The following is a 72,089-nucleotide window of genomic DNA, read 5'->3' as shown; positions in this document are numbered from 1 at the left end:
TGTCTTAGCCTAATGTTTCTGGCATTGTGCTGTTCAGCGCAGAGATCTTTTTGGTGCTCTTCACTTCGCGTACTGTTTTCGTGGATTGCTTCACACGAAAGAAAACTGTCTGAAATGCTTCACAGCACGTTTGCGGGGATATTCTTTCTTGGCTGAAGAAATTCAGTCGCTGCTCGCGTTGTTAGGTTTTCTTTGTGCCACGAGTGAGATTTTGTGAAAAGTGCAGCTATTATCAGTAATATCTGGGCCGTTTGCAAATTGCTTGAAGCTCGAGCGAGCGCACTAACAGAAGTGGTGAATTTAGAAAAATGTTCACTGGCTAAAGCTAGGACGTAATCTTTGAGTAAACACTCCTGCCTTGTTGAGGGCTTGCATGCTACATAAAATTACCTTGCTTTTGCGGCGCCAACTGTTTGTGGCTGTTTTTGCATACCACTATACATAGCCTTCATAGATTACGAGAGAGGTTTGATTCAGTAGAAATATCAGCCGTCATGCAGACACTGAGGAATCAGGGCGTCGATGAAGTATATATAAACATCCTAAAAGAAATCTACAGGGAATCAACTGCTACCATAGTGCTTCATAAAGAAAGCAACAGAATACCAATCAAGAAGGGTGTGAGGCCGGGGGACACAATTTCCCCAATGCTATTTACCGCGTGCTTACAGGAGGTTTTCAGAAGCCTAGAATGGGAACAGTTAGGGATGAGAGTTAATGGAGAGTACCTTAGTAACCTGCGCTTCGCCGATGACATTGCATTACTGAGTAACTCAGGGGACGAATTGCAACACATGATTACGGAGTTAGACAAGGAGAGCAGAAAGGTGGGTCTTAAAATGAATCAGCAGATAACGAAAGTAATGTACAACAACCTCGCAAAAGAGCAGCGCTTCGAGATAGGTAATAGCGCACTTCAAATTGTAAAAGACTATGTCTACTTAGGGCAGGTAATAACCGCGAAGCCGAACCACGAGATTGAAGTAACTAGAAGAATAAGAATAGGAGGAGCACATTTGGCAAGCACTCTCAAATTATGACAGGTAGATTGCCACTATCCCTCAAGAGGAAGGTATATAACAGCTGTATCTTGCCGGTACTTAGCTACGGAGCCGAAACCTGGAGACTTACAAAGAGGGTTCAGCTTAAATTGAGGACGACGCAGCGAACAATGGAAAGAAAAATGGTAGGTGTAACCTTAAGAGACAAGAAGAGAGTAGAGTGGATTAGGGAACTAACGGGGGTTAAGGATATCATAGCTGAAATCAAGAAGAAGAAATGGACATGGGCCGGGCATGTAGCGCGTAGACAGGATAACCGCTGGTCGTTAAGGGTAACTAACTGGATTCCAAGAGTAGGCAAGCGGGTTTGCGGGAGACAGAAAGTTAGGTGGGCAGATGAGATTAAGAAGTTTGCAGGTATAAATTGGCAGCAGCAAGCACAGGACCGGGTTAACTGGCGGAACATGGGAGAGGCCTTTGTCCTGCAGTGTACGTACTCAGGCTGATGATGTTGATGATGATGATGATGATGATGAAGTAAAATAATTATGTAAGATAGAACAAAATATGTCATAAACTGAAATGAAAAGCGTGAAAGGAAAACGGTTGCAGGCTGTAGACGTGCGTATCTGGCTCCATTTAACCAATTTATTATTAACTACCACTTCTCATACAAAGTACGAAAAGAAGCTGCTTAACCTCGAAATGAATGTTCGCCTATTGTTCTGAAAACTACACGTATATGTGAAACTGAGACTCTGCTCCCTAACTGAAATTACAAATTTGAGATTGAAAGAACAATGAGATAAAATTGATTGTGTTTAAGTAACGGCTTGAACACCTTAAATCAATGTTAATCAGAGAAAATACACGTGTCAGTGAATTAAAGGTCCAGTCTGAATCCAGTGCTTCGCACATCACGTAGCCCCACGCAATGCTGCTTTCAAACAAAACTGGCATGTAACAGTTGCGTCTTGTATATTAAAGCTGCTCAAAGAAAACGAGCGTGCATATTTTTGTTTTGCAAGCGCATATACAATTGTAATTAAGCAATTTAAGCCGAAATGTGCTTAGCGTACAACTACCAATATTAAGCAGCATAAAACACGAGTCCTATGAAAGAGTGCGTGTATCCAAATGATGTAGTTTAGAAAAAAACATTGATGAAGCCTAAGTGTGGCAAAGTGATACAGAATTTTGAAGCATACCTAACAACTAGCTTTTCCGGGACAAAATAAAACCAGAAATAATTGAGAGTATGCGCAATTTGTTCTTGTGATAATATCACTGTCCTGGCTATAGTGCTGCCGTAATGGACAATGCGTGACTGATGTTTGGCTGTGAAAACGTCCCTGTACATTTTGATGTTGCCTGCTGAAAGGAGGTTTTCGTGAGTATCGGTTTCGTAAATATTTGTGTTGTTTGAACACCTTTCAGCCCATAAAAAGTAGAAGTAGTGCGTGAGTGTTGTTCTTTGTGCCATTGTATAGCTCTGTGCTTGTTCTGTATTTTGAAGAGGTAGGTATTACAAAAGACAAGAGTAGTAGCTGCACGACGCATTGGCGCCAATCTCTCCTTTTAAAATCTAAAACAATAGAGATGAAGACTGCATTCACATTACGCTAAATCTAAAAAAAACTCGTTAGAGCTCTTACGATTCAGACAACTTCACACTTAAAAACTAGAACGCTGTTAAGCCAAACTAAGGCCACTGAAAGACACCTCAGCGCATCAAATATATCGATAACATCATTGAATGAACATTATTAGCTGATATGTACTATAAAATTAAAAACATTTGGTGCTCCGTTTTCTAACGAAGTTTGTGTTCTTTTTTTACAATGATGATAACTAAGCACGTATACAGGCACTAAACCAAGGCTCCCCTACTCCTTTGGAAGTTTTCTCAGCTGTCAAACGAGAAACGCTTTGTGAAGGCGAGTTCCCAAGTGCAGTGTGGTATTTCCGATCATGGGGAGTTCGTGTCAAAAACAACTGCGCCATAGTTTTGTTTCAGAAAAACGATATTGTCCGACGGTTCAAACGCGGTTCGCAACAGACAGACAGACAGACAGACAGACAGACAGACAGGCATACATACATACATACATACATACATACATACATACATACATACATACATACATACATACATACATACATACATACATACATACATACATACAGACAGACAGACAGACAGACAGACAGACAGACGGACGGACGGACGGACGGACGGACGGACGGATGGATGGACGGACGGACGGACAGACAGACAGACAGACAGACAGACGGACAGACGGACGGACGGACGGACAGACAGACAGACAGATGGATGGACGGACGGACGGACGGACGGACAGACAGACAGACAGACAGACAGACAGACAGACAGACAGACAGACAGACAGACAGACAGACAGGTGAACTTTAGTCGCGTCCTGGGAATAAGGTTCCTGAAAACCTACCGAGGGCCGCACCCGTGACGGGGTCGGGGACCAGAGGTTCCTGATCGCTTCACAGACTCCCTGGATTTCCTTGAGTTGTTTCGCAAGGTGTGGACTTGTGATACATTCCAAGAAGTCTGTTTCGAAGACGTGATGCTGACTTGATGAAACGCGTAAGCAAGGGCACCGCCACTTGTAATGAGTGAAGATGGCGAGCTGGTCGCATGCCGAGCAGTTAAGGGAAATTTCTGTATACAGCGCCATCGTTGCCGGCGACGGGAAGTATCCAGATTGGAGGAGTCGGAATTCAGGCTACCTGTTGTCTCCTTGTTAGCTCTCTGTGTGGATCCGGAAACAATTTGCTAACCTGTAGTGCGAACATAATTCATGAACTGGGGTCCACGGGTCACCGTCGGCGCCATCACCACTTCCCTCCCCCGCAGTATGTGGCGGGCTCGTTAGCCCGGGGCGGAGAATATGTCCTCGTGTCCGAGCGTGAGCCATTTCGTTGGGGTTGGTGAGGCAGGCGATGGAGGCTCCCATGTGGTCTGGGAACAGCGTCAACTCATGAGGAAATACTGTGCCGTTAGTGAGAATTCTGTAAGCAGCCAAATAGATTTGGATGGCATCCAATGACCTGTTGGCCGTCAGGAATTCAAAAAGGACAGGAAACGGATCACCAGTCGTTAGCGCTAGAGCAGTGGCCGCCTTCTCGGCTACCCCGACGGACTTGGTCCTCACAGAGACGGCACTAACGGTGCGGCCGACCTAGATGCGTCTACAAAGAGCGCGTGTTCGCTTCTATCATTTAAAATAGGCTTTTTAAATAGGCTTTTACCATTTAAAATAGGCTTTTACCATTTAAAATAGACCATTTAAGGGCTTTAGCTCTCGCTCTTCTTCTACCATGATTATGTACCGGCTTCATGTTTTGGGGAAGTGGATGAACCCTTATTGTCCCTCTTACGGTGTCTGCAAAAGGAGCTGTGCTCTGTTTAGGCAAGTGAGAGTGGTGCCAGCTCTGAATAGAATCACCTTGCCGGCTGTAGTTCGTAAAAGCCTGAAAATCGGGGCAGCGCACTGCGCTTCGCTTTATTCCTCAAACCTGTTATGTACACCCAATGCTTCGAGTCTCATGGTACTCGTTCGAGAAGAGAGTCTTAAGTACCTCTTTGACAGTCTGTCGAATCAAGACTGCTAGTTTGGCCTTCTCGGCAGTAGTCCAAGCGTGCATCGAAGCGACGTAAATGATATGACTTTAAAGGAAGGCATGGAATAGCCGGAAAACGTTGTCCTCCTTAATGCCTCCTCGTCTACCTGAGATCCTTTGAATAAGCCAAACGGTGGCAGCAGCCTGCTCGTGCAGCTTCTGTATCGTAGCTGAATTCCTGCCGTTCTCAGAGATGAACATGCCTAGAACGCGTATAATTTCTCTGCGGGGGATTTCCGTGCCACTCTTTGTGAACAGGTGTATGTCGACCTCCTGGGTTGGTACCCATCTATTAGGGCGTTGTCGCATGCGAATATGTCGGTACACAAGAAGCTCGGACTTGTTGTCTAATAGCGCGAGGTTCATACGAGAAATGTGTTCCTCGACCGTGCGTACAGTTTCTTGGAGCGTACTGTTGGTATGGTACACCAAGCCACCCAGAGACCAAAGGGTGATGTTGCCGGCATAGAACGTGGAGCAGATGTCATTGTTGTTATAAAAAAACCCTAGCTAGAGCTGTCATACCTATGTTAAAAAGAAAGGCGAGATCACTGCCTTTGAGGAGTGTCCATGTTGCCTATAGATGAAACGTGCCTGATTCCATCTCCCCTAGCCTGGTGGTTGCAGTTCTATCTGACAGTAACTGCCTTACGAAATTAAAGAAACGCTTACCGGGAGCCATCTCGAAGATGGCTTCGAGAATTCGGTCGTGGAGTATGATATCAAACACTTTTTTGATATCCAGAGCCAAAATGACTCTGGAATATCTTGTAGAAGCGTCAATGACCTGTGATTTGATAAGAAGCATGGCGTCATGCGTTGAACGATGTGGGCGAAAGCTACTTATGTTCGTTGGGAAGAGGTCAGTGCACTCTATGTAGTTAGAGGCCCTGTCGTTTATGACATGTTTATGGCACGACACATGATGTAAGCGAGATCGGTCTAAGATTTTTGTTGTACATTTCTTACCAGGTCCGCGTATCACTATGATTGTGGCGTGCTTTCACTCGTGTGTATATGACTTTTTTTTCAATGTTTGTTGAATAAATTTGTCAAGAAGGTGACTGATTTGTCGTCAAAGTTCCTGAGCATGCGGTTCGTCACGTGGTCAGTGCCTGGCGCCGAGGTGCTGTTGAGTTTGTGAGGACGTAACTTCCCATTCCGGTATGTTGCCGTCCAGCTCGTCGGAATCACTTCCTGTGTAGCCGGTTGGTGGAGTGGATGAGGAAGATGAATTTCGCCGAGATATTTCATGGTCCAGTCTTCGCTACGATGAGCGAGTGCTTGGTGAGCAAGTATCTCCATGGCTGATCTCTGAGGAACTCGAGTGTCGGTGGGTTTCAGAAAGTGTTTAAGCAAGTTCTACTTGCCGCCTAACCTCATCTGCCCGTCGACCTTGTCGCATGTTTCCATCCAGTGTTTCTGTTCTAGCACTTCAGTGTACGACGCAATTGGGGCATTGATCTTGGCAATGCATTTTCTTGGTGATCTCTTCAGATTGTTTTTTAGCCAGGGTTTTTCTAGAGGCATTCTAGCTTCAAAAAGGTGCGCTAAGTGGCTGCCCATGGTTGCAAAATTTTATTCTGTTTCTGACTCGTTAGTGGAGGCAGAGAAATCAGAAAAGAGGGCATCTATTCACCCTGTGTGGTTGCTAGGAGGGGCTTCATCAATTCTGATGGGGCGGAAGAAGTCCCAATCAATGATGCACAGTATTCTGGTGGTTTTGCATTGAGCATGCAGTGTCATTTCGATAGTGAAATGGTCGGAACCAAGATCTTCTCTCATGTTTCGCCCTGTCGACTTGCCACCGTAGGTGACCAGAGAAAAATCTGGGGTCGGGGGTTTCGTTACCGAATTGCCTAAACGAGTGGGGAAGCCGGGGTTCATGAGTAGCGTGAGATTGAAGTGCCATATAGCCTTGCATACGAAGCCCCTCTGGGTGAGTCTCTGACGTAGCCCGACGTGGAGTGAGGTGCGTTAAAGTTGCCGGCTAGTATGAGGAATATGCTGACATCGTAGCCATTTTTGCTGCTTGGCCTATGAAGCCGTATAAGCGCTCGTCTTGTCGTCTTGGCGAACTGTATACGTTGGGGCTAAGCAATCACGTGCGCATGTGTTCACCCGGTAAGAGGTCTGTACAGATATATTCGGCATAAGAGCGCCTATCCATGTCTTTATGATCAATGACTGTGATGCCCTCTTTGACCAAAGTAACGACGCCTCTGTCATCATTCTTTGCGCGTTCAAAGGACCCATAACCACTAAACGTGTTGCTGGACGTGAGCGCTTCTTGTAAAAAAAATTCCTGTGGTTTTGATGCTCATGCTAGGAGGTATTGAGCTAGCACCGCTTCCTTCTTTTTTGAATCTGTAGCAGTTCTACTTCCAGACACGAAAGTCGGTGTTTGATACCGCAGTCGCGATTAGCATTTAGATTTAGCATAAGGCTGAGCCTTCGGATCACTTTGATGGTACGGCATCTGCTTTTGTACTATCTCCGCCACAACGGTGGGGTCTGATATTAACTGCAATAATACCGTAGGGAGCACCAGAGGCTCCGGGAAACCCGTCCTATGTTCTAGTTCTTATAAGCGAAAACCAATGAAATGGTTCTGTGCCTTGAGAATTGCTGTCTTTGGTGATTACTCTAAGCGTCGAAGAAATCTGCTTCAAATATTCTTTTATTTGGGTGGTACACACTAATGATGACACGGAAGTCTTTTACGGCATGATATACCTCCACCTCGCAACGTTGCGGTGATTTTGAAGTGACATATCAACCTTCCTCATTCTTGCTTCGCATTTAATTGATTCCCACTTTGCGTGGGATCTGCCAATTTTTTGTCAATTTGATACCACTGACACGAAGGCCAGTGATGTACCGACAAACTGAAGATGTTGCCATAACAGTTGTCACTGCGGCGCTGTGCTACAAGTCTCCTCCAAGATGAAAGCGTCTCTACGCACAAGGTGATTGAATTATCCATTTGGAGCTATTTAGGATCAATACGTTAAAAGATAAGTTTCTGAAGCCACATAAGCACATGTTCTCCCGCTATAAATAATAAAATGCCTTAGGCCGGACAAAACTATTACGTGCCCTACAAATGAAAAATGTTCGAAGCACCTTAAAAACAAAAAAAAAAAATGTGGGTCACCCTTTTTTTGCCGTTTCACGGCGAAGTGAAAATATGAAGTTAGAACCACAAGGAATTTCTCACACAACCAAAACAGTGAGATAACATCACCATTCTTACAAATTAGCCGGTGTACTGGACGTAATGTTGGTAGTGAATGAGCTCCGTAAAAACTTCCAAATGAGAAAAATCCACAACTTAAGCAGTGAAAATGAAAGCAAAAAATAGATGCGTACTAATTAGCGGCAGTTGCACACTCCCTTCCAATCCTAATGTCTTTTCTCGCATACGCTTCGCTGGTTCCAGGATTGAGAAATGAAAAACGATATCTTGCGAGATATAGCAAGTCGTCTGGTGGTGGCAGTGCGACGCTGAATAATGAGATTTACACTCTGCCTTCCTCGCTAGCATCCGCTAATCTGCTTTTTTTTCCTCGCTAAGGTTATTACAGAAGTTTCTCGCCTAAACAAAATGCCGAATGCTGCTTCAAGATAGTGTACCTATTTTTTATAGCAAAATGAAAACACACAAAAAAGCTGAACGTGTTGAAAAGCGCTAAAAATTTGGACAATGCATGGGAGGGGAGTGGTAAGATGAAGGCATTTCTTTTGAGCTTAGTGAGGTACATTTGCTGTTTTCAAATAAAAATGCGGATTTGCTTATACTAAAAGTAGCCATGTAGGCACAGTTTTTTTTTCTGGATTTGGTGATGAGCAAACATTTCCGTCTCGAACCTAACCCCCTCTCATCTTTTTAATGTCATTTTCTCTTTTTCTGCTTCCGAAGCGGATCTTCTAAATGCGACAAGTGCAATTAGGACACCTCTTTTGCACGCGAAAATGATGTTAAAAAATCACAGCATACCAACGGAATGAATGATGATGATTGGGGCGAAGCGTTCCTCAATCCATCCGTTTTTTCTTCTTTGCGATCGTCCGTCCGTACGTGTGCCCGTTCGTGCATCAGTTCCTCTGCACGTGCGTTCGTTCAAACGTCTGTTCGTGCATCTGTACATGCGTCTGCCTGTGCGTGCGACCATGCAGCCATCAGCCCGTCCGTGTGTTTGTTTGTCTGTCTGTGCTTCTACTCATGTGTCCGTTCGTCTATCTAGTGAACACTTCACGTAGCGCCATCTCGCTTCTCTTCATCGTTTATTCATCATATGCAAGTACCGCCATCCAGCGGACAATCCAAGGACTAAACGAAAGTATGTACCATATTTCTGCTGTCAGCGCTTTGTCAACACCGAGCGCGTAATAACGACGCCGTGCTACGTTTTTTGTAACATGTGGACATGCGGATATGCGCCCGAGGGCATAGACGTGCCACTGGTGTGCGGTTATATTCCACAGGCTACGCACTACGACAACGGGGGACTCACAACCCACGCCATAAGAAGCTTCGCCCCTAATAAGTGTCAGACGTTTGCTACGAATGCGTGGGTGCCAGTTCACTACTAGATAGATAGATAGATAGATAGATAGATAGATAGATAGATAGATAGATAGATAGATAGATAGATAGATAGATAGATATGCTCAAAGTCGCCGAAGTTCGCTAAGAAATGCTTCGAATTTCAAACTAGGCATATAGGGCAATCGCTCTTGAAGCAATTTTTGCCGCCTGCCAAGGCTCACCGCCTTGCCGCAGCCAATCAGAATGGCAGGCAGTGCAGGTGTGGTGTATGTCTGGGAGAGGCATCGCCACGTCATACGACACATGCACAAAAGAGCGAGATGCCCGCCATTTTCAACGCGCGGCCAGCCGAAGAAGGCTTGTGGTCTGAACAGGTTCGCGAAGTCGCCACCTCTCCACTTCAAAAATGCCTGCTTGACCGCTTTGCCGAGACTCCTTCGGTGTGAATGAGCCTTTAATAGTGTTGTAGCGTCATCATCAACGCCATTCATCATCATTGTCATTTTTCTAGCCACCGCGCTGCGCCTCTCGTGCAGCTCACACGACAGCTCGAGGCGCGAGCGGTAGAGAACAAGCTAGCGCACTTGGTGTGTCGGATGTGGAAAGCCACGCGGCTCCGCTTCAGGGTGGAATAAAGTGGCGAGAGAACGACACGACCACGTTGGCCACTGTCCCGTCTTCCTATCTCGCTATAGTGTCATACACCCGAATATTGGAGGCCCTTCTGGTAATACTTCCTTCCGCTTCATGCGGAGCAAGCCTATTTCAATAGAACATTGAGAATGCTTTTTGTATGTTCTATGGGCAGTTCTGGAGGAACGCCTTCGTCATATTTACTCAACAGAGTAACTTTCGTTACTCGGCGAAAATTGGTGGATTCGACCTGAAAAAGCAAGCGCCCCTTGCCTTGAAACGATCCCTACTTTGGGCGCAGGGAGTCCGCCAGGAGGCGCCACGCTGTTAATACATGCTCACACTGCGCTCCGCTTCTAAATGCGTACACTTTCTTAGCGAACTTCAGCAACTGTGAGCGTATCTATCTATCTATTTATCGATATAGCCGCCAACAACTTCTGGCTCTCTAGGACGTTTCGATAATGGTATCGATACTAAACTTAGTATGGCCTAACGTTACTGTATGAAAAACATACTTGACTAGTCATAACATGAAAATCATGACATGTATATCATGAGTGTCATGATTTCCATTTCATGGTCCTGCACCTCCTGCTGTGGTTTTTGTTCACATGACATGTTGAAAAACTGGTATGGATTGCATTTCAAACACAAGCGATAGACCCTAACATGAAAATCATGAAAAGCGTATCATGTAACAACAAGACTACATTCCACGCTCATGATGCGCTCACGGACGGTTTCGCAAGCGTCACATATACCGAATTTGGTAGTACGGTACGTGAATGGATGACAAAGGTACGTGGCGGGTGCAAACATACTAATCATGAGATGTGTGCATCTACCAACATGACTACACGCCGCGCTCATGATGCGCTGGCGGCTGTTTCGCTAGGTTCACTTATACCAAATTTGGTTTTACGGGATGTGAATGAATGAAGAAGGTATGATACAGATGCAAACATGATAAACAGGAAACGCGTGTCATATAATAAAATTGCTATATGCTACGCTCATGATGAGCTCGCGGCGGTTTCGCTAGCTTCGAATGTACCAAACTCGGTATTACTCGACGCGAACGGACGACACAGGTAAATGACACATTCAAACATGATAACTACGACATGCTTGTCATGTAATAACATGACTACATGCCACACTCATGATGCACTCACGGCCGTTTCGCTAGCTTCACATATGCCAAATTCGATTTTGTCATGGGGTCGTGACGTCGACGAAGAAGCAGGGAGTACGTTGAAGATTAAACTATTTATTTTGGCGAACCTATGCTTTAACGGAAGACAATAATGCAAGGAAGTGTAATGAATACATTTGGACACAGAAATAATACAAAAAACACTGTTTCAGTTTGTTAACGCACATGAAACGGCTTGAGGCGCGCGATATGAACGACTTCAGGTCGCGATCGGCGTCGTTGAGAGTTCGTCATGCCGTCGGGGACAACCTCGTAATCAAGTGGGCCGAGACGTCAAACCACACTGTACGGCCCGAAGTAACGTCGCAGGAGCTTTTCACCGAGTCCACGTCGGCGTATCGGCGTCCACACCCAAACACGTTCGCCATGCTGGTATTCCACGAAGCGTCGTCGAAGATTGTAACGGTGGCTGTCAGTCGCCTGTTGATTCTTGATACGGAGACGCACGAGTTGCCGGGCTTCGGCGCGTTGAAGCTACTCACTCACATCGTGGTTTTCTTTGTCGGTGACGTTGGGTAACATGACATCAAGCGTCGTTGCTGGGCTCCTTCCGTAGACCAATTTGTATGGAGATATCTGCGTCCTCTGCTGCACAGCTGTGTTGTATGCGAAGGTCACGTACGAAAGAATGGCGTCCCACGTCTTGTGTTCTAGATCGCTGTACTTTTCCAGCATGTCAGCGATCGTCTTGTTTAGTCACTCAGTGAGGCCGTTGGTCTGTGGGTGGTACGGTGTCGTCTGGCTGTATGCCAAAAATCGCTTGAGTTAGGTCAGCAGTAAATGCCGTTCTTCTGTCGGGGATGAGGACCTCCTGGGCACCGTGAGGTAGGACGATATTTTCGACGAAGAACTTAGCTACCTCGGAGGCACTGCCTTTGGGAAGGGCTTTTGTCTCAGCGTAGCGGGTGAGGTAGTCGGTAGCTACCACGATCCACTTGTTTCCGAAAGCCGGCATCAGGAACGGCCCCTGTAGGTGCATACCAATCTGCTGGAATGATCAGCGAGGTGGTTCAATTGGCTACAGAAGTCCCGCTGGCCTTGTCGGCGGTGTCTTGCGTCGCTGACAGTCCCGGAATGTCCTCACATAACGAGTGACGTCAGTGGTACGACGTGGCCAGTAGTACCTTTCTTAAATCCTCGCGAGCGTGCGGGAAACACCGAGGAGCCCTGCTATCGGATCGTCGTGCAGGGTCTGCATGAGTTCAGGTCGCAGAGCTGAAGACACCACAAAGAGGTACTTGGCTCGAAGCAGTACAATCTTTAACGAAATCTTTTGGAGAAGACCGTTTCGTAGGAAGAACGACGCAAGTGTGCGCATGAATACCTTCGGGACTTCGGCGGTTCTGCCTTCGAGGTATTCTATTAGCACCTTAAGTTCCGGGTTGGCCCGCTGTCGTTCAGCGAAGCCGTCGGTAGTTATCGTTTCCAAGAAGTCGTCGTCAGGATCTTCGGGCGGTGGTTGGTCGACAGGAACACGAGAAAGACAGCATCGGAGTGCTTTTTGCCGGCCTTGTCAATGACGGTAATGTCATATTCTTCAAGTCTCAGGCTCCATCGTGCGAGGCGATCTGAAGGGTCCTTCATGGTAGCTAACCATCACAAGGCGTGGTGGTCGCTCACAACTTTGAAGGGCCTGCTGTAGAAGTAGGGGTGAAATTTCGAAGTAGCCCAGATGATGGCGAGGCACTCCTTTTCTGTTGTGGAATAATTGGCTTCTGCTTTGGATAGAGATTGGCTGGCGTAACTAATAACCCTTTCAAGTCCGTCAGCCCTCTGCACGGCGCCGAGACCTACGCAAGAACGGCGCCGATACCTACGCTGCTTGCGTCAGTGTGTATTTCTGTCTCGGCGAATTCATCGAAATGGGCAAGTAATGGAGGCGTCTGGACGCAATATTTAAGCTCACGGAAAGCGTGTTCCTACGGTGTTTCCCACTTGGACTCCACGTCGGCCTTGATAAGGTTAGTGATTGGATCGCTGATGCGAACTAAGTTTTTCGCCAACCACCTATAATAGGCGCACAGGCCCAAAAATCGGCGTACCGCCTTCTTGTCAGTGGGTGGCGGGAAGTAGGCGATGGCGGCTGTTTTCCGGGGATTGGGACGAACTCAAGACTTGCTAATCACGGGCACCAGGAATAAGAGCTCCTCGTACACAAATCTGCACTTTTCTGGCTTCAGTGTGAGTCCGGACGTCTTGATGGCTTGAAGTACAGCTTCAAGGCGCCGAAGATGCTCATCGAAACTCGAGGAAAACACGAAGACATCGTCCAAGTACACAAGGCAAGTCTGCCACTTCAATCCTGCCAGTAGTGTATCCATAACGCGTTGAAAAGTTGCAGGCGCTGAGCAAAGACCAAAGGGCATCACTCGAAGAGGCCGTCCGGTGTTATAAACGCCGTCTTCTCTAGATCTCTTTCGTTGACTTCGATTTGCCAATAGCCAGTCTTGAGGTCTTATGACAAAAAGTACTTGGCGTTATAGAGCAGATCTAGTGAGTCGTATATTCGTGGGAGAGGATACACGTTCGTGTTTGTGATTTTGTTCAGGCGGCAATAATCGACGCAGAAACATAGGGTTCCATAATTTTTCTTCACTAACGCCACGGGGGATCCCCATGGACTCTTGGACGGCTGAATGATGTCGTCTCGTAGCATTTCATCAACTTAAGTCTTTACGGCCTCGCGTTCTTGCGTCGAAGCCCTGTACGGACCCTGACGAAGCGGTCTGGCATTTTCCTCGGTTATGATGTGGTGTTCCGTGATTGGCGTCTGCCAAATTTTCGACGATGACGAAAAGCAATCTTCATATTGCAGGAGCAGGGTCTTGAGCTGTTCTCGCTTATGGTTCGGAAGGCTGGGATTGACGTCGGAAGCTGAGGGAGGGGCTTGGTGTCTCTGAGCAGGTTCCACAGAATCAGCTAGGACGAACGCACTGGTGGCTTCTATGATTTCTTCGATGTATGCGACCGTCGTTCCTTTATTCACTTGCTTGTGTTTATTGCTGAAATTGGTGAGCATAACCGTTGCTTTGCATCTCCGCAGCTCTGCAATTCCTCTTGTGGCGCAAATATTGCGGGTGACCAACAGATGCTGACTACCTTACACGACGCCTCCCAAGTCAGATGACTTAGGAGCGCCGACGGAAGTAATGACGCTGCAGCGAGGCGGAATGGTGACTTGTCTTTCCAGCACCTTCAAGGCATGGTTTCCTGACGGCGTGCGTGGCGGTAGTGCTTCTTCTGTGGATAACGTTATTGGCTTTGTCCTAGGTTGATGACAGCACCATGGACGCATAAGAAGTCCATGCCAAGGATGACATCCCTCGAGCAACGCTGTAGGACTACGAAGTCTGCAGGATAAATACGGCCGTTAATGGTGACTCTCGTTGTGTAGATTCCTGCAGGCGTTATGAGATGACCTCCGGCTGGGTCGGATTTTAGGGCCTTCCCAAGCTGTCCTAACTTTATTCAACTTCGCGGCGAACGGCCCACTGAAGACGGAATAGTCGGCTCCAGTATCGACGACAGTGGTCACACTGTGGCTGTAGATAAGGACGTCGAGGTCGCTAGTTCGCCGTCTCGCGTTACAGTTAGGGCGTGGCGTCGGGTCACGGCTGCGTCGGCTTCTTCCGCTGCTTCCATGTTGCGTCGTCAGGTCACCTTCGGTAAATGAGGTTTCGCCGTCAAGACATTGCCTGGTTGGCGTCGTGTTCGGAAAGCTCCGTCACGGCGTCGTCATCGTCGGAAAATCATCAGTAGTTCGTCTTACAGCAACCGCACCTCTATTGGTTACTGCCCTTAGTTTCCCGGATACGGGCTGGGAGACCGGCCCCGCGTTGGGCCAGAGTACTGCCGGTGGGGCGGTGACAATAATATGTGACGGGTATTACGAACTCTTGCGGGTAGCACGATTCATCTCAGCTCTTACAGGAAGAAGGAAAGAGGGACGCCGAAAGGCAGAAAGAAAAGGTAAAAAAAGTGTGGTGGCAGGTTGTGGGTGCTTCAGTACGATCGAACAGCCGGAAAAACTCCACACATTCTATCGCGGGCACGTGCGTGCGTCACCTGCACGTCTTCCTACAGGCGTGTACGCCACCTACAGAGAGGAACCAATAGCGCGCGAGCAATCCTGACGCTGGCGCAGGCATCCCCCTCGCACTCTTTCTTTTCCCTCTTTCGTGCAATGCGGGACCAGCAATTCGAAAAACGCGGACCGGTGATGCCAAGTCGTCCGCAGAATTCCCTCCACTAGGGCTGGACATGCCTCGATGGTTCAGGTCGGACCGGCAGGAACAGCGCCAGTCAAGGTCAAGTTCACAATCCCGATCAAGATCCCAGTCAAGGCTGCGATCAACACCTCGTTCAAGGAGTGACAGGCAACACCACACCAACACGGCACCTCTGGCCTCTAAGAAATCCAGCTTAAAGGTCCAACGAATGCACCACATTCCGGCCGATATGGGTCCTGGCCAGGAATTACAAGATGCCCTAGCCGCCGGCCGGACAAACATAAATCAGGGGAGCTTTGCGAGGGCAGTGTCTTCCAACGCTCCTATAATAGAAAATCTACAATATAAGAAAATATTGGAATAAAATAAAAGATTGCCACAAGAAGTCAAACAGCTAAAAAAACAAATGGCCGAAGAGCAAAATAACTTACAGGCAACAATCTCTTCATTAGAGAGACGGCTAGAGGCTAAACTACGACCAGAAAACCCGACAAGAATAGCGGCAGGATGTAGTCAGAAAACAACATATCAACCGTGAATAACACTCACCCTTTCAGGGGGCAGCACGGCATCGGATGAAGTCGAGGAAGGGATGGTGCACGCAGGTACAACCACCCTTACTTCAAGCACAACAGTAAATAACCATGACCGAATAACGCAGCAAATACAGGCGAAGTTAGAAGAAAACAGGGAAAGTATAGTAAACGTTAATAAACTGCTAGTCGATTTCATGACTGAGAGAAAATCTTTTGTCAGAGAGGAATTAATTCTAAAAGGCAGTACGTGAATGATGCTGTGAGCAGCTTGCAAAGGACAATAAACAAGCGCTCTCGCTATACATCCGCTAGGAATAGCAAACAACCTAAGGGAAATCATGACGACGCGGAAGCACCCATACATCATGTCCAAAAATAACCAGAGAAGTGTGGAGCAGTCAGAGATACGGCAATGAAATCGCCTCACTTTTCACAAACGTGCCGCAGCTCTCCAGAGTTATATCAACGTGGCACCAATTAAACCCGACGTTATATGCTTGCAAGAAATTCGTGCCAGAATAGTCAAGCTTCAGGGTTATTACGTTTTTTCTTCAGAACCCAAATTATCCCCGCGTAGGAACGCTGGTTAGCAAGATGAATGCGGCAACGGTTGAGTAAATAGGAACGCTACAGATCAATCACCAACTTGCCAGTTTAGTTTCATAAAAAAGAGGCAAAGCGAAGACTATACGAGTCAATCTAGACAGTTCTCCAAAAGACACAGGTGAGGGCTTCAATGAGTTTCTTGCTGAGACTTTTAAAATCGCAGGCAACAAGGACGGCCTATTGGTGTTGGCTGATTTTAACGCACCCAGCACCACTTGGGGTTACCCAAAAGACTCACCGAAGAAAATGCGTCTCGAAAATGCTGCGTCTAGGCTGGACCTGAGTTTATTAACTCTACCGATCGCGTATTAACTCTCCGGATCGCGTATGTAGAGTGTATGTAGAGAAACGTTCCTGGACCTTACTTTCACCTTCAACTTAAAAGCCGCATCCTGGACAAACCTGCAAGAAAATTTAGGAAGTAACCAATACAGTATAAGCGTCCCCATATCGACTCCCAAAGTACACAGATTCATAGGTGACATAGGGGACGCGGTGATCACAGATTAGACTGAGTTCAGAAAACGAGATCGTCCAGCCGACTCCGTACCGTACAAAATAGGGGCATGGTATATAGGAGTACATAAAATCGGTACACGCAAGCACTACGAAGAAAATAGCCAGAACCATAAAGGCGCCAGCAGTAGACAGCCATCTGCTACACCCATGGGAGAGCAGGCGCAGGCTACTAAAGCGTTGAAGACGTCAACGCCTGAATAGGACACCACTGCGTAGGATCGCTGCTCTTGCAGAGGAAGCAAGGGCTGGTGCACACCGGCGACTGGCCGCGGTCGCGCGACCATTTGCGACTTGTCGCAAACACTCACGAACGGTCGCAAACGGTCGCAAAGCGACTGCTTTGGCTAGTCGCTTCCTGACCCAAAGGACTATGCAAGCATGTTAGCTACCGAGAGATGGGTCAGGTTCTGCAGTTCGCTTCAGAACTCACTGAGCACCACGAAAACTTGGTGTATCCTCTGGAGTATTTTTGATCCAGATAAGCTTTAAACCACAACAAGCAGAACACTGCAGAAAATTCCGGAAACCTTTCCGGAAACGGACGACGACCTAATGGAAGCCCTCAAGGAGAGATATATTAGCCATAGTCCACCAAGTAATTCGGCTAATCCAATGAGTTACAACGGAGCTTGAAGTGAGAAACTAGAAAAGCCCATAAGATAGGAGGTCTTTGCGGCAGCCCAGGCAGCCAAGAGAAAGACGACCACCGGCAAAATACAAATGGGATGATAAGAAACCTTAGCGACAAAGCCATCGACAGCCTGACAAACAATTCAATGAGCACTATTTGCTCAATGGGAAGGTCCCTGCAGAATAGTAAACCACCAAAATCATAACCATTTCAAAACTCGGGAAACAGCCTGTCCTGCAGGCGCTCAGACCTATATAATTTACGCCATGCATGGGGAAGCTTTTCGAACGAGTCATTCGCCCCAGACTTCAGAATTTTATAGAGGACCGGGAGTTGTTTCCGTCCACTATGCTGGGCTTCCGCAGTGGCCTCTCAACAAAGGACGCTTTCCTTCTGATACAAGAACAGGTCCTCAGAGGCGTTCCCAAAGGTGGAGAGCATTTGCTGGTTGCTCAAGATTTAAAGGGAGCTTTTGGCAATATCTCTTATGAAGTTATACTCTCAAAGCTAAATAATATTGGTTGCGGGGAAAAGATATATAACTATTAGAAAGATTTTTTCACCGAGCGGGAGGCTACAATTGGCATCTCAAGCGTTCGGTCTGAGACATTCCGAATGCCAAACAAGGGAGCGTCTCAAGGAGCTATAATATCTCCTCTGTTGATTAATATCGCCATGCGTCAACTTGCTCGGGCCTTGGACTGCGTACCACGGCATAGTTATACCCTCTACACGGACGACATTACTCTGTGGGCCACACGGGGGTCCCTGGCAAGCAAAGAGCAGACTCTGCAAGAGGCGGCACTGGCCGTAGAAAACTTTGCCGGAACCAGTGGTCCCAACTGCGCACCCGAAAAATCTGAGGGGATCGGAATACACAGCAAGCTCCACCAATGTAACGGAAGAATAGAAATCAAAATCAACAGCAGAAAAATAAAGAAGTCACCATCGCCTGGATCTGAGGTTTCTGGGTTTGAAGCAATGGTAAGGCAAATCACACTATCAGTCTTTTGAAATCGGCAACTAAACAAGTGGGTAGGATGTCGCAGAAGATCACCTTCCACAAAAAGGGCATTAGGGAAAGTGATACCGCGCGTTTAGTGCAGGCGCTCGTAATGAGCAAATTGACATACAGCTTCGCTTTCCACACGCTGAACAAGAACGAGGAAAAGCTAGTATAGTCTATCATCAGAGGGGCTTACAAGGCCGCATTAGGCTTACCGATAAGCACTCCGTCACACAGGCTTCTTGAGATCAGCGTGCATAACACGTACGCCGAACTGAAAGCATCATCATTCATCTCTCAGCGCAACTGCCTCAGCCAGACTAAATCAGGAAGAAAGATATTGATAAGGGTGGATGTACCACCGCTACCCCAAAACTTGGACGAGGAGCTGGTTGACGTATCTGGCCCAATCCGATGGCATGTTTCGATTGCCCCTACCCTAGGAACGTGATCAAGGAGTGGCATCACGAAAGGCGAGAAGAGCGCGTAAAATGGATCAGAAAATTAGTCAGAGGTAATGAGAACATGCTATACGTTGATGCTTCAGGTATACTTGGACGTGCTCCGTCGTCACAATGGTAAGCAGCGACACAAGAAACATGGTGTCTAGCGCATCATTTTACACTACATCAATCACCTGGCCGAGTGTTTCGCCATCGCATTGGCGAATAAAATTCATCCTCCTGCATACGGCACATCATACACATATCTAGTGCAGAGCTATGTGTGTTTGATAATTCCTATGACTTGGTACACATTAATATTATTTCTGATAATATACATCTTGAATTAGGCTACTACAAAGTGCATATCAGTCTACCGTGTGACATTTATACATTCCTCCAGTTATGCCGATACCTATTTATGACAAATTTGCTTGGTCACAGGAAAACATGTCAAAATATGTAATTTACTAACGACCTAAAATTCGTACTAATTTACTGAAGACTATTATGTGAGAAAAGTTCACGCCAACCCTATCAGTACAACACCTTTGTTGTCAACTGAGAATCTAATAAAATACTGCCTTTACCAGAATGGAACATAAAATTGGCTGTCATGGGTTCGACAAACAATTTAAGTGAATGTAATATTCCAGCTTTTTAATATAAAACAGATGTGTGAGGGAGAATGTGTGAGACACAAGCATTCTGTGTCGTTCATGAAATGGGTTATTTATCACTTTGCAGTTTATTCTACAGCGATTTAAGTTTGTAGCTTTAAAATCGCTCGTGGGTAGTCCTTGAAAACAGGGATGTTCTAGGGCTGTTACCTCTACAACGTCTTTTCTTATAGGATTGCTTGAGATTGTCGACAAGCTAGTATTTGAGGTCCAGATATTTCCTGTTTTTTTATCCACTGAAATATGCCTTATTGATATATAATTGCAGATCTCATCCTTGTGCTACTCAGAAAAGGGCATACAGCATGCAAAAACAACGCGATGTAGCTATCTTCTTTTTGCATGCAGAATAACCTCCTCTTTATATATTTTTTATATTGAATTGAATCTTTATTTTCATGTTTCATGCTAGATGAACGATAGCGGGAGTTAAAAGCTGCACTGAAACAGCTTGACTAGCTCCCGCTACCTAAAATAAAAGGGTCGGAAGCATTGACATACAAATAAGATAACAAACGCATACTATCCAGAAATATGATCATTTTAATCAATTACATAATCTAAATGTAAGCAGGATACAACAGTTCACATAACGAGAAAAACAAAACATCAGAACCTAAAAGGCTATGTATATATACTTGTGTTACAATATGCATAACAGGTGAAACATACAAAAGGGTAAACGACATCATGATACAATTTATAAGGATAACGATGCAACATTTTTTCTGGCTATAAGAAACTGATGCAACTTACAGGCTGCAGCCATGCACGGAATTGGGATGAGCCTCAAAAGAACCTATGTGAACGCGGAAAAGTGGGCTCTGTCATTTTGGAGACGCAATAATACTGTTTGAATACCACTGCCTTCTTGGGCTGCCCTGCAGTGCACAAGTGTTACGTGAAAAAGGTGGTCTTGATGCAATCGTTTTCTGGGTTAATTGTGCTTCTCGTTTCTTAGATGATACAACCGCCTCGGTAGTACTATTGCTTTTTTGTTGTGTTGCTGTCGAGGGTTGTTTTTCTGGTTCTCATTATATGGCCCCTGTAGGACCATGACGCACAGCAAGTATGTGGTATTAGGTATCATGCATACTACTAGGTATGTGAGAAAGTGTTTGCGCTAGCCATTACACAAGCTCATTTGGCATTTTCAATAGAACATTATTTTTTCCTATACTAGGCACTTTTCAGCCGGTTGAAAAGTTGCTTTCCTCCCTTATTTCAGGCTTTTTGAGTGAAAATACTAAAATCCTGATGGTGGTTGTGAAGCTTGGTATATATCTTACTGTGCCTGAACACTTTCCTATCCACACCCATGCCCTTTGATAGACAGCTATAAATTGATTTCAACTTCGAATTCTGCTGTACTAGAAGTGCTTACCAATGTCCAATGTTATCTATCGTGTAAAACAACGTTTTTAGTTTCGCTTTTTCATCTACCATTTCACTGCAGGTGTGTTCTGAATGTCCTTAAAGGCCGACTCCTGCGATTTTTCGACCGTCTCAAGGTAATGGTGTTTCCAGGTTCCTGAGGCACTCTTGTCACGAGCCCAGTAGCTGAAATGCTTAGAAAATTCGAAAATAATCTTTAATAAGCAAAAATTTGCAAAACGGAAATCCGACCGGGCGTCCTGTCTGCATATGACGTACTATTTGGTAAGAACCGGAGGCCGTATACTGGTTCCGCCGGCGTGTGGTACGAAAACTCTGAAAGCCAGACCAGTGAAGTACCGGCCAAACACCACCGCCATCGCTTTGTTGCCAGCACAATAAACGCTGTAGCAGCCAAAGTAGCGATGCCATCAGCTGCGTCACTTCCGTTGACAGGCTAAACATGACGTCACACAGACAGTGTTGTGATTAATTCTGGCAAGCGAGGTGAGCTTTTCGAGTCAATCTTTAAACTTCTGAGGGAAACAGCACCAGCCTCAGTATCATCAGTACCAAGCAGTCACAGCTACGCTCCATTCTAAAGATATTGGCACGTTCTAAAGGTCACAGCTTTTATCTGCTGGGTGTCATTGTTTGGTTGGCACTTCATTCCTACGACTGCTGAATAAGTGGAGTTTCTTGCGGCGAGGCGAGATGCAGTGAACTTTGGCGTAACACTCTGTAGTGCACTGCAGCGTTTCGAATGCCCATTCTTTACCTGAAAAACTATCGCAGAATTGTGTAACATGGCTAAGATATATGCATTGATGCATGCTCTTAGGTCAGAAATAGCACAGAAAATGAATGTTTTTTCTAGACATGCTATGGAAACCCATGCTTCAACACGTGATCTAACTGCATTGTGCCATGGCACAACAGCCACTTGGGCTAACATGTTTATCTGACAACTCCTATGGATAAAATGCTTATATATTCAGAATTATTGCACATGATATTTTCACCTAAAAGGCGTATTTTTGTGTTTACTCTGTGCAAAGCAGTAATAATGTACTTACAATGTTGACGTGTTTCTTTAAAATTTTTCTGTTAAAGTTTGTAATTTTCACAACATATTTTGCAAGTTTAAATTTAATACCATTAGATCCATTGCGTGTTCCACAAACTTGTCAACGTGTTATGGTTTCAATAGCTGTATGTGCCATTACAGAACTTTTTTACAAGATTAGAGGAATAATTGCTTATTTTCCCATGAACAGGAAAGTCGTGGTCAGTTTCGTGATTAATGTTTTAACACGTTCACTTTATTCCTCTGCCCGTCATGGTGGTCTAGTGGCAGGCACTTGGCTGCTGACCCGCAGGTCGCGGGATCGAATCCCGGCTGCCGCAGCCGTGTATTCGAAGAGTTCCTTCATCTGTGCTATAGATTGTATTTTGCTTTTATGTACAGTAAAACCTCGGTGATTCGAAGTCACTGGGATGGTGGCAAATCATCGAATTAGGCAGGTTTTCGAACTAACAGAATATACAAAAAGTGGCATGCAAGGAACTTGAAATTATTCAAATTAATAAGGGCTGGTCATTCGCTGTGCCGGCTAGATTGTGGCTCCAAGGGTTATGTTTTTCAGCAATACCTGGTCACAATTTTGCCGCATAAAAGGGGGTATTCAGGGCTCACTGCTGTCACCGAAAAAAAAAAGTGAACTAAATTGCGTGATTGCGAAAAACAAGACTTCTTCACTGCAGCAGAGTAGTGACTGGCTGGAAGCATGTCGCCTGTTCCTCGCTGCGTCAGCACATAATGATGGAACCATTCGCCCATTCTTTTTGGTAAAATAAAGAATTTATTAACGGACGGTGTGTCGGAATTCGCGATGTGTTTTGGCTGGAAAACATCATTATTGAAGCTTTCGGCCCAAGTTTTCGAAGTAGGCGGTGCATGCAAGTACTCTTCCTGCAGTGCAAGTGTGCAAGCTGCTGGAGCAACCGGCATTCGGAGGTTCGGATACATCGCGTATTTCTGCAGACTGTTCTTTATTAATTTCTTAAAATTCCAGAAAGAAAGAATAAATTGTGATGCACTGACGTTGCGAGAAGCATGCAACACGCTGCGCGCATGTCATTGGTGTATTGTAGTGAAGCACGTTTTGTTTTTCCCAAGTGTGTTTTGTTTTCACAAGAACTTTTCAAATTTTTTTCGGGCTCGCAGTAGCAAGGCAATGGTGCTTCAGCCACCACTAATTAGTATCGCTAAAGTACATTGCCAAGTGATTCTTAAGGGCGTTCATTTCTGCGGATTTGGGGCGAAATCGGAATCAAGAATTTGCCCACTGCACCCAAAGTTTTCAAATTAACCAGACTTTTGCTGACTACCACTTCAAATTACCCACTCAAACTTGCATTGCAAAATACGGGACCGTGGGATAAGTTCGGATTAAGTGGTACTTCAAGTTAACGAGGTTTTACTGCATTATTTCGTTATGCATGTTATTTCTGATGTGCTCCGTAAAGTCTCTGAGTGGTTTGTGCCCCCCCCCCCCCTCCGCGGAGTTTCAAAATTGGAAAAACAAGTGCGCAAATTATGTGAGTATGTACGGTAGTTCTCATGAAAAACATTGCACTAGTAACAATGTAATTATGATTGTAAAATTTTAGTACTTGTGTTACAGTGAAGTAAGCCTTTGACTTGAGAATGTGGGGGAGGACTGGTGTGAAAAATTATTTCTTTGTTGGCCATGCGGCAAGTTACCACTACTTAGACAAACTATGTTGCCTTGCCGACCTATACAGACTACATTCATGTGCGAATGGGCCATGGAAGAATCACCAACCAAGGACTCTAGGAAGAACTGAATTCGGGGAGGATTTTTTTCTAAAACAAGCACATGAACTTCTTAGCAAAGCCGCACAATACCATATTGTACAGTTATGAACTGTGTCGTTCATACTTCTAAAACTGTGTGACTGTCCCTCTTTTGCTATTTTTGTAGACGAGTCTGATCTCGGCTACCTTGGCATTGTACATCACCGTTTGCAAAAAGCCTATATGACTTCATGACTGTGCACAGCATTTGAGCACTCTATGCTCGTACTGCAATTCGAAACCCCCTAAAAAAGGAGGTATTCAGAGAAGTTTATTTTGTTTAAAACATTGTGGGTTTGATGATGCAGATTTTCCTGCATTCAATTTATTCAGGTGTCTTTCGTTGTTCTGCTGGGCAGTTGCACAGAGAAAAAACCAAGCTACTTGTGCATTTGATTGTACATACTTGTGCACACCATATTGTTGAAAGCTCTGTACTCTACTTTCTGAGGGAAGTGCCCGTGCACAGTGTTGAAGGGCACTGACACAAACTTTCATAGCTAGCCTGTGGAATGTCTAATTGCGTATATCACACGTGCATATAATTTACGAAATCAGAACCGCAAATACTGCTTGGAAGGTAATTTACATAAAATTTGAAGATTGTGTGCCCTATCTTGTGCTATACACTGCACATGACTACACTGACACCATACGAAGTGAGCTGAAGGCGACTGACTGCCAAGTCCTGTGATAGATACCATTGCAACCGAGCTCCGAGATGCTCGGCTAAATCGTGATATCATAGTCAGCATTGTGATTTTGCTGCGCTGGAGCCAGCAGGCTCCTTTCTCCCATATTCAGTTTTTAATGTGCAAATGCATACACATACAAACACACCCACAACCATACGTACGCTTTGGTTGAAACCCGTCCCTCAAAAAAGGTTTCGAGTAGGGGTGTGTGAATATTTGAAATTTCGAATGTGGTTCTAATGTGCTGGCAATTTAATTAAATTTGCACTGGAATTTTTCTATTGGAAACTATTCAGACATCGCAAAGACAAAGTCAACGACCGATTTGCAGTGGCACTATTTTTAATATGCTTCGCCCTGGATAATCTCGTATTGCGGCACAGCTCCCTTTCAGGCTCTGCTACAATCACAAATATATTGAATAATTGCATAAAAACTGCTGGTTCCAACATTGAAATGATTGGTGTGGCAAAATTGGGAGCTCAAATATTGCTGTTTTTGACGTAAAATTTGGCCGGAAAGTAACAAAAAATCAGATGCTAAAGACTTTTGCATCCAGAATTTCAGATGTCCTTATATATTGACGCCTACGGGGCATATTAAGAATGAAGGAATCGGAGGGAGCTAATCCTTTTCTGCCGCAGTTGGGCTTCCACAGAAGTTTTAACAGAAGGAGAGGCTAAGGAAACGACATCTTGGCCTTTCAGGTGTAAAGTGCTGTAGACAACACGTATATAGCACCAAATCTTGTACATAAATACAACTCGGCTTCTGTTTTGCTTCATTCTTGATGAGGCAATATCATATCAACCTAGCCTAAGAAACCTGTCAATTTTTTTTGTGCCCCTAGTGTCATACTTTTTCCTTAAGTTTGTCTGGTTGCGGGAAAGAGTCTCAGCTGAGGTAGCTGTGTTTCGGTATATGCAGAATTCTTGAGGCCTCTGACTACGTTCACAAACGCTCATTTTCTGTGCTGTCTGAAAAGAAATGGGCTCTGAGAGAATGCGTTAAAAACACACCGACATTTATGATAAGCATATAATAGAAGCTTACAACACAGAACCAGCAAAAGCGTTAAACCAATTGAGTAACAAGACTGTCTGACTGAATGAGGAAAACAACAAATGCAAGTTTAATGCAGAAATTTTCAGAACCTCACGATGACATAAAAGGCCAGACAAACGCTGAGGTGCTGGGCAGAAGGCGGTGGCGGGCGATGTGAAGCGGGTGTGTCTCGATGCGCGACGCTGTGGCGACGATGACGCTTGACGGCTTGGGTCCCACTACAGAGCAGTCAGCCTGCATCGGATATGCAATGCTCCACACAGAGAATGGCTAGCCCGTCCAGAGAACAGCCTGCGTCGAGACGCGATGCTTGGCGCAACAGTGACCATTGTTCAGGCCACGTCCGTCGCTGTGTGGGACGACTGACCATGGAAACGCCTTGCCGAGATCCGCGCTGCTCTCGGCAAGGAACATAGCAGCAGGCCAGGCCGCGCGCCTAGATGCAGTACTCGTCCTGGCAACGCCGCCCCAGCTTGGTGGTCGGACAGCAGTAGCGCAGACAGCCAATTTCCCTGGCTAGAACCTGGATCGCCAGCGTCTGACGGATTGGCCTGCTGTCTTCAGTCTGCAGCTGCTTCAGCTAGTCCCCAGCCACAAAGCTTCTCGCCGCATAATCCTAACAGGTAGCCCAATCGTGGTACGCCGCCTCTATGGACCACCGCAAGTCATCAGCCGATTGGCGCACAGTTGGCTTGCAATCCCATGCATGCCTTGCCTCACAATTTCCTAGTCGTCGTCGTTCTTCCTCACTCATCACAATAACCCACCACACAAGAAAGTTGCTTCCCTTAAAACAACTTTTCTCACACCAGCACAGTGATGAGGAACAACACATAGAACTACTAATTCACAACCTGATTTTTTGTTAAGATGACATTTCAGACCAACCAATACTCGTAATCGTACATGTGTACTCGCAAAAAACCCAAGAACAAAGCCACTAGAGGTTATTCATTTTCCGTCTAGCTGTATGATTGGCTCATTTACAATATGTAGTAACAATTCTGAAGCAACACTTGAAATCGACCCTGTTTTCTAAATAATCCATAGGTATATTCAAACTCATTTCTTTTAATATCAACTGGACACAGGGATGTTGCAATTACACTATACATAAGAAATTAGCTACTGTCAACTGCCCGTTGAACATGTCAAAATACTTTAATACTTTATCGGTAGAAAAAGAAACAGTGAACGAGCAAACATACTGTCATATGTTCCAGGATACACCACATTACAAAGAACTAAACAAGGGTCACCTTCCCGAAATAGTTCCCTCGTGCAAGTTACTTTCAACACCAACAATTCGCTCTAGCTGTCGTCCTGATAAATCTAGAACAATTGCAGAAAATGCCATCTGCAGAGTATCTGGTATGCCCGGATATTTATTAGATTCCTTCATATTCTATTTCATAGACAGCAGCAACTCATTCAGTCTCCTAGGCTGTCTTCACAGAAACAGAATCGATAATATCCAGTCTAGTTGTCTCGATAACTTTTTTTCACGTTAGCGTCACATGAAGCTAGAATCGCAACTTTCTAGCCCTCATAGCTTATGCCGTTCCAACATTCCAAAACACCTACCACTGACGCCAACGTACAATCACAGTCAAATGAAAACGGAACAGCGGCAAGCCTTTGCGATGGTGTAGTGCGTGCCGTCCAGTTACTCACCATTGACAGGCGCGCACATCCTGTTCAGCAGCTTAGCGCATATATGCGAGACTGTTCGTTGTGATAAGTGGACGGCGTGCACTATACCATTGCGAAGGCTTGCCGCTGTTCGGGTTTCATTTGACGCTGATAGTACATTGTCAAGTCATGTAAGACTTATGTCACTGACTGTCGTAACTGTCACCCGTCAAGCCACTTTCGCTCCCAAGCCACTGCTTCCACAACTATAAGTGAAAGCTCATCTATGCAAAAAAAGATGTTTTTCTTAGATGACTTCTTTCATCATGACAGCTTTAGTGACGCCCTTGCGCAAAATGCAATGGCTAGCAGCCAGGTGACCATTTCCAGAAGGCTCTAGACATTGAGCACTTTTTGTTTATTTAAAGGCGATAGTCTTACTTGAGATACTTCAACGCAAAAACTTTGCTCAGCCTGATGCTCGAGTACAACCACATCTACAGCGCCCACCAATATTGCTCAGGTTTCGGCATTCATACTAGTGCGATTGTCGATTGAAAAGCAAATATTGTGCATAACTGCGGCAGAATATCAACACATCAATATTCTGCGGTGTGTTTCTTTATACTAGAAAATGTATACACAAGTAATTCTAAGAACTTTAGCGTTGATTATGCTGCACTGACAATGGGACGCTATGCACAAAAAGGTGAGTTTCCTACTCTTTGTTAAGACGATACAGTGCTGCCACCTACCTTAAAATCTACAAAATATGGCCTCCAAGATTGTGCGTGCCTACTATAACGAAGGCCATCCCTTCGTTTTCTGCGATTACCGCCAGATGGCAATCAAGTCTCACACGGCGCCTTCAGAATCCCATTAACCGATGCTCTCACGCAAAACATCATAGTCAGCGCTCACAATATTTTATTCTATTCACTTTCTCCAGACAGAATACTGTCGTCTTTCAATGACATTTGCAGTCGAACATGCAGGTGCGAGGCCAATTCTTTAGTAGCCATCTCGTGCTCTTTAAAAGTGGTCTTAACCTACCTTATCGGCAATATTCAGTTTTTGTTGCAAAGTATGGAGAACCCAAACTTGTGAAAGGAAGTAAAATTGAAAAACACATATTTTTTGGGGGGGAAAAATCTGTTTTATGCCTCGCAGCTTCCTGACTCGCACATATACAAATGCAGCCAAACCCAAAAACACAAGTGAATGCACGCACAAACATGTACACAGAAGTGCACTCGCACAAAACATTCACAACAGGATACAGGACGGGCGCAACTATCATTTAACATTATTTGAGGCTTCGCCCATGAACATCTTCAGGAAAACGCATGCACACACACTCAAATGCATTGTCAAACAGTTTTGTATATATTTGTGGGCAATACATTTAATAAATTTAAATGAAAGTAGCTCCTGCCTTGTCTGTTGTTGTTGTGAATATTTTGTTTTTTTTTGCGCTCTAAATGCCCAATAGATAGATACACGTGCATGCACAAAACACATGCACACGTGACTATGTGTTAGTTCGAGAGTGAACTCTAGCTGTTTATATTGTGTGCCTAAACTCATCAAAAGGTTCTACACAAATGGGAAGGTTCCCCAACATTCGGGCACAGTTAGTGCTAGGGAGTAACGGGTTTGTTACATAAAAATTTAAAATGAAGTACTTGTGGCCATATTTTAGCTCTAGCTATACTATTTTCTTTATGTTAGTGTTCTAGCTAATTAAACTACTGCCTTCATTTCACATTGATCAGAGTGTGGGTGCGTGTGCAACAATGATTGTTCTTGTGTGCCATGAACATATCTCTACTTTTTTTATGTATTGATTCCAGTAACAAGCACCAATATTTGTGGTACCTGTTAATGTTTTTTTTTCAATGCAATGAAAAGCCTTTCATTCATTATTTTTTATATGGTATGGTAGCACGTTTATCAAAATTTTGTCTGTGCAGAGCCGATGAAGCCTTTCATACGTCACATACTGCTGACGGTGCTAGGCGAGCATAACAGATAATTCTACTCCAGCAAACAAGGGAGGCCTTGTCAATATGAAGTTAATTTGCTTATTAAGCCTGTATTGTAACAGCCTATCTTTGTGTGCTGAGATATGCTGCATAGGTGGGAACAGTGGCTCGAAAGCTTTTCAATTCCAGTAATTGCTGCGAAGAGAGCACTAGTGCTTATATTTAAGTCCATTTACAACGTTTGAAGCACAGAATAAAGTAAGGGCGTGAAGTAATACTATACGTGCTGTAATTTTATGCACAGATTATGGCGCACCTACACAAGTGTTTTAGACTAGAGAGGGTTTTAGCTTGTCCACTATTTTGGTATATGCAAACTGCAAAGGATTGAACAGAATACTGGGTACCCGATTTATCTTGCCCCGACAGATCTTGCCGGTATCTAGGCTTCTCACATTTAAGACTACGACATCTCGTATAACGCTAACGCAAAGAAGTTTGCGGACAGACTGAAACAGCTTATGTACAGCAATCCTGACAACCCCTTTGCACAATGCAGAGGCTTGTCCTCCAGGCAGTGGAATTTACTGATTTTGCGGCCTCCAAACACAATTTAAATATGAAGATCCTACTGAAATTACGAAAACAATGGTAAATTTTGTCATTATAGTTCATGGTCTTTAGTTTTGTCATTTTTGCTAAGATATAATTTTATGTTGCTGTTACTAGTTACTATTCTTCAAGAAATACTCTCAACTTAGTTGATCATCTCCCAGCTTCAAAGCTTTGTGTGATCACGTGACCAAGCCACCTACACTGCTACGTGCTCAACTCAGTGCCCCGAAGTCGAAAATTCTCCTCATAAATGAGGCGTTGTGAAAATGTTTAGCAGGAATAAATGAATCTTGCGTGTATTGTGCTTCTTCACCCTTATAGAGACTTCACTCGAAAAACTGCCCGTAGCATGCCCTCCGATGACATTTTCTAGCCATAACAGTTCACCGTATATAATAAGCTTTTAGGCATACGCTACAAATGTTAAACAAACCTTGGTGCTATGTGAACATTTTCGTGTGTGCGTGTTTGTATGCTGTATGCACCATTTGCACATTTTCATGACGGGAGCAATAAATCACAGCGATTCTGTGAATTATTTATTACACTTTATAAATGCCTTAACATGATCAGCCGAAAGAAAACTATATAGATTTGTTGGACTCTTCACACAAGCATATAATTACTGTTAATAACATCCCTGATACTTTTCTTGGCATGATTGCTTCATATAATATTATGTCTGACAAAGAAAATGAGCCCTTAAATGTACGCTTATTTCCTTCATTCATAGCGAAAGGCTCCTTCTGAGAGACTTTGTGCCTTCAGATAGTATATAAGCGATTACTGCCCAGTTGCGAGCTCATAAGATCACATGCGTGCAGCCAAACAGGCAGGTGTAATTCTAGCGTGAGTGAAAGCTTGTAGCTAGCGTGAAGTAGCAGCTCCGAACACCGACTGCGTCCACAGCCACGCGCTCGGCTGCTTTAGACATGTGTGATCAGTGCTCACGGATTCAAACATGAGACGTTAGGGATAATGCGCGTACTATCATTTAATGGCTTAGACTCGAATATTTGAGTCAGGGCGAGTATTCAATATCACCGAAAACATCGGGCGGCAGAATGAAGTTCAACCTTGCTGTGTGTGTTCTCGTGCATCCACAAAATTGAATCATGTTTTGGCTCGCGTCGGAACAAAGTGCCCCGGCATCTTTTTTTAACGTTTGCTAGAGATAGCAGAGCCCGTCGTATAGCTGCATTTTTAAAAGCTTTTTTTCTTTGAAAGAGTTGAATTACAAGACACAGGTCAAACATTTGCTCTGAAAATGTTTTTTTTTCATTTGTAAGTGACCTAATATGCTACGAATTTTTTGAAACATAGACACAAGTTCGCAGGTGAAAAATAACGGTGTTTAGAAGGACACGAAGTAGTAGTGCATGAACGTTGTCGCGAACAACCTTCTTGAGATATTTCGAGCCATTAAAAGCGCACATGTCTCAACAGCTTCGGTTTTCCCCTTCGAAGTGAGCCATAAGACAGGACCCACGTACACCAATCAGTGTCAGTGGTTTCTGTGTGCTGCAAGAAGGAGAGTCCAGCAGAATCTTGAGGACATCAGTCACCAGCGAACTTTTGTGCTGCCCGGACGTTCCCTGTTCTTGGTGTCATTACATAAGTTAATCTTATTTTAGTCCCCAGCTTTGCTTCACTCTTTTGTGTTTCATTACATGAGCCATCGAGCCATAGGGACACAACAAACGTTATCTTCGTTTTTCAGTGTTCCGGTCTGACCACCTTCACCTTCTCAGTTTACGATAGTTTTGTGCAAAATAGTAATAGAGTGTCATTTGAAGTCTTTCAGTTAAGTAGAAATGTGACTACACTGAATTACATTGTGCTTTTTTTGTGCTACATTGCTGGGGCATCAAGTCGCGTGTGGCATCTGTTTGAAGAATTAGCATTGTGTGCATGACTTCGCTGCTCGGTTTATTGTAGTTGTGCTCTTTTTCCTTAGCAATGCCGGCAGGCTCCTCTGATGCATTGTCACCCTTGAGGAAATCGTGCATTGCCATCTGCTCCCTTAAGGAAGGCTCTGCCATCCTTGGCTTGCCTTCGTGTTTTTTTTAAAGAATGTTCGCTGAAGCTGAATTGTTCTTTTTGATGCCATTTTTTGTACTGTTTGTGTGTTCCTGATAGCACTAATCTTTGTAAGCGCCTCTTGCAGTGTTGGCTCCAGCCACAACAAAAAAAGTATCTCGAAGTGGTTGTTGTAGGTGGGCACAGTGTGCCGAAGTAGTCATCTCCTTTGATCTTACAGCTTGAATACTGCTTTGCGGCAGTCATTAGTTTGTCTTCGACTGCTCGGTGAATGGCACCCTTTAGGGGGGGGGGGGGGGCAAAAAAAAACGAGGCATTCAAAAAGCTTTTTTTTGCGGCAATTTGTGTTAGATGCAAGGCTAAATATGCACACAGTATACACATTTTTATAATCTCGTTTGTATATGATATATTTGCAACAGTTGTGTTTCACCACCCAAGTGTTACCACTGACATGTTAGCTGCAATTTCTCTAGTTTGTTTCAGTTATCATTCTGAGCCTGTTCTTGTCCAGTGCTTAGACAAAGGCATTTTTCAAGGATCTTCAGTTTACCCTATCCTGTGTAAGCCGATTCCATTTTATCCCTGCAAAATTCTTAATTTTCTCACTCCATCTGACTCTCTGCCTTCCCTGACAGCATTTCCCAACCTTTGGTACCAATTCTTCGGCAGAAAACATCACCGGTACAGTATCTCATCACCTTAACCCAACCAAAAATAGCACTTTTTTGCTTGAGCTATTTGGTGGTGTTTGTAATGAGCAACCCTGCAGCACACAAGCTATTCAAACATTTGATGTACTGTAATCTAGGTGTTTTATAAGAAAAATAAAAAAGCCCGACTTTTGCAAAGGAGTGTAGACTACGCCAACCTCCGATTCTAGACATGCTGCCATAGAAGTACTATTGTGTTGGCTGCTGATATGAGTTGCACTCCCTTTTTGTTTTGCTTACATACATCATCTTCAAGGGCACAGCTCAGTTAATTAAATGTACTCATTACCAACAATTGTAAAAATGTTCCAACAGCAACATTTGCAGTTGTGAACTGTTACAAAGACATGGCTACTGCCAACACGACAGTGATATGTTATACCTCCACTGAATTGACACATTGAAATGTATATGTACTCTTAGTGACTGGAAACCAAAGAATGAGTGAAATAGACAAATAAAATATAATTTATTCACTTGTGCTTGAACTTTAAGTCGATTGAAACAATGTTGTCTGCAGGCTTCGGGAAAGCTTTGCTGCATATTGCTTTCAGCCTTCAAAACCTGGAACAAAAAAAAAAAAGATTGACAGCCTTTGTAGCCAGTTGGAATAAAAAAAAATAACAGAAAGCCAAAACATGAAGGTTTCCAAAACTCGCTATAAAAGAGCTATTAGCTGAATTATGCCCGAGATTGACCAAACTTTACCAAAATAATAGAGCATACACCACACACATCTTAATGAACATAACAATAATGCCTCAGGGAGAATTTATTTATTAGTAGCGAATATGTACATACAACCACTCAGTTGACCTGTCTCTTCCAGATTTCGAATTGTGCAACACACTACTTCCACATATTGCCCAGCGTGTGAGCTTAACAACCCCATAGTCCCAATTTTGTGACACACAATCATCATTTGATCTATTCCTGCATTGTGATGACCACCAAATGTAAGTTACCAGCATGTTGATATTTGGTGTTTTGTGGTGCAAAGGCAATTTGATGGCCAAAGAGTGCCAGGCCATGAGACAAGAGAGAGAGAGAGAAATAGAGAGGAAAGGCAGGGAGGAGACAAGAGGAACAGTGATTATGATAATGCATGGCAAAAGGTCGTGATAATAAAACCATGTTTGAGATATATGGCATTAGTCCAAGGGCCTTATGAACGCCCTTGCGTCCAAGGGCTTTGTTTATATAGCCACCACAGCAGTGACCTCTCAGAGTTTTTGATACAAAATGCCTGGGTATACGACATTAAAAGTGATTCCCTACCAACGAACATTGCTGGCTGAAGTGGTATCTGTTGTCAGTAGGGTAATGGAAAGTGTTTTCTTCTGGTCGTGTCCGATACCTTGTATTGGATTAAAATGTAAAGCACTGTTAGTGCTTCACTATATCTCTCGCACAATGGTAGATTGCCACCAAACAAAAGGTATGAATGTGTAGTGTGAACTTGTCCTGTTGTTAGCCTCGCAAGTCTTACTTCTGTGCGTAATGATTTTGATACTGGTGGCCAATGACCAAGTTGCGGCTTGAGGGGGGAAGCAGGTTCGGTGATGGAACACGATCTGTCGGTTGAAATGCCGACATCTCCGCTGCCCGTTTTCCCGGCCGCCTCGGACAACGTCGACAATAGGCAGCACGGCACAAGGATAGACACAACCTTTTTGATGAACGCCAATCATGTGCAACAGCAGGAAGTGAGTGACGATAAGATCTGCATCTTATCGGCGAGCTAGTGCAAGCTGCGAAAGCTCGCGACAGTACGCAAGGACTCGGACACGTAAGAGGCTGGATCGACGACTACTCTGTGATTAATTAACAAGCTGCTTGCAAGGACTGCTCCATTTTGGACATACAGCGGGACCAGTTGTAACTCCAGACTACTCCCCTGGTGTTTTCTGAGACACTTATACGCAAATTGAAGCATTTTCATTTGTGTACAGTTTCTTAAATGCAGATTTCTTTTTGTCATTTTCTCAGTTTGTTTTTTAGCCACCTGTCATTCTCTGTCGAGCGCTTCTCTGCTTTGGTACACTAAATTTTAATAATTTTTGCCTCATTCAAAAGCCGGATGTTTAGTGAGTGTACTGATTGATGTGTATTGTTTAAAGTCTCAAAACCACCATATTGCTGCGATATATTGATTCAAATAGACCGCCCTTCACCGTGCCGCACAGAGACCGTGGCAGCACGAGCATCTGGCCAGACCCAGCTCGCATGCGTCACGCACTCGGGGTTCTGGTGAAGGAAAAGAAGAGGTGTTCCGAGATTTTCTTGGTGTTCGGCGGACTCGCAGTGTTCTCACAGTCATCTCGAGGGCACAAGTTCGTCCTAATAACTTTGTTTTCATAAACCTCTGTGCTTTAGTATCGCTACAATATAAACATCTCTACTTTAGTATCGCTACAATATGATGAGAGACGCCGTAGTGGAGAGCTCTTGAAATTTCGCCCACCTGGGGTTCTTTGACACGCACCTAAATCTAAGCACACGGGCGTACTGCATTTTCGTCTACATCGAAAGTGCAGCAGCCGCAGCTGAGATTGTTTAGCGAGTTCAAGAAAGTGCCATATGCAACTATAGCACAACACATATTTTTATTAACAATAAAATAAAAACTTTTGTTGTAGAAAACCTAGAGCCATAAAATTTGCATTTTGCCCTCCTTACTAGCTGTAGAATGATTTCATTCAGCAGGATCTGTACAGTCAATTTACTCAAAAAGTGATCAAAAGGAATTTTAATGACTAATTAAAAAATAATGGTAAGAGCAGGGGTGCGACAGCTACGCCAATTCGATACGATTCTCAATTGTTGTGCCACACTGTGCCAAAATGCTCAGCCAGCCTCAGTTTTGTCAGGTGCACTAATTTCAGCAAAAAATGCAAGCTACGTGCAGTTTGCGCCATCAGTCAGTGCGCCTAGACCCTAACTATATGCCTCGAATATACTTAAAATATTCTTGACACCTGCCCTACACTCGTGAGACGTCATCGAGCAGATAAAGTAACGCTGGCCGCCCATCGGTCACTGACCGCAGCGATATCGGCGAGTCGAGAATTTTCAAGACAGAAATGCGTTGCTATAGCCACCAACGCTTCGCTGGAAATATAAATTTCCCAGCCTGAAAACATGGCTGTGGCTTGTTAGTAACTAAAGCTGGAAGCGTATGCCAGCGACCCCGTAGATTGCTTAGCAGTAAGTAGCACATAATTCTTTTTATTTGAAGTTGTGTTATCCTGGCCACCGTCCTGGCGATATTCGGTACAGTCCCCGAAAGTATGTGCAAATATATGTACAATGGACACGTGGCAATCAATCATCTGCCACTTCCATGGTGGCAGACACACCGCAGGAGCCATCAAACGGTCTTCAAGTGGCACACCAGTTTCCTCTTCTCGGCATCTCAAACGAAGTAACTTAGGTTGTCTCAACGAAGGCCAGTTTTCAAACTGACCAAAACTGGACATGTCATAAATTGTAAAATATGAAGGGCGTTCCTTGTCTGCATTCACTTATGTAGAAAGGACATGCAATATCTCTGCAGGGGAGCGACCACTCGGATTCCACAAACAGGATTTCAACAGGGCTGGTGCGAGAAGCACCCATAGAGAGGTGAATGCCTAAATGATGTAGAGGATCAAGAATCTTTAGGGCAGTAGGTGTCGCAGACTGATAGGTTATTGTCCCTTAGTATGTGCGAGTGCGTTTCAGGCTGTGACACAAGTTCATCAGACACTTCTTGTCACTACCCCACATAGCGTGTGACAACACTGACAGAACATTCACAGCTTTTATGCACCAGTTTCTTAAATACAGTAGACTCTCCATAATTCAAGCCCTTATAATTCATGCTTTCAGTTAAATAAAACAAAATTCAATTTTTTGGTTAGCCCTCTATTCTTTCAAACCCCACCATTCAGTAAATACTTTTTGAGGTTCTTTACCAGAAAAAATTTGCTGCTTTGCCACTACTACTTCAAAATTTACATGCTTATGCATTCAAATCATAAGAGTGTAAAAATGAAAAATAAGCACCTCAGGCCTTCAAGGAAACGGGCATTGCTAGTAAACAAATGTTTGAAATGAAGCACACGCATGGTAAATTGTGAAAAAGCAGTTGGCAATTCAGGATTTTTGAAATAGGTCTGCAGTAAATGGCCAATAAACTTGTGGATCTTACTTCTCTGCTTTCTGTTCATTGTATGCACTTAGGGTTCAAGTCCTACGCCTAACTATAATGTGTGGTGTCACCTCACCTAAAGTTGTTCATCTGAGAACTTTCGATAAGTAAACAAAGTTCAGAGGTGCGTTTGAGTTTGAATTAACAAGAGTCGACTGTACTTGATGTGTGGTACGAGGGTTAGCTTGGTGTCCATATTAGGCCTATTAATTTGTTTTTGGCATTACGAGACGTTGACCATGCGAAATGAATTTCAGGTTTGGAATGAATGGCTTTTTTTCCGGAGAACAAAGCACACATGCTTTTTTGTGGATTCAGTTGGCACCAGTATTCCTCTGCTAATTCTGAGACCTTGTTCAAACCCAGCTGAATCTGCCACTCGCACATTACCAGGTTACAAGACAAAGCCAATGTGGACATTATCACCATACGTGCAGTAAAATGTATTGCTGAGGATAGACAAGCACAAGGAATTCATTTTTATAATAAAAAGTGTACCACCTTGCAGCGCTCCCGCTTGGACAAATGTTTGGAAAAGAATGCTGCCAACTCGGACATGAAATGTCCGAACGGACAAGCAACTTTTCATTATAATGAACATTCTGCCACGCACATCACAGGGAGACAAGTCTCCTAATATCCCAAAGCACCATGTTGTGCTTTAAGCCTTTTCGGTATCGCGGTACACAGAAAGTACTGCTTGTGGACAAAATTTCTCAGATTTGTGCTTCTCTACATATCAGGCCGTTGGTGGTAGATGTACCCTCTCGAAACCCACACCGAAATAGGTCGAGCAGATTGTTTGTTTGAAGAATAAGTACAAGTCAGCGGTTTATCATTTTTTCGAAAAGTTTACAGAGGCAGCTAGTAAGTGCCATGATGATCCTATAACTCGTAAAGGAGGAAGGGTTCTTGCCCCGTTTCAAAATGGAAATAACAATCATCTCTTTCCAAGTAAGGATATGTGTCAGACAACCAGATAGCATTGTACAAGGAAAGTAAGGTTATTTGTGTTTCAAGGGGTAGGTTTTTCAACATTTGGAACCTGGGGGAGAATTACTGCAACACTTTAGTGTTGTTAGTAGCTCAGCTAAGCTGAGAGGTTGGCTGTATGGCTCGTATTCTATACATTTGTGCTCTATTTTCTGCTTTTGTATTTTGTATCTTCGGAAAGCCTTACTTATAGTGAGCCGAGGAAGCTCACCTGATCTTCCAATCTGTCCCCCTGTGTGTTTACCAAGGAGTCAATGTGCATGGTCTTCCTGCTACCCTACTAACCATGTTCCAGACTTTTGCCTCCTGCGTGTATGAATCGATGCTCGATAAATACTTGTGCCAACTTTCCCTCCTCGCCTGTCTACGTGTCCTCTTGCCTTAAGACTGTCTTTAAGGGGAGATGCTACTCGCAGACACTTTTTTTTTAAATATTCACTCTAGATCAATGAAACTTGAGCTGTTTATGGTACTTTTTATACTGATTTCAAATGTATAATTAGTTTTCTTGCAAGTTACATACTTTTAGCTCTGTAACATGACAAAGTGAAAACCTTAACCCTTTTGCCACGCCCTCTTTTCATCCCTAAACTTCTGCAATTTTGTACCATTCATAGTTCATAATGCTTCAAATAAAGTGTAGAGTGCAAATAACTGATTAGGAAGCACATACAAAATATGTATTACACGTGAAAAATGAGAGACATAAAAGGTCCATGTTTCACCTACCTAGTCAGGTATACATAGAATGTTTTTTATATAATAAAATATTGAAAGTTAAACTAGATAATTGCGATTGCCATACATTGGATAAAATTTGGACAAAATTTCATGGAGATTCGAGCACTAGAAGTGCCCGAAAAAGGAGGGGCACATTGGAAAAAATGGCAAAATTTGTGTTTTGAAAAACGAGTTTAGAAGTTAAAATCGAGTTTTTATTTATGAAAGATATCATTAAGATGAAATTTTCACACCAAAAAGAACAATCCTTCTTTGCCACTGTGACTAAAATACGCCAGCATCATGAGTTTGTCCCTCTCGGCTTTTTCGAGCAGACTCCTCACATACATTTCGCTCACAGACAGGGCCATGAAATGCTTGCCAAACTGAGCGGCGGCGCATTATCGGAGGCAAGGTGCTCGAAGACTGCACACTTTCGACCTTTTAACAGGCACCTTGTGCTCTTTAGATGCAATTTTAATGCATTTCCAGTTAAATCTCGACCTTATTTATTATTTTTTTCATAACAGTAGAGGTACCAATCTTATCAAAACAGACAAAAATAAAAAAATCGTTAATTTTGAAAAACAAAAATTCGTTTTTCGACATTTCGCATATTTTGGCACTCTTATGAAACTGTTCCTAATTGGCTGTCTGTGAGCCATTTAGAATTTTGTGGAGGACAATCACTTAACCCATTAGGGTCCGTTTTTTTTAACATTTCTAAAAACAGGTGTCATTTTTTATCGCATATGCATCTAAATAAGGCGCAATAAATTTTTCAATGTGCAAGTATGTTTAGTTTAGAAGTTACAGCCCGTGGCAATATGGTAAGGCTGGGCCCTTAGGCCCAGCGAAAATCACACACCGAAAAAAAATTTATTTCTGGCCTTGACACATTGTCAAAACTATAATTATTGAGCTGCTGGGCACTTATTTACTGTATTTACTGTGATATGGTAAAAAGTATGGAATACACATGCAGACGTCACATTTCATGCACTGTGTGCACACTGCGCTGTCTACAGCGCACCTGCGCCTTTTGCCATCAGGCACAGTTCAAAGTGCGCTGTTAGGTCATACCGTGGGCCAGAAAGAGCACTGTCACGGAGCGTCAACATTCTTCTACGACCAGGTTCGTTTGGCTTGTTGTTCCATCTTGTCAGGTAGCTTTGAGCAATTTGCCTTCGGAAGTCCAGTTGAGCGATGCTTCACCTTGGGCTGCGGATAAGCACCCAGCCATTACTCATGGCTACGTTGCAGAGCCTAGTAAATATAGGCCACCACCATTTCTTTCCACTGATTGCGATTCGGTAGGTACCTACATTTGCGTCCATCTGAGCAGTGCCTCCCATAAAGCCGTTATACTGAGTAACAGCATTAGGGTGAGGGACTTTGATCCTTTTCTTCAGCGCGGGAATACTTATCTGCAGAGGACATGGGCTCTACGCCATGCACGGTGCTTGCAAATGTTACGACAGAGTTGTCCATCCAGCGTACGATCGTCATCCCATCATCCGAAAGTGCGTGCTCTTCATATCCATGCATCATGCGCTTGATCAAATCAGGTTGAGTGATGGGGCACACGGTTCCTTCGGCACACAGTTTTGCCTCACTGTGCCCGCTGCTCCATAGTTCTTTTCTTAGAGGCACCTGAGTGCTGGCTGGTGAAGAGATTGTCGAAATAAAAATGATATGGCGGATAACGAACTCCAACCAGAAATTCTACTATTTCAAGGAAAGGCACTGCCGCTTTTCCAAAGTCCTTTTCATAAGGCGTGCTTGTTACAGTGTATTTCTATTTTCCTTGGTATACTTCAAAGTTTGCAAAGTAGCCATTTTTCACATTCAGGCAGCACACTTTGTAGCCAAAGCGGATAGGTTTTCCGCGAATTAAATGCTTGCAGCCATGACGATCATTATATTCTATCATGCTTTCGCCGTAACTCAACTGACGCACCGGCTGAAAGTGCTGCATGAATTTTGCCTTTAGAAGTTTCATCAGGGGGCACAACCTTGTCAGCTTGTCGCTCAAGGTAAAACTCGTATTGTCTGCACAATGAAGAAACCTTATGATTTGCACAAAACGGTTTCTTCGCAAATGAAAATATGCGGTGCGTTCCTAGGACAGTTTTTTGTTTACAGTGAAAACTGTACATGGCTAGCAGAAAGGAAAACCCGTTCGGCAGCGGTGTTACGAGCGGTCTCCAATGGCTGTGTTATCAGTTACATTGTTCGCAGCATAGTACTCAAGCACGCGTGCTATTGACTGTGTTGTGGCGTCGTCCATCCTGTCGCATCTGTGGCGCTGAGCACGCGTGCGTCAGTTTCTCCTGAAACCTGCCGCATAGGTATGCAAAGGACAACTCTAGAAGAACGGCGACAGTAGAATAGTCAGAGAGCTCGCATTTGCCAGGACGATGGGGCAGCCCGGGCACAAAAACAGGCCAGGGAAGTCGAGAGCCTGCAGCAACTGCATACAGATAATCCAGCAGCCTTCCAAGCCGCGCTAAATCGCGAACAGGAACGCAAGCGTTGGTGGCGGGCGGATCCTGAAAACCACGCAGCCGAATTAGCTTGCGATTTCAAACGCTTACAAAAACGCGGTGTCAATTTGATGATTACGGGAGCATGCTCACCAGGACAAATGCCAGCTTTCAAGTAGTTTCTCTCGTGCCACATTGACTTTGGCTGCAACCTCTGTCACCGCCTGCGGTTCTAGAACAACGAATATGATTATGACATTGCGAAACACATTTAACCGTTCATTACACTCCTCCACGTTCGCGATCATGAGAGACACAATGTGTGGCATGTGAAATAAACACTGCGGTAACCAAGCCAAACATGTGTCTAACCTCATCAAGAAGCACGCAGATGTAACCAATAATTGTGAAAGGCTCGAGAGAAGCATCGGGTTGAATCCACTGTGGAACACCGGGGCCACACATTTCAGTTTTCGCTGGTTAACCACTTGGACGCAGTGTTTGGGCGGCGATTTTTGTTTGTCCATTTTTGTTTTTCAAATGCAGGGCTTTTCAGTGCAATCGCACACACTCTTAGACAAATAGCAGAATCCTGCAGCGGCTTTACTAATGACGGAGCGCATGCCCAAATCGGCCATTGCCCGATACTTGGCTCGTAACGCAGTGATTTTTGAGCTGGTAGCGTCATTCGTCGGCACAAGAAAAGCTGACCTGGAAAAGTATTGTAATTCCAGGTCATGTGCAGCGCTATAGTTAACCTTGATTACCAATAAGCATGCTTAAAAAGTGTTGCAGGGTCCCTTCAAGAGCGTACAATGCACAAGGCATCACTTGACGATTTTTGCTACCATAAAAATTGATTTTCAGCGCTGCTGTGGCATGCTCACTGTGATGACACAAAGCAGTTTTTAAATACTGTCGATCATTAATAAGTATAGTATTTGCTATATCAAACTTTCACCCAGGAGAACATCCACTATATTGAACTGTATCGAACCATAGAAAGTTAATTGCTTCAAAGCACAGGCCTAAGCATAAACAATATTCGAGGGCACCAGAATGAGAAGCGATTCGGCCTAGTTGCAATGTTCGCATTTCCTTCATTGTTGGCGCAAGATGGCGCCTGGCCCAAGCAACGAGGCCTTCGAAATGCACACCCTCATGACCTGTCTTTGGTGTTCTTGGTTTTACAATGCCCAGCTCAGAGGCTTCACTTTTCTTGCTCTTCACGCCAAAGCAGGAACTGGCTGCTATGAAGCCAAAAATGACATTGCTATCACCATGTCGACAATGCAGACTTGTTTGTGGGCAGCGTTGTCTTTTGTGGCTTGCGGACTTCTCGCCTCATTCCAGACAAAACCTCAATAGACATGGAACTGCTTATGGAATTATGAAATTTTTCTTGCACCACTGGACATATACATGCTTGATGACTGTACTACCTCAATTTTGTTTTCCCCACTTTGACTCAACGCTTTACGCATAGAAATATTGGAACGCTTTTTTTACCATCTGCTGTCTTTCATAATCGTTGGCCTCTTTTCGAAACTAGTTTTCAAACCACTGAAGTTTCCAGCATCACCATTTGTCTGAATTTCGCACATTGTAGTCTGTATGTTATCATTACATGGCGATATCTTGAGGTGGAGGATAAAGTAGAGGAATTTTGACCTTGGCATAGGGTATTCTTCGAAAATTGCTTGGCAACATTGAACTCTTCAGACCTTGAAAGGAAAAAACACAGACTATCGTGGAAAAGTCCGGGTAGACGTTCCAAGGAAGTGCCAAACCCTCCCTGTATAAAACACCAGACACAACTTATCTATGCAAATGACCAACAGATCAAACAAGGCAGAAAGTAGAGAACGGTGCGAAATTTGCAAGCAAAAACCTAAACTACAGCACTGAAAGGCTCGATTTGGCGACGACAATGTCTGATACATGCAAAATTACAAGAGCCTGCAGCCATCGTCCCATGTTACCAGAAAGCCTCACTCACTGTCCAAGTCGAGAGAAATGTGAATGGGCTAGTCAGTTTGGTGGGAACCAAATCTGCTGAGCCACAATCAAAGTTGTGCAAGGAGTATAGAGACCGCACAATACTTAGAGAAATTCCAACTTATGCTCATTGATGAACTTAACGTACCACGAGAACTTCAAATGAATACTTTAGGATGGAACAAAGAAAGCTATGCAGACGCACTTGGATAAAAAATAAGAGTCCAAAAGTAGCAAGTAAAGCAACTGACTCAAGAGTTGGACGAGACGTGTAAACGGCTGCCTGCGTGCAGCTACAACTATGTACAATACAGCTGTTGGTCAAGAAAAAACACCAGGTATAAATGGAAGAAGCAAAAAAAAAACTGCAAGGAGATATATCATGGAGTTGCTGCGTCAGCAGGTAATAGAAGGGCACTCAACTGAGTAGCCTGAATTATTGTCTAAAATTCCTGGGAGTGAAAACATCAGATTGCTTGCTCATGCAAGCTTGTGCAACCATACAGAGGCTGCTAGAGCGTGTATCTCAACATGCCCAAGCAAACGCATCCTTAGCAAGTACGTATTGAAGGAGTACTGACACAGTTTTGAGACTTAGCAAAATAGACATTTTTTTTCGTTTCTCTGGTATATACCAACACCCTCCACACACTGGAGTCATGCAACATATATACATTTTTCTCCGATTTTTTAAAACATTTTTGGTGCTGAGAACCAGAAAGCCAGCCCCTTCTGCAATAGACATTATTTCGACAAGTCAACCCAGTTTCACCAAGTTGACGAACTCGACATCTTAAATGCAGCCTTAATCACAAAAATCACTGACTGGGTCGCTGGGGACCGCACACGTTGTTGTTTATGTGTACCACTAGCATATGGCAGATCTGCTGCTAGTACATCGCGAATCGCTGTCTAAAAGTGACATCACAGAGCAGCTGTCTCTTTGCTATTCAAAACGGAAATGTCTGATTTGAGGTAGCGGTACCAAAGATATATTCAATATATTCCCAGGCACAATAGTACTCTATAGTGTTCTCCAAACCTGTGTTCTCATTTAGTGCGACAATCCCATAACTTTAAAATTTGTGTCAGTACTTTTTCAAGGGTGCCAGAGCTAAGCCTAGAGAACTGCCTCCGAGCAGCAATAGACCTACTACAATAAAACCTCGTTAATTTGAACTCTTATTTCGAGATCCCACTTATTTTGAAGTATCTCCAGGGTCCCGTATTTCGCAATGCATGTTTAAGCGCATAACTTGAAGCAGCGGTCAGCACAAGTCTGGTTAATTCACAAACTTGAGGTGCAGTGTGCCCGTTCCCGATTTCGCCGCAAATTCGCAGAAACGTCGCATCCCTTGGAAATGTACTTCAGCGATACTAATGAGCGGTATCTGAAGCATCCCTTGCTCGCTACTTCCATTGCGAAAAATGAAACTATATAAAAGAATGTAAAAATACAATATAAAAATATGCGCCTGCGGAAATAAAACGTGCTTTCCTGCAACACATCACTGGCATGCGGGCAGCATGTCTTATGCTTCTCGCAACATCAGCGCGTGACAATTTATCCATTCTTTGTGAGAAAGAAATTAATGCAGGAAAGTTTAGAGAAATCCGCAGTGTGTGTGAACCTCCGAGTGCCGGTTGCTCCAGAAATTCGGGCTCTTGCACAGCTGGTGGAGTTCTTGCCTGCAACGCCTACCTTGAAAACTAGAGCAGAAAGCTTGAATGGTGATGTTTTCCCGCCAGAACACATGGCGAATTTCGTCACTGTCCATTATTAAATTCTTTATTTTATGAGAAAAAATGGGCGAATGGCCACATCATAGCGTGCTGATGCGGCGAGGAGTAGGCAACATGCTGCCCGTGTGTCACTACTGTGTTGCAGAGATGTTTTTGGCAAGCGCGCATTTCAGTTCATCACGACAGCATTTTTTTTCGGTGGCAGCAGTGAGCCCCGCCATTCCTTTGTGTTTGTGACAAAACCAAGACTATGTATTTCTGGAAAAAATAACCGTGGAGCCGCTAACTAGCCAGCACAGCAAACGACCACCCCCAATTACTTCAAGTAATTCCAAATTCCTTGCAACCCGCTTGTTTTGTTAATTCCGAAACCCGCTTAATTCGAAGATTCCTCGCAGGCCCAGCGACTTCGAAGTAACAACGTTTTATTGTACAGTGAAGCAGACTCTGGCTGTCAGTTTTCAATTGACCTCCAGTGCAACTTTCACGCAGGCAGTGAACTTCATTGTACCATAGTAGTTTGTTCACATATGTCCCAAAAAATGACAAGTTCTACTACGGAAAAAATTGGCAGATCCCACGTACAGTGGGAATCGATGATATGCGAAGCATGAATGAGAAATGTTGATATGTCACTTTAAAATCATCACAACATTACGAGGTGGAGGTAAATGATGCCGTACATGACTTGTGTGTTATTATCATGTTTGGATGTGTCGTTTACCTTGGTGACCTATTCACGTCCCGTGATAACAAATTTAGTATATGTGGAACTAGCGAAATGACCGCGAGCACGCTATGAGCATGGTATGTTGTCATGTTCTTACATGACACGCGTTAAGGACCATAATGTTTGAATCGGTCACTACCTTTCGTCAGCCATTGGCGTCACGTAATACCAAATTTGGCATATGTGAAGCTAGCAAAACGTCCCCGAGTGCATCATCAGTGTGGCATGTAGTCTTGTTGTTAAATGACGCGCATGTCGTGATTATCACGTTTGGATGTGTCATTTGCCTATGTCGTCCGTTCGCGTCTCGTAGTACCGAGTTCGGTGTATGTGAAGCTAGCGAAACGGCCGCAAGCGCATCATGAGCTCAGCATGTAGTCATGTTGTTACATGACATGCATCTCATGTTTATCATGTTTGCACCACTATCATACCTTCGCCATCCATTCACGTCCCGTGATACCGAATTTGATTTAGGTGAAGCTAGCGAAATGCCCGCGAGCACATCATGAACGTGGCATCTAGTCATGATGTTACATGACACGCATGTCATGATTTTTATGTTAGGGTCTGTCGTTTGTGTTTGCCATGCAATGATGCCCTACCATACCACTTTTGCAATGTGCCATGTGAACGAAATCACTGCAAGAGCTGCAGGACCATGAAATGTAAAACATGACATTATTGACATACATGTCATGATTTTCATGTTACAAATAGTCAGATATGTTCTTCATACCGTCACGTTATGCCATATCAAGTTGGGTATTGATACAACTATCGAAATTGCCAGAGGAGCTAAAAGTCCTAGGCAGCTAGATAGATACGCTCAAAGTCGCCGAAGTTCGCTAAGAAATGCTTCGCATTTAATAGATGCTTTGCTATACATATTGACCGAAGCTGTTCGAGTGTGGCATGAAGTGTGTGACTGTGCCCGAAAACTATCAAACATATTCAAGCATGTTCCACAGAATTTAGGCGAATCCCACTACCCGACTCTCATCATGATACACATGAGAACTACAGGGAGAAAAACATAGAAAGAATTCCAACTGCAAAAAATTCTTCAAAAGGCATTATTCGAACCCGCATACCCTCTATCAGAAGGTGAGCATCTTAACCACTCGACTATCCAGGCACACTGGCAGAGCATAACATAGCAAGGTAGTGGGAAAGGTAAGCGAGTTTGTGGTGGAGAGATGGGTTGATGAGCTGACAAAAAGAAAAGCATAGCACAGGAAAAATTAGGGGGAGAGAAATTGTGTCCGGGAAGCCTTGGGGTTAAGAAAGTAGACACACACTGAGCAGCCCGAGCATCTTGCAGCTAGACATGTCCGCTAACATGAAGTATGAGTGGCAATGGGCCCATGCTTTGCTGTTCACAACTTAATGCAAACTGTTCGGAATTTTTTGTGGTTTGAAAATGTATTTTGCCAGTTCTTTGGCGATATAAAATTGGCGGTGATACAAATATTTGCACTGTCCTCGATATTTATGTAACCAAGAGCCCACCACTGCATAAGCTATATCTCCTAATTCTATATCTGCTAGATTTTCTGCATGGATCAATGTCAAGTTTGGTAAAAATGGGACCACCTTAAAGGAATCTACAAAGCTAGGAAATAGCAATCATGCCTTCTGAGAAGTTATGCTGATGTGTGGGAGGCTTGGCGCTTTGGGAGTTCTTTGATGTAGCACGCACTGGTCACAAAGTGGCTCCATCGACCCCCCTTCCAGAAGCAGCCGCTTTATTCACTTAGCTTTGTAGCTGCCACACTTGCAGGTTCCTCAAATGAATGAAGCAGGTGTCTCAGCCCCCAACTCTCGTCACCGTATTCATGAACTAACCTTATACTATAGTTTTGACTCAAGTGACTGACCGGCCATAAAGGCCAACTGCAACGAAATTGTGCACACTTAAAAAAACCGTATATGAGAGGTCTTGCTGAAGACAATGATGCCGGCCAAGTTTCACCTTTGGAATGCTAGTGGTTACCTATGGGAAAAAAAACACGCCAACAATGCAATTTTCAATACCGAAAGTAAAAAAAAAACTAAATCATTACAGCTAGCCAGAAATGAAGTAGATAGCAGCTTGACAGACCAACTGATACAGGAAAATCGTCTACTCTGCACTCCAAGCTATACGTTTCGCAGCAGTGCCCCAAATGATAACCAAAACGCAAAGAATGTAAACATTTACCGTAAGGGATACATGACCTTAAAGGCTTTAAAGCGCACATCTGAATGACAGCGGCCCGCTTCATGTCAATAGTCTTGTCCTGCTGTGTCGGGGGAAAAAATCAAAACAAAGGTTGCAAAATTTTTGCGTCAGTTCTCCTCTAAAACAGTAAAACAGTGAAGGTAATTTCCCCTGTACTACCTTCCTTGCCTTCATTAACAGTTGTTTTTATGAGAGTACTTGTCCTAAGTATTTTACGAAAGCTTTAAACTGTTAATGTTGCTCTCCCAGATGTTCTTTTGTATGAAACACTCTTGTAAAGTGTTGTCAGCATCCAAGTAAAAATCATGTAGCCTGACGGCAGGTGCAATTCTGCCATGTGAGGTTACATCTGTTAACAAGACAACTTGGGTGTGACAACTGTACAGGAGGTATGCACATAAAGTCATCCACAAGGAGCTCTAGTGCCACAGTGACCGTAACTGTGGTCACGTGCAATCATCCTAATACCACAACCAAGGTGCTTGGCCTGAGTGTATTGCTGTGGATTTTCATTTCCTCACAATTTAACAAGACATCGAAGTTCATGTGTCAGATCACTGAACGACGTCTATATGGCCAGGTCTGGGAACTCACGGGCCACACACCTGCTAGATGAGCTCAATGAATACTCTATAGGATATTGCAGCACTTTTTAACCACTTTGTAGCAGAATGCTCGAGTGCCCGCATGCGATGTTGGCTCGAACTCCGCCCTTTCTAATTTATCATCTTTTTATTAGCCTCACCAAGGTCATGTGAATTTTCGTACTCCACACAACATTTTTCAAGGCAAACCTTATGCTTCACAAGGGGCGCTAAATGCTTTCGTCTTAATAAACGCGGAATTCAAACTACTATCAGCGCAGCCGTAAGCCAGGCACAACGTATAATTGATTGATTTGTGGGGTTTAACGTCCCAAAACCACCATATGATTATGAGAGACGCCGTAGTGGAGGGCTCCGGAAATTTTGACCACCTAGGGTTCTTTAACGTGCACCCAAATTTGAGCACACGGGCCTCGACATTTCCGCCTCCATCGGAAATGCAGCCGCCGCAGCCGGGATTTGAACCCGCGACCTGCGGGTCAGCAGCCGAGTACCTTAGCCACTAGACCACCGCGGCGGGGCACAACGTATAATTAGCCCATGACTTCACCACAGTCAATTAGTGAGCATTTTTAATAGGCTTCACTTATAGATGGCATGCTGTCATGTCACTGAAACCGCTGTGTTGAGACAAAAGTATGTGAAGACACATCACTTGCCATTTCAAATAAAAGGTGTTATGAAACATTTTCCAAAAAGCTTCAACTGCGTGTGTATTCAGAACCGTGGCCGTCCATTCACAACTATACCTCGACTAAGTTCATTTAATCATTACATTCAATTCCCAGCTCACGTTGCTTTAAGTCGGCAAAAGTCTCTGCCGTCGACAAAACATGACGACCCAGCGACAGTTAGCCGAGGTTCGTGGCATCACATCGTCTCGATGGCAGCACCACAAAGTAGTCACGAACGTTGTTTCCACTTTGATAAGTTGTGCGGCATCGTATGACGACACATGCGGTATGCACAGTGAGGACAAAGCCACCCAGAACACGCTGCAGAACGCAATCCAACGAAACCAGCAAGAAAAAAACTTAGATGCGGCACCAAGCGAGTGAAGGCCACACGTGACAGAGCGCAGATGCACTTGAAAGCAGAAATGAGCAGATCACTTGCTGTACTTATATGGAATACACAGCTGAGAGCACGAGAATTGCTGTTATTTTTTGGCTATGTCATAGCTTCCTAAAAATATGTGATTTTGGAGCAAATGAAAGCTACCGCTGTGTTAACTTTTCTTGCCATGGCATTTGACTGACGTTGCATGTTAATTGCCTATGGTGGTAGGCAAGGCCCTGTGGACGTTTAGGAGCTCGAGAGATTCAAAAGGGCATGATTAATCATAAAGAGATACTTTGGCATCTGTATGTCTAATCTATATTGAAGCAGGGTAATTTACTGCCGGGCAGCTTCATTTTCCTTTCCCGACCCTTTCAATACCATCAAAACGTCTCATACATCCCTCGTTGGACATGCAGACGTTCCGGCCACATCCTTTTCGCAGTGACGCCGCTCGTTAGCTGTCAGGCTCATTCGTGGAGTGCCAGTACATTCCGAAGCTGCAACCATGATGTGGCGGGCGAGCTATCTGTTGGCTGACACCCTAAACGCAAAAAATGAAGCGTTTCCCATTATTTCTAGACTTAATGCCACAGACGAAGTTTCCAAATAAGGGTTTGCCTGATTATACTTTATACAATTACGTGCGTCAGCTCCTCGTGCTTCCCCACTTATATCAAACAACGCATTTCTAGAAACGCTCACAGCTCAGTGGCACCAAAACTATGCAGCTGAACAAAGAGTGCCGCCTGTAGTGAGACTAATGCTCGGGGCATCAGCAAATTTACGCTCGCCATAAGTGGTTCAGCTTCAAAACATTACGCAATCGTCTACGATGACAGTGAAACCAAATAACATGATACTAGTAAGAAATACCAACGTGGGGAAGCACGTGGGCCGGCACACATGCACATGCTGCTTTCTTACCGATGCATATTTAGCGAAACAAAACAATGAAATAGCTTGCTTACCTTACGAAAACCGTTTGCGCCGACCTGCCCATAAATTCGGCGTGCTGCGCTCAGGAAGTTCGGTAGAAATTAACAGACCAGCCATCTGACGGAAAAAAGGAAACCTTCAAGGTAGGCACAACGTTAACCAACAACATTCGGCGAGGAGCAGCAGAAATGAATAACCACTTTTACCAAGCTGCATGAAAACGACGGACATGGCTTACCGTGGGCGATGGGACTTGAAGGTCTGACATCAGCGGTCGTGGTTCGCAGTTGCTTTAATATTTTGGCCGACAGAAACACGTACGACATCGCCACAAGAGCGCGAGATTTCTCCGCTCGCATGGAGGAAGGAATCTCCATATCTTCTTTTCTAGCGCGGCGGCGGTGTCCGCTTTAAAAAAGCCGGGTGCTCGAGATTAGTTGCTTTCCAAAAAAAAGATAAAAAGCAACGCAACGTCACATTCGATGAGAAGAACTTTCTTCCCGTCTTTTTTTCCCTTTTTAAGCTCGCGCATGCGCAGACAGTACAGAGACCTCAGATTTGAAGTGGCACACGAAGGAAGGAAAGGTGAAGTGGCGCAAGTGGCAGCCATTACAACGCAGGAGGGGCAACGTTGGGAGGGGCGGCAAGCAGCCAGCCAGGCTACGGTGAACTAAAAGTACAGTGCCTAGAATACTAAAAGAACTCAGTGCAATGAGCGGAGGGGGCGCCGCTTTGCTTCGCGTGTCACAGCTAATGGAAACGGAAGTGATGGCGCTGTTGTCGACCACTCTGGAAAGCTACCGGTGTGGGCGCGCACGGCTACTGCATTTCGTTCTGACTTTTCATTCTGCGTGGTTGCCACTTGCGTCAATGAGTGCAAAGCAACGTCTCAATCACTGCTATGCTCCAGGCTGCAGCACAGGATACTCGTGACCTAACAGCGCGAAGAAGCTGTCGATATTCAAGGCGCCTGCAGACCCGGAACGGAGATCCACGTGGGAAAGAAACCTACATGGAGCCTACAAGCCGCAAACCGCTGACTGCGCTGTATGTGAGCTGCACTTTGAGCAGCGCTTCATTGTCAGAGACTACGTACACCGTATAAATGGCGAGGAAGTTCGCATTCCACGTGGGACGCCTACGGACGCAGTCCCCGCAATTTTGCCGAGTCTGCCAGCTTACCTGAGCAAACAGCCCACTCGCAAGAGGAATGAGCGAAAAGTAAGCGCAATGACGAAGTCCCGCCGCGAAAAAAGGCACGTGGGGAGGTTGCAGAGGTGACAGCAATGAAGTCTGGGCGGCCGCGACTGTCGCTGCTGTGATGGAACTTAAAACGCTTGGGAAGCGCTGGACGCTACATTAACTTCACGACGCTGACGGAGTATGTTTTACTCCATGTTCCCTCGACTCGCTGTGGTGAAATTGGTGCGACCGAGAAGTTCTTCGCGAAAATGAAGTCACTGATTGCTGTGATGACAGCAAGGTACACAGCTGAGGCTCTCAGACCTGACTTGGCAGGTGAGATAAACATTAAGAAAATGCTCAGTTTCCTGGACGCGGAGGAGTGCCATGCTGATAAAAAGAAGTTTCTCAGTGAGTCTAGTGCTGAGGGCTTAAGAGTCACTTTAACAAGTACTCTAGAGCTCGTTTGCTGTTTGCGTGAGCAAGTTGGGTTTCGCTACTTGTTGACATCCAGGCTGAGCCAAGATAAAGTAGAATACTTATCCGGAATGCTGAGACTTTAATCCGGCTGCAACTCTCACCCGACGCCACAGCAGTTTCTGCTCACTGCCTCTCTTTTTATAATTTTGCGCACAGTGTTGCAGCCAAGAATGCAGAAGGCGATGTCATCAGTTCTCTTCTTGGCGTTGGGGACAGGGAAGAAACCCCAAAGCAACAGCTGATCGACAAAATGAAGCTTTGCACGGAAAAGCAAGCGGGACCTTCATATTCATGTGACAGTGAATCTGCTGATGAGTAACACGTCCAGAGAAGTGACTCAAGGCTGACTTATATGTAATGACAGCCTCCTTTTTCCAAAAGAAGAGCGCCGCTTGCATGCTGCAGCATTTGTACGCCACAATGATCAGGCCGGTTTGCTCTACCCGTCAGTCGAACTCTTTCACTGTATCTCAAAGCTCGAAGATATTTTCACAACTTATTTTAGTGCACGAAGAGTTCAACGGGAGAGCGTGATGGACATCCTACACATGATTCATTGTGCCGCTTCCTTGAATGTGGGATGCAGAGCTCACGCAGAGAGTCTGACTCCTCGCATAGACAGTTTTTATGTTACCACATGACTCCAGGCGCGCCAAAGTACACCGAACCATTTAGTCCCTGCCGGCGGCAACAGTCGTCCGAACCTGCGCCACAACATGGCGGCACGACGCAGCGGCGTGGCCGGGAGGAAAGCCAACTTGGCGCCGTGGGGATGAAGCCGAGCCGAGAGAAGATGGCGGCCGAATCGTTGGAGGTGCAGAAGGCAGCAGCATCGTCAGACGAGTTGGAGCCCGGTGAGCTCGTCATCGACGAGCGGGCACTGACACACGAACCTCCAAACCGCACTCCACAGGAAGCTCTCTCGATGCCGGCAGGCGTCGGCCACGGACGAAATAGCCGGAGTTGCAACCCCGAGGCCGCCCACAGTAGCATCTTCTCCCTGTCACTCGGGCCCAAGCGGTCACACGGAGACCGACGAGAAGTGTACTCAACGCAGCATCAAGAAGGCGCGACGTGACGTCGCTGGGCACCGGAGAGACCTCACTCTGGGAAGTGAATACGAGGAGGCGACGTCAAAGCAACGCTCAAGCCAGCAGTCGGCGACGTGGACACAGACAGCGATTTCTACTGATAGGTGGGTCTATTCCATGACTTCCCCTCCGTCACGTGTTTTCAAAGCTGCCCTCATCAGCGAGGCGCCGGAAAAATGAATGAGCATTCCTCGAAATGTGTTACCAGTAGTTCCTGGAAACTGGCATAACTGTCACGCAGTGTTTTTGTTTTTTTTTTGTCCCAACAGTCATGTTAAGCCGCACAATGCTTGTGATTATTTTGAAATAGCGCGCTGTAACAGTTTAGTGCTCTAACTTCTTGTCTGTGATGTTTTGTCTTTGAAAAGCTGTCTGAACATGTGTCGAGCTCTGCCCCCCCCCTTTTTTTTTGCTGGTCTTTGGCAGTTTAGATGCCCAAAAAATGTACCTCATTGCCCGTGTCGCAAGTGTGCTGCTTCCCTGTTGGCTTGTCGCCGTCAAAGTACCTATCGGCTCACTCTGTGCCTAGTGTGTCTGCACCTGTCCTGTTAAGGCGTGAAATGTATTTCTTGCATTTTGGTATTCAATGCCTTTAGCAATACTTCCATGCATTCAGTTGACAGCACGATGGTCTTCATGTGCCTGCCCGTCTGAAAATGTGCTGTAGGCGCACGACCGGGCAGTGTTGCTACTAAGAGCGGTACGGCTACTTGCCTAAATACTCGTCCACGCCATATAAGCGGTGTTTATTTTGTTTGTGTTTTTGACATTGGGTGACGCATAGCAATTTGTTAGGTCGTGCACTGAAGTTAATTTGTTGAACAATTTCTTGTGTTGAATGAGTGTGAATATGTCATTCATTCCATGTCCTTTTTGCCGGAGCGGTCATGTCCTTTTTGCCGGAGCGTTTTAGGTGGTGACGATAGGCAGTTGGCCGATTCCGTGGCGCGCAAGTTTAGTGTGCATTTTCCAGTGGTAATTGCATTTTGATCATTCGACTGCTCCTCAAGATTGGCGTCATGGTGACAGTGATGGAGTGGGCGAGTTGTAGACACTTGGCACGTAAAACGGTTGTGGTTTTTCTTTCTCCTTTTTTTCTTTCTCTTCCCCTGTTTTTTTTTTTAAATTGTCTCGAGGGAGACGTATGATAGTGACGTGTGAGCGCAATATGCGCAATTTGTTTCTGTCCACAGTCGGGCAGCCATATGGCGAAGTGGCACATTGCCCAAACATTTGAGTGTCTTATCTGTTATGTCTTGCTTTATTTTGAGGTTAGAGTATCCTCCCCAGCATACCGGTACCCCATGTATGATGGCCCCGCAAAGAACGTATCTAGTCCCACCCTAGAGGTGTTGACGAGGGCCTACTGTTAACCGTGGTGTGACACTTGCCGTTTTACAGCCTTTCGCTTCATGGTGTTGTCCATACAGTTCAGCCGTTGTGTGTTTTGTACCACTTAGTGAATATTATGCCATTCAATAATATTGTGTTCATTTGGTTCCTAGAATAGTTTAGGTACTTGCACCTTTTAAACGCCGCACTATGAAGCAGTAGGAAAAAAACTAAAATTTATGTTGATAATTTGCATTGGTTTTTAAATTAACTATGATAAAAAATACAGCCATATTCACAATGACTAAGCATGTTTTTTCGCAGGTTCCATTTTTGGAACATTGAGATTTCCCATATGCAAAACACACATTTTCTCTGGAACTTTTATTGACTTTTCAGTCGGGTTTTCTTATTCAGGATAACTGAAGAATAATATTTAGCATCATACGATGTCTCTGAAAAGTATAAATATAACAACACTTTACGAAAATTTCTTCTTTCATACTACTGGCTGTACTACAGTGAGCAAATTACAAACCGTGGTAAGCGGCAAAGCATTTCTTGCGCAGCCGCTTTTTGCACTGCTGGCACTGATTCGTTGCATTCTTCTTGCATTCCGCACACCTTGCCAGAGTCGTTTAGATGATGTAGTGGCCATCAGTTTTTCTGTCCTCATGTCTCGGATGAACCCGGGGTCCAGGTCTTGCAGTGAGTTTCTGCTTGAGCTGCAGCAAGTACTTGATGACATCCCGTCAAAAGGGGATGTGCGTCATGGCGGCATCACTACCCTTGTGAAGCTCGCAGTGGAGGAGCCATCCTGCGACGACAGCCATGTTCAAACCATTGCTGAAAAGGTTCCACCACCATTTCTTGCTCCTCAGTCTCAGTCGATAACTTCCGAGGAGGCAGTCCATCACATCTACTCCGTCCATGCCCTCATTGTATTTTTCGATCAAATATGGTTGAGGAATGTCCACCTTTTTGTTTGAGCGTCGTGACAAGCGTTTCGCACTTCCAACAGGCTCGTCGCTGAGGTGGTTAGAAGAAACTGTGACGAATGCATTGTAATTCCACCTGCATGCGTAGACTTCCCCGTCACACTTGTAGTGGAAAGATCCTCTTTCTTCCTTTTCGATGTTTTTCAAGCTCTTCAGTGGACAACCACCGGTTCTTGTATCTCGCACTGTCACTGTCACTCGAATCCCCTGGTGAGCCAGTTTCGTCAAAAGGCCGTGCGAAGTGTTGTCGAAGTAGACTTCATGCTGTTCAGGCACTTCCAGGACCGACACCATATTGCTAACAACCCTGATCCCGAGAGGTGTCTTGTCGTTCTTCTCGTTCTTCCCACAATATATTTCCATTGCATAGGGGTACCCATTTGAAGAGCACATCGTCCATATTTTTCCCAAATCGAATGGGTTTACCGCGAATGAACATTTTGCACGAGTGGTGGCCATAATAGGGCACCATTGACTCGTCGATGTTGAGGCATTCATTGAACACTCCAAACTGGCGGAAACATTTGAAGATTTCGTCGTAAGAGGGCTGCATTTTGTCCATTTTTTTCGCCTGCTTTCAACTGAGTGTTGTCAACAACATGAAAGAACATATTCAGCTGCCGGAACCTATTGTGGGCCATCACTGTCGCGACTATAGGCACACAAAGATCTTCTGTAGTGCTCCAATGCGAGTCCTCAGACGGAACGGAGTGGTACCCGCTGAAAAGTAAGAGGCCGAAAAACTGACCTATGTCCGCTCCTGTGATGTCTACCTCCTCCCCCTTTTGGAGTGCGTATTTTGCAGTTAGTTCAGCCAGTAAACCAAGATACTCCGGAGAAATAAATTTGCTGAACAGCAGAAATGGGCTCATGTTTGCAAGCTCAGGAAATGCCTCTAGCAACAACGGAGGGCTGTCGCTGAAAAGTGATTTGTCAAACGTGGAATGGTCACCCCATACTGGTGTATGGGAGCGCTTTGAAGTACGTGTTTTCCGAGCGTTCGTTGAAGCTTTGCGTCCTTTTCCAGCAGTGAATTGCCGCCCCACTGGTTTCTTTCGTTGTGGCTCAGGACTCGAACGTGCATAATGCGAATCAACGTCTTCATCGCTGCACTGCATAACTTCAACGTGCCCACAAACATCATCGGGAACAACTTCAGAAAAGCCGTTTTCATTCACGTGCTCCTCGTCGGTAATATTGTCATCTTCAACAGGCGGCAATTGGCATACAGACGCACCTTCGTGTTCATCATTGGGAAGGCTGAACAAAAAGTCAATTGCTGCCTCTGAAGCGAAGAAGCATTGTGCCATGACCTACAACGAAAGTTATTGCGATGTACAGCACAGTATTACGAAAATATAACCAGCCGCAAGGTAGTTTTCTACTTACATTCACAGGGATTGATGCGGCTAGGCACTGTATTTCAATGCTGCTCTTTCCACGTGTCTGGCAAACTCAAAATGACGCCCAGGAAAGCTTATGTTCAAGTTTCTGCCAAGCGCCGCCCAGAGGGCGCCATTGACAAGCCAAAAAAAGAAAAAGAACGAGGCGAAACGTTCGCGCGTCTACGCTGCGTTTGACACTGTGAAACGCCAATGTTCCAAAAAAGAACATTCGCACAAAACTCTCAAGCTGAAAACTAGATTGTCTCTTATTTTTTTATTATTTTGCCGCGTAATCCCGAACTATTTGCCGATATTTTAGTTCTGCTTTGCTCACTGAAACATTACTTTTTCCTGCAAAATAATGCAACAAACATCTGGTGGTCAAAGAGCGCAAAATATGCCTGTTTTTAAAAATTTATCAAATGATTCTCCGTAGGTTCATAATAGAAATTAAAATTGCGACTGTTAAGCGGTTTATTGGCGGACACTCAGCGATGATTCACGACAGCGACAGTCAATGCGGGGATCGACTCTCTGCGCGAGCTGCTCTTCTTCTTATGAAAAGGGCGACCCACTAGAAGGCACTGAAGAGAACGACCCACTGTTCAAAGGCTTTACCACAACTACCCCGGGTACGAAAAGGGAGCCACCTGGCGACCTAACAGCTGGTTACAATGAGCGGGTCATGGTAGGCCTTGAGGCGCTCCACGTTAACAATGTCGCGTCCTCAACGAAGCATGTCCGAAGATGGTTCGATGGGTTCAATCAAGTAGTTGACTGGGGAAGTGCATTTGATGACACGGTAGGGGCCTTCGTATTTGGGCAATGGTTTTGAAGATAGGCCAGTTGCAGTAGTAGGAATCGAGTGCCAGACGAGCGCTCCAGGGAGGAACGTGGGCGCAGTAGTGCTGGCGTCAGCGCGAATGCTTTTTTGCCGCTCTTGATCATGCGCAGTAAAGGTCTTTGCAAGCTCTCGACACTCTTCAGCAAGCTTGGCTGTAGCAGAAATAGGTGCCCACTCAGACGGATCTGGCCTGTACGGAAGTATCGTGTCGATGGTGTGTGACGAGTGCCTTCCATATAATAAATAGAAAGGTGAAAAGCCAGTAGTGCTTTGAGGGGCGGTATTATATGCGTAGGTGACGAAGAGTAGAATGGAATCCCAATTTGTGTGATCGGCGGCGACGTACTTGGAGAGCATGTCGCCGAGCGTACGGTTGAAGCGTTCGGTGAGGCCATTCGTCTGCGGGCGGTAAGCAGCAGTTTTGCGGTGAACAACGTTGCACTCTTTGAGAATGGCTTCAACGACTTCAGACAGGAAGACACGGCCTCGGTCACTGAGCAGTTCCTGGGGTGGACCGTGTCGCAGAATGAATTGTTGGAGCAGAAAGGAGGCCACATCGCTCGCTGTAGCCGCGGGAAGAGCGGCCGTTTCGGCGTATCACGTGAGGTGGTCCACAGCAACAATGACCCAGCGGTTACCAGATGACGTTAGTGGAAGTGGCCCATACAAATCGATGCCAACGCGCCCAAACGGCCTGGCAGGGCAAGGTAGAGGTTGCAGACCTACCGGCGACAGTTTCGTTGAAGTTTTGCGGCGCTGACATTCTATGCAGGAGCGAACGAATTTCTGCACGTAGCGGTACATGCCGCGCCAAAAGTACCGTTGGCGAATGCGGTGGTAAGTCTTCGATACCCCGGAGTGCGCACATTGCGGATCAGAATGAAAGAATTCGCATATGTAAGAGCGCAGACTGCGAGGTATGACTAGTAGCCACTGGCGGCCGTCACCGTTGTAATTGCGTCGGTGGAGGAGGTCGTCGTGAACGGCGAAATGGTGGGCTTGACAACGCAACGCGCGAGTGGATGGAGTGGATGGATCAGTCAGCAAGTCTATCAGTGAGGCAATCCATTGATCCTTGCGCTGTTCAGTAGCAATGGCATGAATGCTAATCGAAGTAATGGCAAGGTGAGACACTGAGTTGTTGGCATTGTCGTCAGGCAAGGGAGAGCGCGACAGGGCGTCGGCGTCAGCATGTTGCCTTCCATTGCGGTACAGCACGCGGATGTCATAGTCTTGCTGGCGAAGTGCCCACCAGGCGAGACGGCCTGAGGGATCTTTCAATGACGACAACCAGCATAGTGCGTGGTGGTCGGTGACGACATCAAATGGGCGACCATACAAATAAGGTCGGAAGTTTGCAAGGGTCCAGACGATTGCCAAACATTCTTTCTCGGTGATTATGTAATTAGTCTCGGCTTTAGTAAGCGTACGGCTCGCATACGCCACGACATATTCCGGGAACCCTGGTTTGCGCTGCGCAAGGACAGCGCCGAGGCCGACACCACTGGCATCCGTGTGTACCTCTGTAGGGGCCGTAGTGGCGGAGTATGGGAGGCAACGTCAACAAACGACGAAGTGTTCTGAAAGCGTCGTCGCACTGTGATGATTACGAATGGAGAGGCCCGTCACTTCCGAGAAGCTTCGTCAGCGGCGATATGATAGTCGCGAAGTTTTGAATGAAGCGCCGAAAGTAGGAACACAGTCCTACGAAACTGCGCAGTTCCTTGACGGTTGTCGGCTTGGGGAACTCGGTCACAGCCCGAAGCTTGGCTGGATCAAGGGGAATAAGGTCCTTGGACACGACGTAGCCGAGTATTGTCAGCTGCCGAGCTGCAAATTGGCACTTCTTCAGGTTCAGTTGCAGACTGGCGTTGCTCAGACGCGTTAAAACATGCCGAAGGCGTTGAAGATGCGTCTAGAAGTCAGGAGCGAAAACGACGACGTCTTTGAGGTAGCGTGCGCCCTTTCAGGTCACGCAGAACTGTATCCATCATGCGCTCAAAGGTGGCGGGCGCACTGCACAGCCCAAACGGCATAACGTTGAACTCGTACAAGCCGTCTGGGGTGACAAAAGCGGTCTTCGGTCGAGCGTCCTCAGCCATAGGTACTTGCCAGTACCCTGAGGGCAAATCGAGGGATGAAAAGAATTCTGCTCCTTGCAGGCTGTCAATCGCGTCATCTACCCGCGGTAGTGGATACACGTCCTTACGAGTGATCTTGTTGAGGCGTCGGTAGTCCACACAGAACCGCACAGAACCGTCCTTCTTCGTGACAAGAACGACAGGAGATGCCCAGGGGCTGCTAGAGGGGCGAATAACGTCGCGGCGAAGCATGTCGTCGACTTGCTCGTTGATTACACGACGTTCTGTGGGAGATACGCGATATGGACGTTGCCGCAGCGGTGGCTGTGTGCCTGTGTCGATGCGATGCGTAACGGTGGATGTGCGGCCGAGAGAAGGTTAAGCGACATCGAAAGAAGAGCGGAATTCTTCCAACAGGGCCAAAAGCTGGGAACGCTGGCCCTGCGTAAGATCGTCGAGTATGCAGGGACTGAATATATAATCGGATGATGAAGCAGATGTCGAAACAGCACCAAGCGTACAGCAACTTGAGCAGTGCATGTCATCTGGTTGATCCATAACTTGCGCGTCTTCGATAGGTTCCACGCTGCGAAGACATTCCCTCGCACCAACGTAACGCTGTACGGAGATGAGTTCACAGCAAAAATAGTGGTGCTGCCGTGAGTTAGTTGCACGGTCGCGAAAGGAACCAGCAAGCTTTTTCTTATGAAAACACGATGAGATGGCGAGAGGAGTGCAGCGGTGTCAGAAAGGCTTGCGCAGTAGAGTGACACCGCAACGGACGAGTTTGCAGGCACTTGAGTGTCGTCTCTGACGAGTAACTTGCTTGCAGCGGATGGACTGTCGGCCGGCGTCAAAGAAGAGAATGGCGTGAGTTCTATTTCTGCTGGTGCGCAATGAATGACGGCGTTGTGGTGGGAGAGAAACTCCCATCCTAGGATGACGTCGTGAGAGCATGAAGAAATTATGATGAATTCGACCGCATACATCACGTCCTGAATCATAAGGCGGGCTGTGCACATCGCCGTAGGGTGAATACTTTGGGCACTGGCTGTACGGAGGGGGAGCCCACAAAGCGGCGTGGTCACTTTGTGCAGTAATCGACTAAGTTTTTCGTCCATCACGGATACGGCGGCTACAGTATCTACAAGGGCAGATGCACGAACGCCATCCACAAGCACGTCTATCACGTTCGACGGGCTTTCCTTAGGGCTTTCGCTGTTCGACAGCGTCGCAGCCCTTGCCTCAAGGACTGCGACGACTAGTTTTTCTGGTCACCCTCGAGTGGACGTGGCCGCATTGGCGACAGTGAGCGACATCGTGGAGATGGTGAACGGCGGGTAGACGGAACGGGGCGGGACGACGGTGATATAGGCGGCGGTATGTCATAAGAGCGGCTTGACTGGCTGGGAAAGTTGGAGGCGACCTGCGGTTGCTGCACACGATTGCAATAGCGTGCTACATGACCGACGCAACCACAAGCAAAGCAGATGGGGCGATTGTCAGCAGTGTGCCATTGGTTTGCGGGTCGCATCCATGTCGCAGAACGCGATTGGCGAGCCGGCTGCTGATATGAGTGCATGGTAGGCGGCACTCAGGGCACGTGGGTGACGCCGGCGTATGTAGGCGAGACAGTTTCTCCAAAGGCCTGGGGTCTCGCGACGGTTTCGGTGTAATTTAGGGGAATAGTTGCAGAAATCGGTGGGGGCGGCCTGGCAACAACTTGGGCGTAGCTGAGTGGCACAGATGCAGGAGGCGGCTGGTGGTATTCAGAGACGACCTCCGCGATTTCCTGCTGAATGGCTCGGCGGAGCGGAGGTAGAAGTGTACTTGATGGCTGTTGAGCATGTTGTGGGGAAGCAAAAGCCAGTAGAAAGACCTGGCGGGCAACTTCCTCACGCACGAACGACTTGATATCGGCGAGCAAGGTTGCGTGGTCAGGAACTGCTGACAAAACCGAGAGATCAACATCACATGGTGGCGGTCGACGGGTCATCAAGCGCTGCCCCCGCAGCTCGTCGTAACTTTGGCATAACATGATGACTTCTGCTACAATGCGGGGTTCTTTGCCAGGAGCATGGTGTCACAGAACGAGTGCTCGAAAGGGGCGCGTCGCAAAATTCTCGCGAGGAAACGCCGGAGTGACGCCGCGAAGTCAACGATAAAAAAAGGAAAGAAAACAAACATCTAAAAGCTCCTCGGGCGCGCGACTCTCTCCCTCGGAAGCGTGGGTCCGCCGACGAACCTCCTCACCCTACATCGGCGGCCGAGCAAGCACTCGAAATTTCTAGATGGAAAGAGGCGTGGTGATACCGGGTTGAGTCATCCGTCGCGGACGGCCCTCGTATCCTCTCAACTTTTCCCCCAGCCTTCGCTGCGCATCGCGCCGACGAAATGATGAGAACCTTCTGGAATCTCGCGCGGAAGGTATTTAATCGAGCAGCCGAGACGAAAGATCAGGAGAAGACGGAAGTTAGCGCCAGAGCGCGTAGGGTATACCGCCGTGTAGTCGGCGAAGGTTTTGTCCGTAGAGACCAAGCAGGAGAAGAAGATGATTTCCACCTGAGGGGTGACGACTCGAGCTACAGGCAAGAGTGTGTGTTTACCGCTATCGAGCGAAGACGCGTGGCAACAGCTGCGTGTGTGAAGCCGACGTGTTTCTGGCGAAGAAGTTTGAAGCTTGGAGAGTGGCCAATTGAAGACGCGAGGTTTCCTGGAAGAGAAACTTCGGCGAGGTTTCCTGGGCAGCGGAACGACAACAACGCTGGACTTTGAGTAAGTGATTCTCAGAAGAGTATCATCCCGAGTTTTGTTCCAAGAACTTTGGACTGAATAGGTTTCCTATCTCTTTAGTCTTTATGTGTCTTGGTTGTTCAATGCATGCGACTGCATTGTAGTGCGTATTGTTGTCTGTGTCCGTTGTTTCGAGTGTGGCTGATTGTACTGTGTAGTACGTTGTCTGTTGGGTGACATATTGTACTCAACTATTGCGGAGTGTGCATATTTGTGTGTTGTTTTGATCTGCCTTTATTTAGAATATAATTCTGTTTTTGTTTATCAACTCTCGGCTCTGACTTGTTCGTTGGGCCACAGCCAGCGTCCACTGGCGTGCCAAAAAGGACCACTTCTAGATTGTCCACGCTTTCGTGGTGCGGTTCGGGGGGCCGATACTTCGGCCCTTGGAATTAGCCCGGCGATCGCCTCCCTAATTAACGGGACCTGTGTGACACATGGTGAAGGCATCGTCGGTGATGCCTTTTAGAACATGCGTGATTTTGTCAGCCTCTGACATGTTCAGGTCGACTTTCTTGCACAAGTCAAGGATGTCCTCGATATAACATGTGAAGGACTCGCCGGTATGCTGGGCTCGTTCACGTAAACGCTGTTCAGCTTGCAGCTTACGAACGGCCGGGCGGTCGAACACGTCGACGACAGCGGTTTTAAAAGCGGACCATGTCAGGAAATCACATGCGTGGTTGTTGTACCACATGCCGGCCACACCCGCGAGATAGAAAAACAGGTTGCCGAGTTTACCTGCCTCGTCCCAAAGGTTGGGGACGCACACGCGTTCGTACATGGCCAGCCAGTCCTCGACGTCGGTGCCATCCACTCCGGTGAAGGCAAGAGTGTCACGGATGCGGGGGACACCGGGACATGGCGTCGGCGTAAGAGGAAGCGTTTGCTGGGCGGCGTCTTGCTGCATGGTTGGAGGCACGGTACGGGATCGAAGCTCCAAGGGCATCGAATGCGGACCGAAGGTGTTTGAAGGGCACAGCGCTCTCAGCACTCTCCACCAAATTGTTAAGCGGTTTATTGGCGGACACTCAGCGATGATTCACGACAGCGACAGTCAATGCGGGGATCGACTCTCTGCGCGAGCTGCTCTTCTTCTTGTGAAAAGGGCGACCCACTAGAAGGCGCTGAAGAGGACGACCCACTGTTCAAAGTCTTTACCACACTACGTTTTTCACAAGCATCAATGAGTTTTCCTAAACAAAAAATTTTAATATGCGATATATTGGAGAGCAAATAAAAAGTTAGGTTTCGTGTGTTCCAATTTCGGAACTTTGGCAAGTGAAAGGTTAAGGTGCAGGGAAAAAAAATTTGCCATGCCTTTTTTGGTAGATCAACAAACATAAATTTCTCTAAAAATTGTCGCATGGAACATTCGGGACCTGAGCACCTCACAGAAACAAAAGTTGGTCGTTAAAACAGCTAGGAAACTACAGTGTCATATTTTGTGCTTACAGGAGACAAATATAGATTGTTTAACTAATGCCAGAGAGCTACAATGGCAGTTTTCTGCCTGCGGTTTTTTCTCATTCCCCACACACCAAGCGTGCGGTACAGCCATAATAGTGTTGAATTGATCCATCCTTAACGGGATGCTCGGCTGGGCCGTAAAACAACACCGTGGTAGGAGGTCCGACACAGCGTCTCATGCGTGACTGCAGAAGATCTGCAGAAGCTTTTTTTGTTAGATAGTAGGTAATAATTTCCTACAGTTTGTCTACTGAAAACTTGTTTCGAAGCAAAAAAGATTGTCTGTCTATTTGGCGAACAGAAGCCGCAAGCCATTCTGACCCCAGCCAATCGAGCGTTGCTTTCTCACAGCAGTGACGTCACGCTGACGAGATGGAGGCTTGCCGAGGCCTTTAAAAAAGTCAGGGGGGTGTTGACTAGGAGCGGTACGGCTGCTTGCCTAAATACTCATCCGCGCCATATGAATGGTGTTTATTTTTTTGTGACATTGGCTGACGCATAGCAATTTGTTAGGTTGTGCACTTAAGTTAATTTATTTAACCATTTTTTGTGTTGAATGAGTGTGAATATGTCATGCATTCCATGTCCTTTTTGCCGGAGCGGTCACCTGCGTTTTAGGTGGTGACGATAGGCAGTTGGCCGATTCCGTGGCGCGCAAGTTTAGTGTGCATTTCCCAGTGGTAATTGCATTTTGATTATTCGAGTGCACCTCAAGATTAGCGTCGCGGTGACAGTGATGGAGTGGGCGAGTTGTAGACACTTGGCACGTGATGTGGCTGAGGGTTTTCCTTCTCCTTTTTTTCTTTCTCTTCCCCCTCTTTTTTTAGAATTGTCTCGAGGGAGACGTATGATAGTGATGTGTGAGCGCAATATGCGCAATTTGTTTCTGTCTACAGTCGGGCAGCCATAGAGCGAAGTGGCACATTTCCCAAACATTTGAGTGTCTTGTGTGTTATGTCTTGCTTTATTTTGAGAATAGGGTATCTTCCCCAGCATGCCGGTACCCCATGTACGATGGCCCCGCAAAGAAAGTATCTAGTCCCGCGCTACCAGGTGTTGACGAGGGCCTACTGTAAACTGTGAGTGTGACACTTGCCGTTTTACAGCTTTTCGCTTCACGGTGTTGTCCATACAGTTCAGCCGTTGTGTGTTTTTTACCTCTTAGTGAATATTATGCCACTCGGTAATCTTGTGTTGATTTGATTTCTAGAATAGTTGAGGCACTTGCATTAAGGTTCAGGGGAAAAAAATTCGCCATGCCTTTTTTGGTTGATCAACAAACATAAATGTCTCTAAAAATAGTCACATGGAACATTCGGGGCCTGAGCACCCCACTGAAACAGAAGTTAGTAGTTAAAACAGCTAGGAAACTACAGTGTTATATTTTGTGCTTACAGGAGACAAATATAGATTGTTTAAGTAAGGCCAGAGACCTACAATGGTAGTTTTCTGCATGCGGTTTTTTCTCATTCCCACACACCAAGCGTGTGGTACAGTCATAATAGTGTTGAATTGATTCATCCTTAAGGGGGGACGTGCCTTTCGGAACGAACTTTCTTGTTTCTGATTAGACCTTGATGGAAATTGGCACAGAGACTAAAAATGACCTGATAATGCTCCCATAAAAATTTCAAGATGATATCATGAAAACTTTCTGAGAAGCAAATAATTTCATTAGTGGACCTCGTGGAGCGGCTGGAGAGTTTAAAAAAAAACATAGAAAGTTGGTAAACACTGTGTGCAGAGGTGAATGTATGCTGTAGGGGGCTGCGTTTTCAAAATAATTTTTTTGCATGACTAAAATTTGTAGTTCATGTTTTCTCCACTGATACTTCCAGGTGCACATTTGCACTACAAACAAGAAACCCTACCAAAAATTTTTAAAAACTAAACTTTAAAAATAAGAACGCAGCCCCCTGAAGCACAGTTCAAGGAGCATTACAAAAAAAAACACAATCAAAATCTGTCAAGTAGTTGCGAAGATATCTGCTCCACGAGCTGAGCAACATGCCAAAAAACAGTCTTGAGAAAACGAGGTTCAAAGTCTTGAGTCACGGTTTACATGCCTAGTAGGCACCAGGGTTCTAGTCCTTGGTGTCCTTTGCAGTGCGGCGTCACTTGGCCATCTGACCTTTAGCCTGATGAGCTTTCGCAGCCTTTTTTTTTCCGCATGGTATCTTTTTCGGCTGCTCTACGAAGTGCATGGCGTCCAGGTTGGAGACCAAGAGATGTGCAAAGTTGGGTGTAGGCATGGAGGTTCCCAGCAATATACCTACAGATTGCTTCACTGACAGCAGTTTCTGCGGCTATCAATGAAGCATGCTCTTCTTTGGGCAGAATTGACCAAATAATTGAGTGCAGGCTTTCGGCAGCATTTTGAGTTTTTTTGCCCTGGCACCGTGCCAGAAGCTGGGGGTCCGAAAGTCGCTGGTACACAGGCAGCAGGGCAGCGGCAACGTGTCGTCCCAGGTGGTACTTATGGGGTGGCTGCGGTTCACCTTTAGCTTCTGCAGCCCGGTGTCTGCACCAGCTATCAGGACCTGGTGGGCAAAGTTCGTGGTGTTGATCCTGGTCAGTCGAAGTGGTGTGGTAGAATGTAGCCATGACCGCTCGCTGAATATCCTCTATTTCAGCATGCTGCCTAAGGGCTTGGCCATAATAGTCATTCAGTTGCCTGATCAAATTTTGTGTAAGGCCACCTTTTCCGCCGATAGGTTGGTCTTTCTTGCTCTTTGTGACGATGGCCCGCAGGGCTGTGCCCATCCTCTTTTTAACATGATTGATACAATCTTCTTTCTTCAGGGGTATAAAACCGTAAGTCTGGTCCTGACACAGAGCTAAGAAAGTGCGGCTGTCGCCATCGCAAACGATGGTTGTGTAGCACAGGTAATTTTTTTTAGTGAGTGCCGAAACAGTATGAGGGCCGCTTCGACTTTCATTTGGCCCGAGTTTGCCGCTGTGTTTTTCTGGCAAACATGTGCTTCCTTCCATTCACTGTAGCCGTCGTCGCCTTCTTTGGGGTCCACAGCACATACATGACAGTAATTAGACAGGACAACACTGTCAAGCACTAATCTGGTGTAGAATTCAATAACCGAGCCCACGCCGATGTGGGACGCGTGGCCGCGTGTCATCCACGTCCCGTCGTACATCACCGTGATATTCTTGGTGGGTGTTCCCTCTATTTGGCTGTACACATTGCGAACGGCTGCAACAGCGTCGCAAAACACACGTGCCGCGGCTGCTGCGCCAGCAGGCCGAAATTCCCCCTTAAGATGCCTTTGAAAAGTCTTGTGGTGAATTCCCCTATGTGACACATTCATCATAGACCAAAAATCACTGAGTGCAGCTGATCCCTTTCCAATAGTTTTATAGCTTGCATGGCCCGAATATTTACTTCAAATGACTTACTGTTTTCCATTCGCGGCGACGACCACGCATTTTTTGCGTCCTGAACAGCCGCGGCGCGTTCGCGAGATGCCTCCGCTGACACGAAACGAGGCTCTAATCGGGTCCGAATCGTGCTACTGGTGGTGCTGGCAGACGGCCTCGCATCCTCGCGCGAAGTACTTGGCTGAGCATCCGCGATGTCTACATCCTCGCGTGAAGTGCTAGGCTTAGCATCCTCGATGTCTACATCCTCGCGCGAAGTGCTAGGCTTAGCACCGCAGGGTGCTCCAACCAGGCCAGACATTTACAGAGTTCCCACCCGGAAGTTCTTAATTATATTAGCAGTAACAGATTTGGTCAGTTGAAAAATCGCGGCAATTTAAATAGGCAAGACATAGTTAGGTTTTTTACACACTTTGAGAACATGGGCACTCATGAGCTGCAACTTGACTTGGACTGGCTTCCCAAGTAGCACAAATACGTTATAATAATGTTACTTTTATGTTCAGCTTCAATGTTGAAACAATATTGTTAATGTCATCGAAACTAAATGTTGTGCTAACGTTGTGAATAAACGTAACAGTAACGTTATCTTGAACATGATGTAAACAATAATAAAGCGTTATGATAATGTTTGCATAATGTTAAGCAAAACGTAAGAGTGACGTTACAACTTACACTCTTGTAACATTTATAAAATATTAAGAATTAAAGTAAATAGTACACATGCAACGCTGAAAACAGGCCTAATGTCAGAAGTCTTTTTAACTGAAAAAACAAACTTGCGAATCATAGCTGGAGCATGTCTTCAACATGCAGTAGGGTATTCTAAAGTACATTAAAAGAATTGGTGGAACGCATGCGTGTTAGCAGCTTGTATATATATGCATGCACTGAACCAGACTAATTCGAAGCACTCTAATTAGCAGTTTTAAAGACTTTCTACGTTTTGCAGCTGTTTGGCAGCATTCACTCCACTCAACTGCATGTCTTGATTGCAAATATATTTTATTGCGTGATGCCCGTATATACTTTATTTCCTGATGCTCATCCGAGGCTTGGCTGTAATCAATAAGCAGGCCGTGGCACTTTGTTCTGCAAAAACAAAGAATATACAGGAATTACTGCAGATAATAAACAAACAAAATAGATTTAGTAGCAGCATAAGTGTTGCAGATGCTTTTGATAGGACAATGAACACCATTCATCACCACTGTACAAATAATGCATGCAGCCTTGTTAGTGCTCTGCAAAGTACTTGTTCGCAGCAGCTGTTTAAAAACTCGAATTTCATCCAACCACCAATAATGATCACTGTCTGCACTGCCTTGCCATAGTGCTACCTTCCTGGTCCACATCACATTTGATAGTGTCATTGTAGTCCCTCGATGGTATATGCTGTCACTTGCTCGCTGGTTGCACATAACTGCACTTCAAAATTGAAAGCTTTTGGCCCCTATATCACTGAATGGAAGCAGATACCTTACAGCGCTCCTGGAGCTACGCGGAGTACACATGCAGTAGACTTGTGCAGCCTATATAAATAGTTCCGGACATAACTGTTTCTTTATTAATTATATACAAGGGTTTTAGCTGTGCTTCTTGCATGACACGCTACAGCTATAAGAAGTACGTTTGGTATGTACTTCGCAAACTCTGAATTACTGTAGCTATTACCAGCTGGTAACCACAATAGCCTAACCAAGATGACATACAGCAACATGGCAGCCCCCTTACATCCCAAACCATCTGCTCTCATCCGAATTTGTGCTTTTTACTGGCGTTATACCCACACAGCAAAAAACTAGCTGTATAACCTGTCATCACTTAGTCTTATCTAAACCTGAAGACAAGACATCAGGTATCTTTGGCGTGGGAAAAATACTGTCATCTAACAACCCAGGGATCCCGCTTTACGCAATAAACAAAGCTGGTGTAGCCAACGTGCCTTGTAAAACCACTATGTAGACATTACTACACTGACCAAAACACATCTACCAACCTAGTACGTTCAACTTAAAGCCAAAAAATGCAGCACAACCACTAGCAGACTGCTTCACGTGAAACTGATTACCACAAGCTGTTATGTGCTACAGTTCTTTCTTCTTTTGATTAAAAAAATAGAACATAACTGAGCTCGTAATATATATATATATATATATATATATATATATATATATATATATATATATATATATATATATATATATATAAATATATATATATATATTATTATATATATATATAACATTCTAAGTAAGATTATTTATAAAAAAGTGTAAGTAAAAAATTACCACTTTCTCTTTCTTACAAAGGAACACAGAAAGGCTTGCGAAAAAGTTATGCCACAAACCTATAGGTGGCAAGGACAAAAAGAGCGATAGCTCGGCTGTATGATGCAAAATAATAAACATTAGGTTTTTGCTTGCCTTGGACACAGTAATCCTTGCATTGGCAAAGCGTAACCAATCGCCAATCACGTGGCTGACCTCAGCATCTGCTGCCTTGCGTGTTGTACGTACAGCAGCTGGAAATATGCATATCAACCAGGACCATTTCTTTTTCACAAACAGTATAAGTACACCAGGACATTTAAAATTTGCGTCCCCTTACTAAATACAATACGAACAATGCTGACATCACACAAATAGCGATTGGACCTGATCGCAATTAAAATTGACAGTACCGCTGCCGCACGAGCAGTTACATTCGCAAAAAGGACCGATATGGATGAGGCTTAAGCCGGATCAGGTGCTGACACCTCCAATTGCAATCAGCCCCAATCGCAACGCGCTCCTACTTTCAGATTGCGCTACGCGAAACTCCATCCGCGGATTGTTTATATCACCGTGTTTTCGACGCACAGGGTTGGTCATAAGTTCTTAGGCTACTATCCCATGTATTCCTATGACAGCGTCGCCTGGGAACTGTTGACCCCTCCTGTACTTTTGTGTCAGCTGCGGCGTGACACCGCGTGACATTGGTATTACATGCATGCAGTAGTTTCACTTTATCGAGACTAGCAGCTTTAAAAGGCAATGAACTCATTCATGCTTACCATTATATACTATCTTCACAAGCGTACCGGTCTCGTCGTCATGATCGTCTACGCTCGCCAACGAAATAGGAGGAAACATGAGCAACACGAGCCAAAAAGAAAGACGCTTCCATGGTTGTCGACTTGAGCCAAAACATAGAAAAATTAAGAGCTGCATTTGATTATGATTACTAGTGCGTTAACAAAAACATTTGCAAAACAAAACAGATTGTTGTTCATTAGGAAGTTTTTGTTATCTAATTGAATTTCGTTTATTGTTTTTGAACATTAGTAAATGTTCACTATCGTCACCTACGCAGTTGAGGAAACACGGGTAAAAACGGGGCTGCGCCCGTGAAGTGGCTCTATGGCTGCAATTGTAATAACTTAAATAAAGCCATAAAGCAAGCTGCGCTAGAGCTGTTGGTGAAATTAGCGTCGTAAAAGATCGTAGTTGTAACAAGGTTTGATTTGGGCATCGTCTTGCAACATATGGAGTGTGTGTGCATCATCTGCAAAACTGTAGGGGACGCTGAAATTCTACTGTCGCACAGTTTGGCCTTCACAGATCTTTTGAGACTCTCAGCGCTTGCCTATACTGTGCTTTTGATTTGATTGCGGAAGGTGGTTGGTGCGTTGATTGACGCCGAACTGTCCTACGTTACGGCATGTTTCCTGGAATGTGCTAGCTGTGTTCAGTGTGTCACAATTAAGTTCAGTTCGTGGTGCGGCCTAGCAAGGGTAGCTAGCCCAGCAAGGGTAGCTAGCCCAGCTGCACACTGCCTTTGCACGCTGTCTTGACGCCTTACATTCATGATTAACCGAAGCGGCGAAGACGAGAATGTGCCCGTTGACCATATTTTGTTAGTTGTGATGTCAACTCTGTGCACGGATTAACTTTCGGCAGGACATTTCCTGACTAGTGTTCAACTATTTTGACCGAGTAGCCGACTGCATGCAGTGGTACAGCCTAAGAGACGTTTTACTCATACACTTGCGTTACGTCTCATATATGTATCTTCCCTGTTGTTGTTGTGGCTAAGGAGTTACGTTAGCCTAATACTTTTCATGGGACGTCTCATTTTCGGCCAATGGTGGCACTGTATTTGGGCTGTGCTCCAAAAGAAGATGTATAAACTAACCTCATCCTATTAACGCAGTGTCTACAATCCTGACCGAGTTGCTATATCTACATTAATTGAACACAATTGCAAGGTGCACATGACAGAAGCAGTGTGAACTCCGGCATTGGCTGTTGTTGAAATATTGTTACACAAGAGCAGACTGCACACAGAGAACGCACAACCAGATTTGTCAAAAGGAAGAGATGTCCAAACGGCGCGCTGTTTAGTGCTGACCGCTGGTATGTACGTGTTGTGGGGAAACAGGGCTTTGGCTGTACATCAACCAAAGGCCCGTAAAAATCGGTCGCCTCTGCTGGTGTGGTTGTACAATATTGTAACGTATCATATGGAATCAGAATTCTTTTCACTGGGAGAGGAGAAGTTCCTGAAACTATGGCTCAGTGAGAGAGAGAGAGAGAACCATCGTTCACTTGGTTCAGTTGCTCAGTGAACCACCGTGTGGAGCCGTGAGCTCTGTGAG

The sequence above is a fragment of the Rhipicephalus microplus genome, chromosome 6 (assembly GCF_043290135.1).
Source record: "Rhipicephalus microplus isolate Deutch F79 chromosome 6, USDA_Rmic, whole genome shotgun sequence".
NCBI classification, from domain to species: domain Eukaryota; kingdom Metazoa; phylum Arthropoda; class Arachnida; order Ixodida; family Ixodidae; genus Rhipicephalus; species Rhipicephalus microplus.
Note: the sequence above shows the minus strand (reverse complement) of the source record.